At 44.6% G+C, this 72089-nt stretch overlaps 3 protein-coding genes, 2 non-coding genes and 1 pseudogene across 5 annotated transcripts; 2 read left to right on the forward strand and 4 right to left on the reverse strand.

Annotated features, from left to right (window-relative positions):
• Positions 1-20126: 20126 nt before the first annotated feature.
• On the reverse strand, positions 20127-20199 carry TRNAA-UGC (transfer RNA alanine (anticodon UGC)). The gene has a single exon. It is a non-coding gene; the product is annotated as a tRNA-Ala (tRNA).
• Positions 20200-25543: 5344 nt separating this feature from the next.
• On the forward strand, positions 25544-29009 carry LOC125555426 (L-type lectin-domain containing receptor kinase SIT2-like; annotated as a pseudogene).
• A 5044-nt stretch (positions 29010-34053) lies between these two features.
• On the reverse strand, positions 34054-34126 carry TRNAA-UGC (transfer RNA alanine (anticodon UGC)). Its single transcript has one exon. It is a non-coding gene; the product is annotated as a tRNA-Ala (tRNA).
• Positions 34127-34892: 766 nt separating this feature from the next.
• LOC147989891 (uncharacterized) lies at positions 34893-35790 on the reverse strand. The gene is made up of 2 exons (XM_087517805.1): positions 35539-35790; positions 34893-35418 (listed from the first exon to the last, which is right to left on the reverse strand). The coding sequence occupies exons 1-2, from the start codon at positions 35630-35632 to the stop codon at positions 35000-35002; spliced, it is 513 nt and encodes a 170-aa protein (XP_087373931.1). The 5' UTR covers positions 35633-35790; the 3' UTR covers positions 34893-34999.
• A 573-nt stretch (positions 35791-36363) lies between these two features.
• On the reverse strand, positions 36364-38856 carry LOC147989892 (uncharacterized). The gene is made up of 2 exons (XM_087536503.1): positions 36513-38856; positions 36364-36417 (listed from the first exon to the last, which is right to left on the reverse strand). Exons 1-2 carry the CDS (start codon positions 38763-38765, stop codon positions 36364-36366), a joined length of 2307 nt encoding a protein of 768 aa, XP_087392629.1. The 5' UTR covers positions 38766-38856.
• A 703-nt stretch (positions 38857-39559) lies between these two features.
• Positions 39560-45560, forward strand: LOC125555427 (uncharacterized). The gene is made up of 12 exons (XM_087546414.1): positions 39560-39803; positions 39936-40007; positions 40167-40346; positions 40437-40571; positions 42321-42460; positions 42598-42687; positions 42843-42959; positions 43706-43858; positions 44020-44121; positions 44604-44774; positions 44914-44993; positions 45189-45560. The coding sequence occupies exons 1-12, from the start codon at positions 39749-39751 to the stop codon at positions 45214-45216; spliced, it is 1323 nt and encodes a 440-aa protein (XP_087402540.1). The 5' UTR covers positions 39560-39748; the 3' UTR covers positions 45217-45560.
• The last annotated feature ends 26529 nt before the right edge of the window (positions 45561-72089 follow it).

Raw genomic sequence — 72089 nt, forward strand, 5'->3', positions numbered from 1 at the left:
TCCATTCACAGCTGTAAAAGTTCTTCAACTAATGGCCTTAGGTACACATCAATGTCGTTGTCGGGATGCTTAGGGCCTTGGATGAGAATTGTCATCATAATGAACTTCCGCTTCATGCACATCCAAGGAGGAAGGTTATACATACATAGAGTCATGGGCTAGGTGATGTGATTGTTGCTCTGCTCTCCGAAAGGATTAATGCCATCCGCGCTTAAACCAAAGCATACGTTCCTTGGGTCACCTGCAAACTGAGCCCAGTACTTTCTCTCGATTTTTCTCCACTGCGGCCCGTCAGCGGGTGCTCTCAACTTCCCGTCTTTCTTACGGTCCTCACTGTGCCATCGCATCAACTTGGCATGCTCTTCGTTTCTGAACAGTCATTTCAACCATGGTATTATAGGAGCATATCACATCACCTTTGCATGAACCCTCTTCCTGTGGGGCTCGCCCTCAACATCACCAGGGTCATCTCGTTTGATCTTATACCACAATGCACCGCATACCGGGTGTCGTGGTTTTGTCACGGCAGATGTCCTAGAGAAAGGACTTAGTCGTGGAGCCATCGCGACGGGTTAGCTTGAAGGGGTTAAAGCGGACACAGGGACGCAAGAGAGTTTATACTAGTTCGGCCCCTTCGATGAAGGTAAAGCCTACGTCTAGTTGTGATGGAATTGATGGGGTTTCGATGACTAGGGAGCAAACAAGCTTCGCCTATGTCTCGAGTTGTTGTCTGTTATCCTTGAACCGCCGCCGGGTCGTCCCCTTATATACACGGGTGACACCCGTCGGTTCACAGAGTCACAACACCGGCCGATATTCGTATCCGGGTTGGTCTCTCCTTATTCCTAACTTACAATACAAGTTTATATACAAATTCCGGTTTACAGCTACAAGTCTCGCACCGACTATGGGCCTTAGGCCCTCATTTGCCTTCTTGGGCTTTAACACTCTTGAACTACTGATGAAGTTGACCCGGCCCAGATAGTCCGGTTTACGCCCAGCAGTAATATCCCCAACATTAGGCCCCAGATTGATTTGAACGGGTTCATGTCAATCCTTTAACAAAAGCTTCATCTTCAACATCTTCTCATAAATTGGTGAACCGCCATGATGTCATCTTCTCTAATTGCTGTAAACCAGAGTGACGTCACCTGTCATAACGAAGATATCCATTATGCTTCTTTGTTTAATAGATATGCGGAAATCGAGGCGACAGCTCCGTTTCGTGGCCCCTTGATTGTCGCGCCTGACACATGTCCTTTGCCTTATAAATAGGACCGAAGGGTCATTTCCTTTCTCTTTCCCTTCTTCCCCTTCTGCTTCATCTTCCTCGCATCGCCCGGCTTCAGAGCTCCGCCGCCACCGTCGACCTCTGCCTCAACCTTGGCCTTCACTTACGCATCTCAAAACCATAGATCTATATGAACGTTTTGCTCATTGATTCGGTACTGCTCCTTTTGAACCTCTAAATATTTATCTCTTTTCTGAACTTGCTTCAGATCCAACGCTGTAGAGAAAACTTGTGAAACCTGTTTCTGCATACTTATCCATCCGCAATCTCAGTTGTTTCAATGTTTAGATCAGGCGGTTTAACCTTGTAGGAAAAACTTGCCAAACCGGTATATACCATTAGTCCCCTTGTTGAACCGCCAGATGTTGTTTGCTTCATAAAACTCCGGTTCAGATAGATCTGTCTCCGGTTTAACATTGCACATATCAATGTACCCTGATCAATGCATTTTTGAACCAGGATCTTCTACCTTGTAGATTTTATCATGGCCAAGCAAGTATATGAGTGCAATTGGGTTCCTTCTCGCGTCACAGAGTCTCAGCTGGACGATTTAGTCCTGATCGGTGCTTTAGGCAGCAAAGATACCATCCATTGGAGGGCTCCTGGCAAAGAATGCCCTCCCACACCTCAAGAAGGAGAGATCGTTGTTTTCGTAGATCACTTAGCCCGGGGCTTTAAACCGCCCGGTTCTAAATTTTACCGGGATGTTTTAGCCGATTTCCAACTCCATCCCCAAGACACTGGCCCCAACTCTGTTACAAATATGTGTCACTTCCAAGTGCTATGTGAGGCGTTTTTTCAAGAGGAGCCCACAGTGGAATTGTTCAGAGACCTTTTCCATCTAAACCGCCGTACTGAGTTTACTGACGGCTCTAATACGGAGTTGGGTGGCGTGGCGATCCAGAAAAGGAAAGAGTTCACATACCCTCACGCTAAACTGCACAACCACCCCAAAGAGTGGAATCAGACATGGTTCTATTGCAAAGACACCTCCCCTGCTGGTGAGAATCCCTTGCCTGGCTTTCGTCCGGAGCGGCTCAGCAATACACACCCTTTTCCTCAAAGATTGACTGCCCAGGAGAGAAGCAAATATGCTCCTCAACTGTCAAAGCTTAGAGCCTTTATGGCCAACAGTTTAACAGGGGTTGATCTCGCTCGCTGTTGGATATCATGGAGCATACTGCCACTTAGTCAGCGCTTCGGTTTGATGTGCGAGTATACTGGCAGTGTTGATGACCCGCTGCGACATTCCAAAATCCAGCTTACCGATGAAGAAATCACAGAGGCTGTGAATAAGATGCTGAATGAACCGGAACACATCTGTGCTAGAAACGGCCTGCTTCTCTTCTCTGCCACCAACAAACCGCCAGCTGTAAGATTTTGATTTTTCTTTTTGCTGAATCTGTTATTGATATATCTGGTCATTGTTTAATATCAGTGTCTGTGTAATCAGGGCAATGATCTGTTTTGGAGCAAGAAACTGCCGCAGGAGAAACCAGAAAAACCAGACAAACCGGAAAGAGCAACTCGGCAAAAAACTAAAGCTGTGAAGAAGACTACCCACAGGAAAAGAACCACTGCATCCTCTAATCCGGCCCCTGATGATGATGTGGATAATCCGGACCTTGAGGTAGAGCTTGACTCACTTGGCTTATTTTTCATGCGTCTTATTGATGATGATATTTGTCAGGATGATGCCGAAGCCAGCCACGCGGATGCTGCAGAGGTAATTATTCTCTCTTCCGATTCAGAACCTTTGCCTTCACAAAAAATCCGTCAGGCAAACCGTAAAGTTAAATTTTCTCATCCTCTTGCTTATTTGGATCCTAAATTTCTTATGAAGACCCAACAACACGAAGCTCGTCGCACAACCCGGCACAGCGGCCAAGTAGTTACGTCCGCCGGTTTACCGAACAGTCCGGTTCGGAAACGCCGTTTAGAGGTCTCTAATTTGCTTGTCAGTTCTTGTCCTAAAGCGGGCTGCTTTCGTCAACCTCTTAATCCGTCTAACTCCGATTACCAGGTTACTTCCCACTCATCTTCTGGTGAGTCATTGGCTACTCAGCTGCCACCGCTTAAAACGGTGCTTGGGTAAGCTATATAATATTTGCAGCACATCGCCTTGGAACATATGCTGTATTTGATTTTGTTATTCCTTTCAGGGCCAAACCTAGGCCAAGCAAGAAGGCTCGCCTAGACAAAGCGGCCGAAGAAGATGCCTTCCTTGAACCGGGAAAGAGGCCAGATCTTGAAGCGACTATTCCTGAGGATATACCCAATGATCCACCGCAGCAAGACGACGATCTTATTGCTGAAGAAATACCTATTGATACCTCAAATCCTGTCAATTAGCCCACAAGCTCCATCCGGATTGAGAAATCGACCGGTCCAACAAAGCCTACTGACAAGCCAACAGCCCTAGTGCAAACCGGCGGTACCAAGGATGATGAGGTTGTCATTACTGGCACTGGCCATACTAAGCCAAGCAATCCTGTCGCTTTGTCCAAACATTCTGCCAAGGAAGAATTTGCTGCCTTTGGCAAAGGCAAGTGGAATGCTGATCTCGCGACTTACGCTGCTCTGAACACCCAAGATATCCATTCCGGCTACCTGAACCGGCTGTATACCAGTCGTGACTATGAAGCTGGTCTGGTTAATATGATGAAAGATATATATGAGGTAACTTCCATATGCTCTTTCCCGCTTGTATGCTTCAATTCTTGCTGACTCTCCTAGCCCCCAAGGGCCGGCTTGTAATCTTCTTTCAAACCGGGACTTACTAATGTAAATCTTGATGCTTTGAAATTCGCTGATGTAGCCCCCAAGGGCCAGTTCAACTTAGCGTAGTTAAACCGGTACTTTAAGTAATTGAGATTGCCGCATCAGAATATATACGAGCAAATAGCCATTAGCCCCCAAGTGCCAAGTTGAATACTTGTATTGATCTTGGGACTTTGTAAGCAATTGAACGATGAAGATCGAATATGCATTAGCCCCCAAGTGCTAAGTGCATAACTTGTTATGTGGTTGGTACTTCAATCCTTGTACCGTTTTGTTGAAGCATATAATTGTCTGCATGCAGGCTGAGCTGAAGGCGAAAGAAAGCCAAGTCGCCGATCTCCAAGAAAACCTGAAAACTCAACAAGCTGAAACCTCCAAAGCAAAGGAGGAATTAGCCAGCGCTTTAAGCGCCATGGAACATCTTAAGGAGAGCTTCAAGAAGAAGCGGGCGGATTGGGCCACTGAAAAGTCCGCTTTAATCAAACGAGCAGAGGATGCCGAGGATGCACTAAAACCGGTGGCGGATGAACTGACCAGCATAAAGCGGCACGTGCATACCATGACCACTTTTATCTTTGGTAAGCCAATTTGACTTCTGAATTGACTCTGCCTTCTTACAGAGCTGCCGGTTTATTAACCCTTTATGATATTTCAGGGACATGCATTGGTCACTTGGGGTCAGATGTGCGGAAGAAATTGAAAGCCGCCTATACATTGGTTGAACAATTGTATACTGGTGCCCAGCGGATCATCTGTACCGCCTCCCATAACAAACCGGCGCCCACTTTGATTCAAGACACTCTGATGAAACTGTCGGTGCTTCCTGCCCGGGTTGAAGAGCTGAAGAAATCTGCTGCTCGAACCTGTGCGGTCAATGCCTTAATCCGGGCAAAAGCCTGGGTGCCGGATTTTGATCCTATTGAAGCGGCTCAGGGCTATCCCAGCTTGAAGGAAGACGGGTCAGAGTTTGGTGAAGCGGATCTGCGAGCAATAAACCGGGAGGTACGTCCGCTAGCTTGTCAATTGGCTGAAGAAGCAGACTTGTCTCATTATCAAGCCCAATATGACAATCAGAACATGCGAATAGCTGCACCAATCCATGAATTGGAAAATCTAATCCCTCCAATCTGTAAGCATACTTACGCTCCCGATATTGACCCGTCATTGCTGATCCATGATGAAGCTGTTTTTCAAGCATTAATGGGAATCGACTGTACAACTGTTGATTTCCAGCCACTGGGTAGAGAAACGGAGGCTGAAGCGGCGCAGGATGACCCACAACCATCAGGCCAGGCTGGTGACCAAGCTTGAACCGGAAGCCGGTTTTAAAACTGTCTCTCCTTTGCGAAAAACAATGATATTATTATGGGCACCGTGTTGCCTTGTAATAGGCTAGCTGATACTTTTGATGTTCATATGCCTTCGTGCATAATTTGTTCTTCCTGTGGTGATGAACTTTCCAAAGCACTTTCTGCAATAATAAACTCTTCAAGTACCACCGCGGTTGTACCGTCAGGCGGAATATGATGTCTGCATATATGAAGTCAAAACATCCAAGAATTTTTAAGTATATGACCAAATTTTTGAGATACATAATACCTGCCATCGTTGAGCGTGAAGTTGGCTTGGCCAATCTTGAAGTGGAGTTTTGCAAACCCACACTGTTGGAGGAGATAACAGCTCCTGTATATATATGACGCTGGTTTACCATGTAAACCGTGTCGGGTTATAATAAACACCGTGTTACTCCATAAGAGGATGTTAACAACAAGGATCAAACCGGGCAAATAGTCTCCGGATTGACGTGAACTGTGTTCCGTCAATTGATTGGTTGAAAAACTTTATCGGTTAAAAAAACACAATAAAAAAGAAAAAAAAGGTATCTTGCAAAGAAAAGTGCGAAGCAAAAGCAATGACAAAACCGTTTGCAAAAAAGGTTTATTTGAGCTGATCAAATGGCGTTACCATGGCCGAACACGACCAAGCTCCCGTTAGGTGTAACTATGGTTCTAGTCAGCCAGGTCCCCAAATGAAACCGTGGCATTTATGCCGACCAAGTGGCATGGCAATGGTTCGGGTTCGACCAAGCCCCCAAGTGATTCTGTGGCCTTAGGCCGATCAAGAGGCATGACTGGTTCAGACGTGACCAAGTCCCCAAGTGATCTGGTGGCTCTCGCCTATCAAGAGGTATGGTATTGGTTCGGACACGACCAAACCTCCAAGTGATATAACATGATGCTTTTAAAAAGCGAACTCAAGGGGTAAACCGGAGGCCGCTTTAGAACAACTCCGTGTAACCACACATGATGTAAAAGAACAGATACCCCGCTTTAGCTGAGGTTCCAGTTTATTATTTTTAATCATAATATATACATCGTTGTAATATGTACATAAGTAGAACCAATGGCTCAGGTATAATAAGGCCTAAGATGAGCTATGTTCCACGGCCTGTTGGTCTCCTCCTCTGATGTACGTTAGTCCTTATGCTCTCGAATATCGATCAGATAGTATGACCCATTATGCAGATTCTTGCTGACCACGAAAGGCTCCTCCCAAGGTGGGGATAACTTATGCATATCAGTCTGATCTTGGATGAGCCGAAACACCAAATCTCCTTCCTGGAAGGTTCTGGTTCTGACTCGGCGACTGTGATAACGACGAAGATCCTGTTGGTAAATCGCCGATCGGGCGGCTGCTATGTCACGCTCTTCATCCAACCGGTCCAAAGCATCTTGCCGTGCTGTCTCGTTGTCCGCTTCAATATAAGCCGTCACACGAGGTGAATCATGAAGGATATCACTGGGGAGAACCGCCTCCGCTCCATAAACCATGAAGAACGGTGTGTATCATGTTGATCTGTTGGGTGTTGTATTGATGCTCCATAACACAGATGGTAATTCTTCTACCCAACAACCTGGCGTTCTCTGTAAAGGAATCATGAGCCGGGGTTTGATGCCTCTCAAGATCTCTTGATTAGCCCTTTCTGCTTGACCATTGGACTGTGGGTGTGCCACTTATGAAACATCGAGCCGGATGTGCTCCCGTTCGCAGAACTCCTTCATGGCACCTTTGGACAAATTGGTACCATTATCTGTGATGATACTGTGCGGAAAGCCAAACCAGAAAATCACTTTTTTGATGAACTGAACCGCCGTGGCCGCATCACACTTGCTAACAGGTTCTGCCTCCACCCACTTTGTAAACTTGTCAACCGCCACCAGGAGGTGGGTCTTCTTATCTTTGGACCTTTTGAAAGGCCCAACCATATCCAGCCCCCAAGTCGCAAACGGCCAAGTAATTGGAATCATTCTCAATTCTTGAGTCGGTGCATGAGCACGTCTTGAAAATCTTTGGCAACCATCACATCGTCTGACCAGATCCTCCGCATCAGCATGAGCAGTTAACCAACAGAAGCCATGGTGAAACGCTTTGGCTACCAGAGATTTTGAACCGGCGTGGTGACCACAATCTCCTTCGTGGATCTCACGCAAAATTTCACGGCCTTCTTCAGGAGACACACAACGTTGAAACACTCCTGACACACTGCAATGATGCAACTCGCCGTTGATAATAGTCATAGACTTGGATCGCCGAATTATCTGTCGGGCCAGAGTCTCATCCTCTGGTAACTCGCCCCGGTTCTTGTACGCCAGGTAAGGAAGCGTCCAATCCGGAATAACATGAAGAGCTGCCACCAATTGAGCCTCCGGATCAGGAATAGCCAAATCCGCTTCACCAAGGATCTTGACCGACGGGTTGTGCAGCACATCAAGAAAAACATTGGGCGGGACCGGTTTGCGCTGAGAGCCCAGCCGGCTTAAGGCGTCCGCCGCTTCATTTTTCCGCCGGTCCACGTGGTCCACCTGATAGCCTTTGAAATGACCTGCAACAATATCCACCTCACGACGATATGCTTCCATGAGTGGGTCCTTGGAATCCCAAGTGCCAGACACTTGCTGAGCCACAAGGTCCGAGTCACCGAAGCACTTAACTCGACTTAGATTCATCTCCTTAGCCATCCGGAGACCATGGAGCAAGGCTTCATACTCAGCTGCATTGTTAGTACAAGGGAACATTAAGCGGAGAACATAACAAAACTTATCACCTCGTGGGGAAGTTAATACGACTCCAGCCCCCGAGCCTTCCAATTGCCTGGATCCGTCAAAGTGAATGGTCCAATATGTGTGATCCGGCTTTTCTTCGGGTGCTTGCATTTCCGTCCAATCATTGATGAAATCAACAAGTGCTTGAGACTTAACCGCTGTCCGAGGCATATACTTCAAACCGTGCGGCCCCAGCTCTATACCCCACTTTGCAATCCGGCCAGTTGCTTCCCGGTTCTGGATGATATCTCCCAAAGGAGCAGAACTGACCACCGTAATTGGGTGCCCTTGGAAGTATTGTTTAAGCTTCCGGCTTGCCATAAAAACTCCATACACCAGCTTCTGCCAACGCGGATACCTTTGCTTGGACTCGATTAGTACCTCGCTGATATAATAGACCGGACGTTGAACCGGATGCTCCTTACCTGCCTCCTTTCACTCCACCACAATAGCCACGCTGACCGCCTGAGCATTAGCAGCAACATATAACAGTAACGGCTCCTTGTCAATGGGAGCGGCGAGCACAGGCGGATTGGCCAACTGCCGCTTTAAGTCCTCAAATGCTTCATCAGCGGCGGAACTCCAAACAAACTGATCCGTTTTTTTCAACATCTGATACAAAGGGATTGCCTTCTCACCAAGACGACCGATAAACCGGCTTAACGCGGCAATCCGGCCTGCCAGGCGTTGAACATCATTGATACACTTCGGTTTAGCCAGGGAGGTGATGGCCGTGATCTTCTCCGGATTAGCCTCAATTCCCCTGTTGGACACCAGAAAACCCAATAGCTTGCCCGCCGGTACACCAAAGACACACTTGTCGGGATTAAGCATCATCTTGTACGTTCTCAGGTTATCAAAGGTTTCCTTCAAATCATCAATCAGAGTCTCCTTCTCCCTGGACTTAACCACGATATCATCCACGTAAGCATGTACATTACGGCCAATCTGCTTGTGAAGACAATTTTGTACACGCCGTTGATAAGTTGCCTGGGCACTCTTGAGCCCGAAGGGCATAGACACATAGCAGAAGGCTCCAAAGGGAGTTATAAATGTCGTCTTCTCCTGGTCCTTAACTGCCATTTTGATCTGATAATAGCCAGAATATGCATCCAAAAAACTTAAACGCTCACAACCCGTCGTAGCATCAATAATTTGATCAATACGGGGGAGGGCAAAAGGATCTGCTGGACAAGCCTTATTAAGATCTGTGTAATCCACACACATACGCCAGGTGCCGTTTTTCTTGAGGACCAGCACCGGATTGGCAAGCCACTCAGGGTGAAAAACTTCAATAATAAAGCCAGCTGCTAAGAGCCTGGCTACCTCTTCTCCAATCGCCTTGCGTCTTTCTTCGTTAAACCGGCGGAGGAACTGTTTCACCGGTTTATATTTAGGATCCACATTAAGGGTGTGCTCAGCGAGTTGCCTCGGTACACCTGGCATGTCAGAGGGTTTCCATGCAAAAATGTCCCGATTCTCACGGATGAACTCGATGAGCGCGCTTTCCTATTTCGGATCCAAGTTGGCACTGATGCTGAACTGTTTGGACGAATCGCCAGGTACGAAGTCAACAAGCTTAGTTTCTGCTGCCGATTTGAACTTCAAGGCCGGATCATGCTCCGTAGTTGGCTTCTTTAATGGAGTCATGTCCACCGGATCAACATTGTCTTTATAATACTTCAACTCCTCGGTGGCACAGACCGACTCTGCATAGGCCGCATCTCCTTCCTCACACTCCAAAGCGATTTTGCCACTTCCGTGAACCGTTATTGTCCCCTTGTGACCCGGCATCTTGAGCTGCAAATACACATAACAGGGTCGTGCCATAAACTTGGCGTAGGCCGGTCTTCCAAACAGGGTGTGATATGGACTTTGGATTTTCACCACTTCAAACGTCAGTGTCTCCGACCTGGAATCATGATCATCCCCGAAGGCAACTTCCAGAGCTATCTTACCAACGGGATATGCTGATCTGCCAGGCACTACACCGTGGAACACTGTATTCGACGGTTTGAGATTTTTATCTGTTAGTCCCATACGACGGAAGGTCTCATAGTACAGGATGTTAATGCTGCTCCCTCCATCCATGAGCACCTTGGTGAACTTATAACCTCCCACCTGAGGCGCCACCACTAGAGCCAGCTGACCCGGATTATCAACCTGGGGAGGGTGATCCTCTCTGCTCCATATGATTGGCTCTTCAGACCAACGTAGATAACGGGGTATGGCCGGTTCAACGGAGTTAACCGCCCGCCTCTGAACCTTCCGGTCTCGCTTGTCCAAACTAGTTGTGAAGACATGGTACTGCCCACTACTCAACTGCTTTGGGTTGCTCTGGTAACCTGACTGTTGCTACTGTTGGTTGTAACCACCCTGGTTGTTCTGACTATTTTGACCATTATGTCCGCCCGGATTACCATTAAATCCTAAACCGGAACTTCCTCCACCGTAATCCGGCCCGGATCCTGAGCCACCGCCAGATTCATGATCATACCGGAAATTATTAGAATTCTTGAACTCCTGCATAATAAAGCAATCCTTCCAAAGGTGGTTTGCTGGCGCCTCCTTCGTCCCATGTCTTGGACAGGGCTGGCTTAGCAAATAGTTTAGGCGGTCTGGGTTAGGGTTGGGTGCCCCATTACGATTTTTCGGTTTACCCTTGCGTCGCTGGCCATTGTCCTGTGTGTTGGTATTAGCCACAAAGTCCATGTTACCATCCGCTTTACGCTTGCCTCCACCACCATTGCCTGCCCAGTGATGCTGCTGACCTTTGGAGTTGCTGTTCCTCTTTCCCTTCCCTGTCTTGTCATCATCAGATTCGGGATCCTTGGTACTATCAGAATCAGCATATTTCACCAAAGCGGCCATGAGGGTCCCCATGTCAGTGCAATGACGCTTCATCCGTCCCAACTTCAGCTTCAGGGGCCCAAACCGGCAGTTGCCTTCTAGGGTTAATACTGCGGTGTCAGCGTTGATGCGGTCTGAGGAGTGCAACACTTGTGAAACCCGGCGCACCCAATGAGTCATTGACTCTCCTTCCTCCTGGACGCAGGCAGCTAAGTCCACTATCGACATAGGCTGTTTACATGTATCCTTAAAATTGCTGATAAACCGGGCTCGTAATTGGGCCCATGAACTGATAGAATTAGCCGGCAAACTTTTTAACCAAGTACGGGCCGTTCCCTCAAGCATCATGGTGAAGTATTTCGCACATGCCGCGTCATCCACATCAAGCATCTCCATGGCCATCTCATAGCTCTCCACCCATGTCTCTTGGGGTTGATCCGCCGTGTAATTTGGTACCTTGCGCGGGCCTTTGAAATCCTGGGGCAGGCGCACGTTGTGTAAAGCGGGGATAAGGCAAGGCACCCCCAAAGAACTAGAAGTAACACCAGGTTCGATCGAGATAGTTGGACGAACCGGCGTGAGCTGCCGAGCCTGATGTTGTGCGGCCAACTTGGCCTCCCTGCGCACGGGCCCGGTCCACCACTCCCTGAGCGTTATCAGCACCACCCGCCGGGTTGTTGCCACGGGGTGCTCCACGTCGTTCATTACTCGATACTGCTGGTTCATCCATATGTCTGCTATAGCTCCGGCTTGGACGGGGGGTCGAGTGGATCCGGTCGCGGCTGTACGAGTATGCGTCCTGTTGGACCAAAGCTGTCCTCAGAAGTTCCTTGACCCGTCGCGTCTCTACTGCCTGCGGCGAGTCACCCTCCATTGGAATGGCCTCCAGCCGTGCAGCAGCGGCAACAAGATTGTCCATTGGGTTGGAGTAGTGACCTGGAGGTGTTAAAGCAGCCTGAGGTATAACGGTATTTTGACGAGGCGGGTCCATCTGACGAGGCTGAACCGGTACACCGGTCCCGGGAGCTTCTGCTCGGTTTCCCTCCAGCGGATTGCCGGTTCCTACTCCTGGAGTGTTGAAAAGGTCTCTGGCCTCAAAAACCGGAGGCAAACGGGATCGGTACTTCCTCCTCATGACTTCCTGCGACGCACTCTGGTCCAACATGAGCCTGTAGGCTTGTGCGTCTAAAGCGGCCCGCTCCGTGGCCATCCTGGTGTCCTCAGCTGCCAGATCTGCCTTGGCCTGGGTGATCTGTTCCTTCACTTTTGCAATCTCGGCGTTGTGAACGCCCTAATCTACCGGATTAGCCTCCGCCATAAGCACAGCCAATGCATCAAATAGCTCTGATAGAACTTGAGACGGCGGGCGCACAGGGCCTCCTGCCCCGGCAGCCGTCGCCGCTGCTGAACCGGAGGTTGTTGCCGCAACGGTCGAAGAATGAAGCGCTGCTTGTGTGCCAGTCATGAATATTCCAACCCGGTTGGGCAGATCAGAGGGGTCCGGAATACTGTCGCCATCGGAACAGCCCCCAATCCGGCCGTCTTGTAGCTGATAAAGAGATTCGGTTTCTCCGGTCGATGACTCATCATCGGAATAAACGACGGTATCGCCGCAAGATTCCGATCCATCCTCATAACTTCCTCCATGGATGACTCCCACGAAGGCACGCTTCATGGCCGGTTTAACCCGAGCGGATCGCGCACGCTGAGCCGTCTCGACGAGGTCGGTGCAGATGTCCGGCTCAGGGCCCGGTTCACCGATCTTGCCAATGAAAACGTGAATGCCACCAAAGGGGACCCGGTACCCATACTCAATTGAGCCGGCCTCGGGGCCCCAGCCTGCGTCGTCGATGTAGAACTTGCCGCGACGACTCTTAGTCATCCGGCCTACAGCGTAACCCTCGAGTCCTTCAAAGCGGCCCTCCAAGAACCGGAAACCATCGTGCGATAGCCCCACGGTGGGCGCCAACTGTCATGGTTTTGTCACGGCATATGTCCTAGAGAAAGGACTTAGTCGTGGAGCCATCGCGACGGGTTAGCTTGAAAGGGTTAAAGCGGACACAGGGACGCAAGAGAGTTTATACTAGTTCGGCCCCTTCGATGAAGGTAAAGCCTACATCTAGTTGTGATGGAATTGATGGGGTTTCGATGACTAGGGAGCAAACAAGCTTCGCCTATGTCTCGAGTTGTTGTCTGTTGTCCTTGAACCGCCGCCGGGTCGTCCCCCTATATACACGGGTGACACCCGTCGGTTCACAGAGTCCCAACACCGGTCGATATTCGTATTCGGGTTGGTCTCTCCTTATTCCTAACTTACAATACAAGTTTATATACAAATTCCGGTTTACAGCTACAAGTCTTGCACCGACTATGGGCCTTAGGCCCTCATTTGCCTTCTTGGGCTTTAACACTCTTGAACTACTGATGAAGTTGACCCGGCCCAGATAGGTCGGTTTACGCCCAGCAGTAATATCCCCAACACTGGGCATGCCTTCAAATCCTTGTACGCACCGCGGTAGAGGATGCAATCATTAGGGCATGCATGTATCTTCTCCACCTCCAATCCTAGAGGGCATACGACCTTCTTTGCTGCGTACGTACTGTCGGACAATTCGTTATCCTTTGGAAGCTTCTTCTTCAATATTTTCAGTAGCTTCTCAAATCCTTTGTCAGGCACAGCATTCTCTGCCTTCCACTGCGGCAATTCCAGTACGGTACCGAGCTTTGTGTTGCCATCTTCGCAATTGGGGTACAACCCTTTTTTGTGATCCTCTAACATGCGATCGAACTTCAGCTTCTCCTTTTCACTTTCACACTTTTCCCTTGCATCAGCAATGACCCGGCGGAGATCATCATCGGGCACATCGTCTGGTTCCTCTTGACCTTCAGCTTCCCCCGTTGCAGCAGCACTGTATTCAGGGGGCACATAGTTGTCATCGTCCTCTTCTTCTTCGTTGTCTTCCATCATAACCCCTATTTCTCCGTTCTTCGTCCAAACATTATAGTGTGGCATGAAACCCTTATAAAGCAGGTGGGTGTGAAGGATTTTCTTGTCAGAGTAAGACATCGTATTCCCACAATCAGGGCATGGACAACACATAAAACCATTCTGCTTATTTGCCTCAGCCACTTCAAGAAATTTACGCACGCCCTTAATGTACTCGGAGGTGTGTCTGTCACCGTACATCCATTGCCGGTTCGTCTGCGTGCATTATATATAATTATGTCTGTCAAAAGTAAGAAAATTAGACAAGTATCTATCTAAAGTAAAGATGTTTTTTCTTTCAGAAAGAAGATAAGAATAAGAGGCTCACCATGGTGGTGTCGGCGACGAGATCGGCGCGGGCGATCGACGGCGGTGAAGACGAGGACGGGGCGTGACGGACCGCTAAATCTAGACAAATCTCGGAAAAAATGGAGCTCCGAGGTCGAGCTTCGAGATGAGAAAAGCTTAACTAATGTGGCTCAGGCATTTCATCGAACACCTCACATGCATAAGAGGTGAGCTAGAGCACCCAAATGCCCTTCCTCGCCGGCCAGCAAAAAACAGAGCACTGTGGAGTGCTCTGCTCGCCGGCGGTGGGGTATATATAGGAAACTCATTGGTCCTGGTTCGTGGCTGGAACCGGGACTAAAGCCCAGCCTTATGTCCCGGTTCAAGCCAAGAACCGGGACCTATGTTTGTGGGCCAGGAGCGAGGCCCATTGGTCCCGGTTCGTGCCAAGAACCGGGACAAATGGGCCAAGACGAACCGGGACCAATGCCCACGAGGCCCCGACCGGCCCTCTGGGCTCACGAACCAGGACGAATGTATTCATTGATCCCGGTTCGTGGCAGAACCGGGGCTAATGGGCTAGCTAGGTCCGAACGAAAGCCCCTTTTTCTACTAGTGATAGCTAGTTGAGGGATAGCCAGATTTTTGGATGGTAGTAACCTGGGACTAAACCTCACATGCTCTCCACGCTCTTGACTTACTCACCATATGCAGAAATTTATTTGGGCCTAATCATGTTTTGGCCAAAGGCCAAAGGGCCCATAAATTCAAATGTAGTCCGGTGGACAACATATATAATGGCTCTTCTAAAAAAACATATATAATGGCTTGGCCAAAGGGCTCATAAATTCAAATGTAGTCCGGGTCCAGGAGGACAGTGGTATCCTCAACCCACTAGTGTTCAAATCCCTGTGCTCGCATTATTCATGGATTTATCTCAGGATTTCTGGCAATGCGTGTTCAGTGGGAGGAGACGTTCCTGTCGACTATGAGGCGCCTTTGCTGACTTCGTCAATCTCAAGATGATATGCGGGCTCAGTATTTCGGAGATGCTGATAGAGGTAGGGTCCGTGTGTGTGTTTATTGGGACAAGTGTATACGCGTATATATGAGCGCTTATGTATGTACTGTGTTCTTAAAAAACATATATAATGGCTTTAAATGAGGAGAACAAAATAGGGAGTATTACAAATAATGGCTTTAACGACATTCTGACTCGGGTCCATCCAATTCTATACATTCCTTACTCTTCCAACATCTTCGTCATGACTAGGACGTGTCACAAATACCATGAATTTCTCCTTGTTGTCAACAATCTCATCATTGTTACTAAAAAATGTCGCCTTGTCCACATGATGAGTATTATCGATTCTCGCTATCTACTCCCTCCGTTCCTATATTGCAATCTCTAATAAGACTTATATTTAGGAACGAAGGGAGTAAAAACAATTGCAAGAAACTTGATGCATCAATTAAAAATCTACCGCGTAATATTTAGAGCACATTGAACGAATATATCATCAAAGAATAAACAATCTAAAATAGGCCATGTCATTACATCTATTCCCCCTCTAACACAAACCCTAACCCTAGTTCATTGATGTCACAAATAAAAAATATATGACTATCCTAGTGCTTACTCAAAATCCCAAACATCATACTGATCACTGTGTCACCACTTCAAGAGTGGATTTAGGAGAAATCGACAAAACTAGAATTTGGGCACACTTTACCAATGCCACCAAGCAAATGAATTTCAGCCAACCAAATCATGGGGGATGTGAGAGGTTACCTCAAACAGATGAAAAACGGACAGAATCCACGATAAATGTCATCGATTTCAATACATTTGAAAGAGATTTGAGTGAGGGAGAGAGAGAGAGAGAGGGGGGGGGGAGGGGCTGCAACTTGGGTGTGAAAGAGGAGAAAGAAAGGAGGGGTGAGTGGGTCAGTGGGAGGCCCGCCCATTGGCCTTGCAGTCACTTACTCCTTCACAGGGCAACACAATAGACTTTGGCATTCCAGCCGGGGTTTGAAGTGCCGGTCCCGATTGTGTTTTGACTCAGCTACGCCAACCTAGTCAGGGGGACTGACCGAGTATGGGCCAGGGGAAACGGTTGTCCATGGAGTTGACCATGGAGTTGACCGAGTATGTGTCATTGCATTTACTTATAATTGTATCAATGCCTTCTTTATGTGCTATATGCTCTTACATCATGCTCTTACAGCATGATGGCATTCTCCGATGGTGCCGGTCTTTCTTGCTCATCTTGAGCCGCCGTGTCCTTGTTCCCGATGCTTTGTTCACGGACGAGGAGCTCGACGTCTATGCCTTGATGCTTCATTGTGTGTCTTCTTTGTTCCTAGTGTGTGAGGCTAAGTTTGTTGCTTTCCAGCGCTTTGTATCTTACCGCTTTGTTCCCGGCGCAGCAAAATGACCATATACTTTCTTTATAAAAAAAATATAAAAGCGTTTATATCACTATTTCTTTACGGAGGGAGTACTTATTAAGTCTGTTGACATTTTCTCAGCAAATAAGACACTCGGTCTTGTACAATGCAAGGCGCTTAAGCAAGACGCTTAAGGCAATAAATAAGTTCCTTGTTATGCGTTGGTGCTAAGAAAAACTACGAGTCAATTTTTATGGTGCGATAGTAGATGCAAGTTTTCGATCCCACACGACGATTTCTTCCTCGGAGCGCATATATGAAATTATGAATATGGGATTCAATGGTCTTCTAGTCAAGTCATCTCTTACAAAGTGAGTGTTGAAGAAGCGCTAGCCATGTACTCCCTTCATTGCTAAATATTTATCCTTTTAGAGACTTCAAATGGTGACTACATACGGAGCAAAATGAGTGAACCTGCACTCTAAAATATGTCTATATACATTCGTATGTGGTGACCATTTGAAATGTCTAGAAAGACAAATACTCACTCCATTCCAAAATATAGTGTGCTCACGCTTCCCGAGGTTCAATGTCTAGAAAGACAAATACTCACTCCATTCCAAAATATAGTGCGCCCACGCTTCCCGAGGTTCAACTTTGACCATAAATTTAATCAATGAGACCAACTGCGGCGGGAGAAAAAAATATATAATTGAAAACTTCTTTCGAATACGAATTCACTGATATAATTTTTGCTCCCGCCGCAATCGGTCTTGATAGTTAAATTTACGGTTAAAGTTAAAGCATATTGATAGAGGAAGCACTATATTGTAAAATGGAGGGAGTATTTAAGAACGGAGGAAGTACTTAGTAGTAGCACGGAGCCGCAGTGTAGCCGTAGCTTGCCCGGCGCACACGCCGAGACTGGCCGGCGGCATTCCATTCTGGTCGACGTTGCTGACCGGCCGGTGCGCGTGATGGGTCAAGTCAAAGATGCTGGCCCGTCGCACACCCTCTTGATTTGTTTTGTCGCATGGAAAGTACTATTATACTTTTATTGCCTAGTTATTATAAAGCCGCCGGACCGGCCAAGGCCACATCGATACGCTCGCCGGCACGGCCTGGAATTTCCAGGCCGGTGCGTGTGTGTATGAATGTACCGTGGCATGATCGAGACGGCTGAGTACCGAGCCCGGTCACTGTCACGGTTTGACAAATCATCTAATATTCCCTAAGCTTTCCTTGACATCCTAGTATAGAGTTAGTTAACAATTTCGTACTCCCTCCGTTCCGAAATATTTGTCTTTCTAGACATTTTAAATGAACTACAACATACAGATGTATGTAGATATATTTTAGAGTGTAAATTCATTCATTTTGCTTTGTATGTAGTCACTTATTTAAATCTGTAGAAAGACAAATATTTGAGAACAGAGGGAGTGATACGTATGGAGTTGATTATGTAGTAGCACTGTGTGTGTTTTTTGTCATTTTCTCTACCGTGAGCATTGTCATCTCTATATACAATCTTATAAATCTCAGTTGGTGATGATAGTGTGTCTTACATTCATTGTCAAAACCTTATGACGGCCGAAAGGGAGCAAGACCCCCCCCCCCCCCCCCCCCCACTAAATTGTAGTCGAAGTAAAATTTGGTGATAAGCATTCGGCCCAACCCGGGAAGGCAGGAATGCATGGTTTACCTACGGGCCCAATGCACCAAGAACCTCCCACGCCACACCCAGCCTCTCATCCTTTCTTCCAAATCGTCATCCATGACGTATTCTCGGTGTGTTTGGGTTCCATCCTGATAGCGCATGGCCTAACCTGTCGTGTGCCTGGAACCTGCCTGGACGGTGTTTGGTTGGCAGCCTAAAAATGCGTATACTAGCCTGGCCATAAGTTTAGGCATGTGCTTAGCCTGGCCCATGCATAGAAAGTTGGACGCCTGGCGTATATAACTTTTTCCTGATGAACATTTCGCTCACAAAGAAAAAAGAAGTGAAAATAGGATTAAGGCAAAAGAACACCGGAGGCCCCAGATGGGCTTCTGCCTGCCTCTACGCACGAACGGGGGCTCTGTATCTCGCTTAGAACGAGACAAACGGTAGCCTCGCCTCAAGCAATACTCTAGTGGTGGTGCAATATAATCATGTGGGTTCGATACACATGTGTGTTTCATTTGTTTTTTTTTGTAATTTTGTGTTGTTATACTTCCGTTAATATTTTGGAAATATTCTAAAAGCATATATTTCCAAATTTAATTTACTTTACTTTTTTTAATCATTCATCACGCATTAAAAAATGTTCATGTAGGGAAAAAATGTATTCGCATATTTTCAGGGTTTTTAAAATATGGACGTGACTGTTTATAAATAATACAATAGAAAATAACATTTGTGCGAAATATTCGTAATATCAAAAATGTTCTAACACTTACCAAATCCTTTGCACGTTTTAAAACAATGTTTAGTGTGTGTTAAAAAAATGTTCACCGCATATTCAAAAAATAATCACTATTCATTTGACTAATATATAACGTGCAATTCAGAAAATGTTCAACATATATTTTAAAAAAATCAACGTGTATCTGAAAAATATTCAGCCTGTATATACAGAAAATGTCCAATGTGTATTTTAAAAAATTCGCAAAGTATTTGAAGTAAAATATATGAATATAAAACAAATAAATAAAACTTAAAAGAAAACAGATAAAAACCAACAAAGAGAACATATTGAAGAAAATCTGATAAAAATGTCAGGAAAATAATCCACATTGAACATTCTAAAACTGATCTAACCTTTGTAAAAAACGGTCTAATGGGTCGACACACTAGGACGAGCGCACATACCAGGTCGCGCAGAGAGGGATCCGAAAGGATAAAAATGATAGGCAAAAAAAGAACATGATACAGGTCCGTTAATTGAGGCCCAACAGTCAGTCCAAAAAAAGCACTAAGGCCCAACAGATAAGAAAAATGACGTGAAGTGGAGATGCGGGGGATTGAACCCCGTGCCTCCCGCATGCAAAGCGGGCCATTTGAGCTACATATTTTCAAAATGTTTACACAATGTAGAAACTATTCATTTAGTTTCGTTTAAAGATGTTTCACAACATTCAAAAAAATGTTTAGTGTTACAAAAATATGTCCGTGACATTTGAACAATGTTTATGAAATGTAAACAATGTCCATGTAATTTTATAAAAATGTTTCATACAATTCAAAATAAATTTTCTCGCACTTAACAAATGTTTTGGATGTTATAAAAAATTTCATGGCATTCTTGCAAACAGTCAATATGTGTTACTTGCAACTACAAATAAAATCATCGACCAGGGCTCACACTAGCACCGATCCAGTGAGAAATAGGCTGACAGATCCACTTATCAAGGCCCAAGAGATAAACAAAAACAGATAAAGGAAAAAAAATTAAAATGGAGATGCGGGGGATCGAACCCCGTGCCTCCCGCATGCAAAGCGGGCGCTCTACCATTTGAGCTACATCCCCATGATTATCAATACTATCTTTTGCTCTTCACTAATTATTACTTATTACTTAATTCCAGCTAATATATGGTAATCCGAGGAACCAGCCGAGCAATCCAGCCAGACAAGTAGATGGATGTCACACCAACTTATGGATGGGTTCAGAAACATTCAAATGGAGCTGCCAATGCCGTCCGGACATTTGATAGTGAAACCCGGTCCTGTTATAATCCACCTAGTTACTGATGATGTTTGTGTTTGGTCTGTTATTATCAAATTGATAGTGAAAACCGATCCTGTTGGGGGTGGTATGGAACTTCACCGGAAATCCAAACCGTGGATTGGTCGAGCCAAGTGCGGCGTGACTTCTAGTGCATCAAAGCCAGGAATTGTTCGTGCGATTAGGTTAGATAGGAGCCTTTGCGCGAGCTGGTAGAGATCCGGCTTGCCTGCCCCTTCTCCATGCTCCCATCCGTACTCTCACTTCATCCTACAGCTGTCTTTTTTTTCTTTTCCTTTCTAATCTAATCATCTCCCCCTAATTTTAAGGAGATGGGGCCGGACCTTATTTTATTCAATCAAATCAAGTCACATATGCGGGAGCATGGATGGGCACACGGGGAGGGAGCAGGCAAGTCTCGTCCAGCTGGTAGTGGACTAGTGGTAGGCGGCATTCTAGCATGCCCGGGGCGGCGGTGGTGGTCGACCTTGTTGACCGGCATGCCGTTGTGCAACCTGGGTCAGGTCAAAGATGCTGCCCCATTTGATTGCCATCCATCCATCCATCCTCGTGGATTTGTCGCATGTACCAAGTATTTTCACATAGACCGGCGCGCAAGGAAGGAAATTTCCTGGGCGCCCTAATTGTTCGGCGGCGATCCTCATGCATGCACACGCACGTGAGCAGCGTCACTAGATCCAGACCGCCGGGCACCGACTCTCACGGTTTGAGAAAAAAACCGTCGCCCGATCCTACTAAAATCTTAGACCTAGGCCATCCCGTCGTAGTATATTTTTTTCTCTACGCCATATTTTTCTATACGTTTGCAATATCAGTAAACATTTTCTCTTAGGCTGTGTAAAAAAAATTTTACTGTAGAATCTCAAAAACAAAAACTGTAAACTTCTTGTATGTATGCAACAGTTCTTCATTGGCCATGCCGGATGACCGAAAATATAAAATCATCAGCGAGTCTATAGCTGATTGTTGTTGCCATATATAACCAAATCACATGACGGAACCTCACGCGAGGTTTTGTGGGAGTCTGGACCGCCGTCATGTAGGACTTCGAAATCCCTGGTCCACTCAAATCTCCCTCCGGCACACTTTTCTGTCACTTCGCCCCTACTCCTTCCTTGTTCTGCATCCGCACCCTCTTTGTCTGATGCCGCCGTTGTACCTCTCTGACCGCCACCTAGGTATCCTCAGACGTATCCAACCCCCACCAACACACCTACTTACCTTGGACAACACCGTTGTCCACCCAGGATCCCTCTGCAGCCAAGTAGCCTTAGTCCCCTATCGATGACGTCCATATTGGACACCATGCCCGACAGGTGTTCGGCCAAATGCCATTAGTTTTTTTATTGAATTTTTGTTCTTTCCTAAAGTAGTTCGATGGAAGGGTACTCGGTGATTGACAATGAGTTGTTGTGCGATGCGTGGCTGGCCATAGTTGCGAACTTTGTAGGCAGAAAGTGAAGGGGCTCGATCTTCTGGCAGTGCGTGCATGCTTTCGTTTCATGAGCGAAAGATCTTCAGGCCCTACAACATGCATGTCATCCATGAACGCAATGTGAAGGCCATATCACATTAATGGTACATCATCTGTAACTATGTCATGAAGTTTTATTGTGCGATTCACCGAGTGGAGACAATGTGTCCATTGGGCTCGTCAACCATCAAGATCTTAAGTATTGCTTCTTGCTCTACATATTGGTTAATTCATTCATTCACTCAGTGTTGCCCACATGTTGTATATTCTGCATGCGCTGCCATGATATACTACATGGGTCATGGGCAGGCCATTCATGCATATACATTGTTGGATGAAACTCAAGGGGCAGTGTGTGTGAGACGACATATGCCATCTGAAGTTTGGCATATAGTGAGCTTTCTGTCCTCGCAGATCCGATTATTCCGATTTGGTGAGAGTATGTTGGTGTGTCAAGCTTTTTTGTTGGTTTAATTTTTTGTGGAAGTGAAATCTTTCATAGACACCATGATGAAGTTACCATGATTCAAAGGTCTACACTTCTTGGGGATCATCACCAGCCAAGTACATTCATCGATCACGGCGTTACATCTTTTTGGATGGGCGACTAAAGGCACTTTCAAAAACAATTATTAATTGGTATTGTTCATGCGGGTGAAAGAGTGACAACATCCATACTCTTGTCCAATTGCAGCCTCTACCAAAGTTTTTGGAGTATTTCTTCTAGCACAGATTGATACCGCAAAGAAAGTGTTTTCAAGAGATCTTATCTAATTTCTAGTTATGGGAATTACTATGTTTTTTTGGATCTTAGAAGCAAATCGGTGCATCTGTAATTGTAATGAATATGAACAAAACTACAATTGTTTCTTAAAAAAAGCTAAATTACTCCCACTATGGCCACTCTTAAGGGCAAAACCTATATGACGCACGTTGCGTCCAGTTATCAAGCAATCACACATTTTCTAATATTGTTCGCACATTTTCAAACGTATTCAAATTTGTTCTGGTGTTTCCAAAAATGTTCCTGTTCTCAAAAATTGTTCGCGTTTTCAAATTTTATTGAGAGTTTCAAAACATGTTCATGTTTTAAAAATGTACATATATTCAAAAATATTGTTTGTAATTTTTAAAAATGTTCACATTTTTCGAAAATGTTTTGAGTGAAAAGAGTTCACGTTTCATTAAACATTCATTTTACAAAAAAATCGGATTTCTTTCATAAAAATTAGCATTTTTTCAAATCCTGAACATTTTCCGGAAAAAGAAAAAAATGATGTTGTTGAATTGTTTTGTAAAATATGAACAAGTTCTAAAAACATGAGCATTTTTTGAAATTTGCGAAAGAATGAAAAAATGAACTTTTTTAAAATTTGTCAACAAACTTCAGGTTTGAGAAAAATTTCTGGAATTTCGAACAAAAGTTTCACAAAAAAGAAAAGAAAATAAAATAAAAAGGAAATGTCTGGATCTGCATTTGTTTTGGTTCCTATAGGCTTCGCAGCTCTGTAATCACTAGTCCTCATTATCTATGCCGGAGGTCATGTGGTCAAACCTTGTGATGGTTAATTATTTTTTTGCGAATTTATAGTTTTGATAACTAGTCTGTGCCGACACATTCCAACTGGTGCCTTTTTTTCCTGTAACGCGATAAGAGGTACATACGAGAACAATCTTGATGCAAATGGAACAAGCAAAGTAGATTATGTGTTGGTTATGAAGCATAGAACTTCTGACAACTTTGTCGCAATACATTTTGAAGGCCAAAGAACATCATAAAGTACATTATCTGAATGACATGATGTAAAGTAAGATATCTTTACATTTAAATTTTTAGAAGTTCAATCATTCGTCGTCAGATGTAAAGAAAAAGGTGTGAGACAATAATATCCATTTTGCAAAACATGTTTGTGTATCCCTTTTCCATAGATCAGTATCTGAAGATGGAATTCGACGTGTCACTGCAAACCGTACAAACGTAGAAAAACTGCGGCCACTCAGGCGTCTTGGCCACATACCACAAGGTGATGGATATGTTCTCCTGACCTGGGTTAAAACAAGTTGTGCAACACTAGGTGTGTCAACAGGCAGAAGGTGAACATGGCAAACAGCCAGGACTGCTCCAGCCACTTCCCATACCATCTGAAACTTGGCATACACTGAGTATGGACTTTATTGAACAATTTCCGGTGTCGGCTTTTTTACGAATCATGGTTGTGCTGGACAAATACTTCAAATACACGAGACTTCCTGGTCGATCGTAGGTTGCACTAACCACCCCACCTTCCTCACGTATGTGCTCAGTTATATACTCTTTCTTGTACATCTATTTCTGTTTTATTTATTATTTATCCTTTTTTTCATTTATTTCCAAACGGTTTTCTTCGTTTTTTATTCCTGCTGTTGCTAAATTGAATGAACCTTTTAGTCAAAATCGATGAACTTCTTTTCCAAATCAATGAACTCTTTTCAAAATTCTTGAGTTTTTTTTTCAAAATCCATGAACTTTTTTCAAATCAATGAACTTTGTTTTCAAAATTGATGAATTTTTTTTAAAAATTTGTGAACTTTTTTGTTCAAAAATGAAAAAAAAATCTAAATTCAAGAACATTTTTTCCAAATAGAGGAACATTTTTAAAAATTCAATGAATTTTTTTTTCTATTTTTCCCAAAAATGATGAACTTTTGTCAAAATCGACGAACGTTTTTTCAAATTCCTGAATTTTTCATTTTTTGATGAACTTTTTCCCCCAAATCAATTATGTTTTTAAGTTTGTGATTTTTTTTTCAGTTTCGTGAAATCAATGAACTTTTTCAAATCCATGTACATTTTCCAATTTGTGTTGTTTTAAATTCATGAACCGTTTTCAAATTTGTATTTTTTTAGATCTATATTTGTTCCCCAAAGTCAACCGGCCACTGGTTTGAACTCTAGACAGTCAAGCGATCGCACGACGGTCATCTGCGCGAGCGAAGGGAACGATCGACCGAACGACTAGCGAAGGAAAGGAGGAGCGACCGACCAGCTTCGCTTGCTGGGCCGGCCCACGCGAGACGGCTGCGTGAGCGGCAGTTTAGCGAGCTGGTGCCTGCAGCGCCAATTGGGAGGTCCCAACTTATTGGGCTGTATCGGGGCAGTATCTAGCTGGATACACGCGCTTTCTGAAGTATCCGCGCAATGCAGTTGTAGCATTTCTCCTCCTCCTTCCTGTCTTCTTCTTCTTCTTCTTCCTGCCCACGAACCTCAGATCTAATCCTCGTCGTGACGCTGAAAACTTTACCTGTATCTAAGATTGAGAGATGAAAGGAACACCATAGCTCATAGTGTTACGTGCAGCTTCCCTTCTCGGAAGCTGCTCGGGAAGCGACCTGGCGCCTTGACTAGCCTATCATGCCGTGATCTACAGAGTCTAACTTGTGGTATAGTACGCGTGCATCCAAGATGGGCGGCCGAAGCCTCGTTATCTCGGTTGCCCGGCCAACATGGACAGAATGTAATCCACATATCCGGAGTACTTTTCTGCTGGTAGAAATGGGCATTTTCTTGAGGAGTAGCGATTGACTTGACTCCCGTGTTGGCAGTTTATGGCCAGCGAGTGGTACTAATGGTTGCCGGTTAGTACGTGGTTACTCCGAACACCCACACACAAACTCAAGGGACAAACAGAAGTGAGGCCGGCAATTAAGCACCATGCCAAGCCTCCTCATCCGGTTGTGCTGCCTCCTCTTGATCGTCTCTTTCCACGACCTCCTCCTCGACGGCGCGGCTTCCGTACGCAGGACGGCGCCCTTGCTCTAACGACGAGCCACGCCGATCTCCAGGGCCACGGTTTCCACCCCAAAGCCCTCCCGTTTGTCAGTTCCGATGGGATGGCCATGAAATTCTCGGCCACTTTCGTGTTCGCCATCACACCCAGCGACTCAGGCTATTCAGGCGACGGGATGGCGTTCGTCATCTCCTTGGCCCCGCTATCTGATGCCTGGCCGGGAGAATACTTGGGCCTTAGCACTCCGTACGAGTACACAGAAAGTGCAAATCGTTTCTTCGCCATAGAGCTCGACACCGTAGCCAACAAGGAGTTGCGAGACATAGACGACAACCACGTCGGGATTGATCTCAACAACGTGACGTCCGCTGGATCTTCAACCGCGGCCTACAGCGGCAGCGGCATCTTTAGTCCGTTGAGGCTTTCCAGTGGAAACCCGATGCAGGTGTGGGTGGACTACTACTCTTTCGGGCTGGTCGAGGTCCGGCTTGCTCCAGTTCCCATGGATAAGCCCTTTGCAGCGTTTCTCACTTACGGCTCCGTCGACCTTGCGAAGGTCCTGAACAATGGCACCAAGTCAAAGGCAGGGGTTCCCACCATGGCATACGCCGGCTTCTCCGCCGCTTCCGGTGATGCGATGGGCACTCATCAGGTTCTTGGGTGGAGCTTTAGCATGTCTGAATCGGCCAAACCACTCAACTTATCGCTGGTGCTGCAGCAATCAGACAGTTCCAGAGTACAAGAAGCCCATGGCAAGAAAAAACTCGTCACATGGCTGCCTGCAGTAGTATCTTTGGTTGCCATACTCGCAGGTATAGCAGCTTGGCTTCTTCTTCGACGGTGGTGCAGGATCAGGAACTCAGAGTGGAACGAAGACTGGGAGGCCGAGCTCGGTCCACGCCGCTTCGCGTTCAAGGACCTCCGTCGAGCAACGAATGGCTTCCACGACAATCAAATCCTTGGGAAAGGTGGCTTTGGGCGGGTCTACGGTGGAGCCCCCGTCGGCTCCGGTGTGCGGGTGGCGGTGAAGCGGATCTCCTCGGAGTCGAGGCAGGGGCTGGCCCAGTTCACAGCGGAGATCATCATCCTTGGCCGGCTGCGACACCGGAACCTCGTCCGCCTCATCGGCTATTGCCGGCACAAGGACGAGCCACTAGTAGAAAAAGGTATAATGTGAGACACATTTGTATGGGTTTGAAGTTGGTCCGGCACTAAAGACACCATATGCATCAGTACCGGTTCGTGTTGAGCCTTTAGTACCGGTTCGTGCCACGAACCGGTACTAAAAGGGTAGTGGCAGGCTGGTGTCAGGCCGGGTCCTCACGGGCCCCTTTAGTACCGGTTTGTGACACAAACCGGTTAGTGTGAGTTCATGCCACGAATCCACACTAAAAGGGCCAATTTTCAAACTCTACCCCCCTCCTCGTGTATCGTCATTTTAGTTTTGAAAAAAATCAAAAGAAATTGATAAAAACTTCAAAAATTAAAATCCTTCAAGAGGTAGTTATATTACTACATCTACTAGTTAGGAAAATTTGAAAACTTAATTTTGGACATGTTTTGTAAAAAGTGTAGGGAAAATGTAAAACGGCTATAACTTTTGCATACGATGTCGGAAAAAAACGTATAATATATAAAAAATTCAGCACAAAAAATCCGCATCCGATGGAGACCGCCTATGGCCTGTTTGCAATTTTTTAGAATCCTCAAATTTCAAAAAGAAAAAAAGATATGGTTAAATTTCCGTTTTTCTAAAAAAATTTGGTTAAATCTGGTCAAACTACTTATTCAAAAAGTATTAATGTTACTACATAATTATTCAAGAATATTAGTGTTACTAAATAATTATTTCAATTTTTTGAATTTTGATCAAATCTGGTCAAACTGTGGTCAAACTTATTCAAGAAATATTAGTGTTACTAAATAATTACTGTTTTTTAGAATAATAATTTCAAACTCAAATGGTGAAACATGTGACAAGCTAAACTGCTGAGGGTTAATAGGATTGACAACTTACATTTGTCAGGAAAACAACAAGTGCAGACTTGGATTGTAGGGGGGATAGAACTCCGAAGTTAAGCGTGCTTAGGCTGGGGGAGTGAGAGGATGGGTGACCGGCCAGGAAGTTAGGCGATTTGGAATGAGTGATCCACACTTGAGCAGTTAAGAGAGGTGATTAGAGACTAAATCATCAAATAATTCAAAAAAATTAAAAATCGAAAAAATAATCAAATTTTTTTTCAAAATTTTCAAAAAACAAATTCAAAAAAAAAAACCTTTAGTACCGGTTGGTAACACCAACCGGTACTAAAGGTCCCATACCAGGGCGCGAGCTCACGCCATATGGTGGCACTTTAGCGCCGGTTCATGTCGAACCGGTACTAAAGGGGAGGGGGCCTTTAGTGCCCACCCTTTAGTGCCGGTTATGGAACCGGCACTAAAGGCCCTTACGAACCGGTTTTAAAGCTCCGTTTTCTACTAGTGAGCTGCTCCTGATCTACGAGCGCATGCCCAACGGCAGCTTGGATAGCTACCTGCACGCTCATACCACGCTCTCATGGATGCAGAGGCTTTGCATCATCAAGGGCGTCGCGTCCGGGCTCTTGTACCTCCACGAGGACTGGGAGCAGGTCATCATGCACCGGGACGTCAAGGCCAGTAACATCCTCCTCGACGGCGACATGAATGGCCGCTTGGGTGACTTTGGCCTCGCGAGGCTGGCTGCATGACCACGGCACGGACGCGCACACCACCCACGTGGCCGGCACGAGGGGCTACCTCGCCCCTGAGCTCATGAGGTTCGGCAAGGCGACCGAGGCCACCGACGTGTTCGCCTTCGGCGCCTTCGTCTTCGAGGTGGCCTGCGGGAGCCGGCCGATGGGGCTCAATGCCCGCGGCGAGCTGCTGGTGCTTGTCCAGTGGGTGAGAGACACGTGGGAGGGCTGCTCCGGCCAGATTGTCGACGTCGTCGACCCAAGGCTGGACGACTTCGTGGCCGACGAGGCCGAGCTGGTGCTCAAGCTGGGGCTGCTATGCTCGCATCCCTTGCCGGCGGCGAGGCCCGGAATGCGCCTCGTCATGCGGTACCTCAACGGAGACCTGCCTTTGCCGGAGTTCGAGCCCGGATACCTCGCGGTCATGGACGTGGATCAGGTTCTTGCAGCGCCTCCGTCGGCAGCGAACAGCATCACAGGCCTGTCAGGTGGTAGATGACATATCCAGTCCTGCCAATAAAACTAGATCACCGATGGCGCGCGTTGCTGCGCCCGTCTATTTTTAATGTTTAATGTTAGGGTTTGATACAAATAGCCATTTTTCTTATAGTTAAAGCAACGGTGGTATTATAAAATTTTGAGTATTTTTAGTGCAAGTTATGAATTATAATTGACCAATACTTATCTGCTTTCTGTTGTGCTGGGTTGGTTATGGGCCTCTTTTCGTGCTAGTCTATTGTTATATGATGGATAAGTAGTTCCCATATACAGAAAGACACAAGACATATAAATTAAATTTGCATGATTTGTACAAATCCTGAGAGTATACAGAGTTCAAATTATAATGCCACATATAGATGAACTCTATAGTTGAAGATCGGATGATTTGAAGTGAAGGTAACCAAGTAATAGAGTATGTGAAAAGGTCAATTTACTCATCCATAACACTTCTACGAGTGGACAGTGGACCCGAGAGTTCACACACACTTTTGTTGTCAACATTTACTCAATTGTCGCCTCATATAGGCTAACATACATATGGACCCCCACCGAGAGCACAAAATGAACAAACACCAAGATCGGTCAATCATATAACAATGGAAAACCAAAGAAAAGTCAATGCATTTCAATTACATTTTAGAAACTGGATAATTAGCAGGACATACACCGTGACACAATGTACGCACTATCGGATCCTCAATTTTCACTGTGGCTAGAAAACATATGGCGTGCATGAATAAAAATTTAATGCTGCATCACTTGAGGATCAAAGGATCCATATGTATGGTACGATAATGACTGGGCCAGGAGCATCATTTTTCTTTCAAATCACATGTGTCTTAATTTGTCTAGTTATTGCCACACATCTTAGTGATTAGCATGAGGAATACAACCATAGTAATTAGCATGGATAGAAATTTGATATGGGTCCGAGGGATTTCGAATGGCACATTTGTGAGGACGACAATCCTGCACTAATAACCAGTCCTGACAGTGTACTGTTTCCAAGTGCTTGGAGCAAGTGCAAGTCAGCTGCATAAATCAAAACTCATAGAGTCAACTTCTTGTATGCAGCACCGACACATGATCATTAAGATAATTCTTCTAGACGTTTGCTAGCAAGTTCCTTTCACATAGTAAAAATGAAAATAGCACTACCAAACAGAAGCGTAGAACACAAGTATATATGAGGAATTGAGGATGATGACATGATGGTATTAAAACTGAAGAGAGCATACAGTCATTGTCTTCACTGAACATCCAATTATTTCGCCACTGCAGAATTCTTAGAAAGATCCTTCAAACCTGCACATCTGTTTTCTCCACGAATATCTCCTCTGCCTAATCATACAAATTTTTAATTGGCATCCGGATCACTCCAAGTAACGGATTCCATGAACTATTATAAGAGGTAAGTTACAGTCTTACAGTTACAGATGGGAAGAAACAAAGTTTTATGAACGTGAAACCTGGTTGTCTGATTAGCGTGGAGGATGGGATTTGACATCAATTTGCAGTGGATGAGTGGACAACACCAATGGCCATGACCCGAGCGCCCAAACCAATTCCGATGCTTCCCGTGATGGCACCTGCCTGCCAATTGTGCAGGTACGAGGAGCTTCAACCATAAGGCCAGTAGCGGCAACGTATGGTCTTCCTAGTGGGCGGGATGGCAGCAGCGGCGGCATTCGTTCCACCTTGAAGGACTGGCTACGAGCACTCCATGAAGACAAGGAAAAGGAGGTTGGGGGAGATGGGAGGGGCACCGCCGCGCAAACTAAATAAAGGAGAAGACGAGTAGGCCGGTGAGTGGCAAGGGTGGCATTGATGGATTTTAGCAACGACAGCATTACTCCTCGCTTTAACGCTAGCGGATCTGCAACAGTCATCCATGCATGATGCTCAAACGCTGCCCCTTCAATGTCGCTATGGCTTCGCAACGCCAGGCAGAAGGCTAGCGCGTTGTGTTACGTGGGCTGAGGCCGCTCGGAAACAAATATGCTGGAGCAATGCGGCTAAATGGACTTCTTCCATGAGAAAAGGCTTGATTAATCAGAAATATGAGATTTTGTCACGGGAGTAGCCGCCCATAAAACGTTTGGTCCAGTTTAGCGTGAGTTAACTGCATCTGACGGCCAAAAACATTCTCAGGATGTGATCTAACAGTCAAAAACGTTGATGGCCCGAGAGGGCTCCTAGAGTGCTTAGTTTTAATGTATCTAAATGTTGTGGAGTTCATATACTATATATCTCCGGATTTCTGCATGATCTCCCCATAAAAATGATTTTAATTACAGGCCCATAATGAACCAACCGGCCGACTGCAGCGGTAAAGAGAAGAGTCTGACCTCTTGCAGAAATTAATCATGGCATAAATCATGAAAATCGCCAACACGCAAAAAGATTAACCTTGATTGGCCCAGGGGCTCAGTTTACTGTTTTCTAAGATGCCATGAACAAAACAAATATACACTTTCTTGTAAGCATACATTTATAATTGCCATGATCTGAAATATGAAAATTGTCATGCTACTTATAAAACAACCATTTCTCTAATTTAAATCCTCTTAATAATAATAAAAGCCAGACAGCAATAATAATAAAATGACATGCTCCCAATAATAAAAATTGTCACTCTGTTAATAATAAAACTGACATCTGCTTAATAATAAAAATGGTATTCTATTAGTAATAAAATAGCCATCCACTTAATAATAAAAATATCATGTTACAATTATTAAAAAGACATAATTTTAATAATAAAAATGCCATGTGAGAAAGTAAAATTAACCAAAATTGCCATGAATGAGTGATAAAAATTTCCAAAGGTTGTCATAGGGGCATTACAAAAGACCTAAGAATTACCATGTGTTGGAAGACAAAAAATGTCATGGTTTTAAACAAAAAGAAACTGCAATGCTTTCTGTAATGAAAATGCGCACACCAAGTTCTAAAAAATACTTTAATAATAGGGATATATGTTCTTTTAAAAATGAAGAAAATAGTATTTTTGGATTTTTTTAATGAAAAATGAATTTAACTTCAAATACATAAAGCTATTTAAGCATATGTGTTCCCAAAACTTCTTCAGTCCAAGTAACAAGCAAGCTGCTGCTCGCGCAGGACGTCGTGAGTTCGTGACCCCCACAACACACATATTTTTTGAAGAGAAAAAAGTATGCGACTTCTTCCGGGACGTTGTCTATAGCGAACGTGTCAGAAAAGCTGAAGTTGTACAAGCCTTGCACCGTGATTCGCACAGGAAGATCTAACGGCAACCAACACGTTTGCTAGGAAAACGTCCCTAGTGATGCAAATAGAGCAGCTTCAACGATTTATTCGATAGTATGGCTGCCGGTGGATTTATTTTCATTTTTCAATATCTCGTATGTATCCATGCGTGCCCATGGGAACCAAATTGTTTTCTGTAACACATTAAAAGGATCATGGATGGACAAATATTGATACAAATAGAAAAAGCAAAAGAGATTATGTTTTGTTTATGAAGCATAAGACTTCTAATAACTTTGTCGTAAGAGGTATTGAAGGGCAAAGAACATAATAGTGAAATATAATTATCTAAAAAAAGACATGATGTCAACATAAAGTATCTTGCTGAAGCGCAACCGTCTCGCAAAAGCACATATGTGCCTTTTTGCTTTTCATGAATTACAAGTTGTGATTCTTATGAAAAAGCACTGCTCCCCCCTCCCCCCACAAAAAAAAAACCCTAGCAAAAACTAGGAAAAAAGCAAATAAACACCGAAAACGCATGCAGGAAAAATATCCAACGATCCGTCCAACCCGCGACACGTTACGGTGGCTAGACGCATCACTTGACGCGCTCCCTTACGCTGAGCCGATGGAGGATGATTCAGGCGGGCAATTCTTCTGTTTTTGCAAATCGGCGCCCGCAGCAGCTTTCTCGCGCGTCTAGATGGGCCGGCCCATAGTTCTTTTTTTCCTGCCAACTTCGAAAAAAAAGGTGCAGCAATAGGCGGTTCGAACTCCCGACCTCTAGACACCAACCACTGAGCCACCTTCAGACTCGTGGCTAACATCCTCTTTTCTGCTTTCTATTCTTGCTCGAGTTCGCTGTAAATCGAGATTTCATTTTTCTTTTCTTTTTCCTGTATATCTCTTTCTTATTTGTATTTCAATTTTCCCTTATTTCTTGGTTTCTTTTCGTTTTCTTTATCTTTTTCCAAAATGCACAAAGTTTTTCAATGAACTTTTTCTTCAAACCGATGAAGAATTTTTTAGAATTTGATGATTTTTTCAAATTTAATGAACTGTTATCATATTCTATGGACTATTTTGAAATTCTATGATCTTTTTCAAATTTGGTGAACTTTTTTACAATTTCGATGAACTTCTTTCAAATCAATGAACTTTTTTCAAATTTGATGAACGCATTTTCAATTTCGTTAAACTTTTTCCAGATTTGATGAACCTTTTTTAGAACCGGCAAACTTTTTATCAAATTTGATGAAATTTTTTTTCAAATCCAATGAACTTTTTTCAGATTTGATGAACTTTTTTTAGAGTCGATGAACTTTGTTTCATTGTAGTCACTGGCACTTACCGGCTGTAGTGGTTAGCAAAACAGTTCTTTTCTTGTATCGGCAAGGCCTGAGTTCAAGTCACCACACTTTTTCACAAGACCTTTTTTCCTTTTACTGCGCATGGTAGGCCGGCCAACGAGGTGCGGCGCGTGGGCGCCAGCTACCTGTCCGAGCGCTTAAAAGGTGACGAACAGCAAGGAAAACCCTATTTACCGCTCTCTTCAAAACATGGATTGATCGAGCCAGGTATGGCGTGAATTCTTCGTGCGATTAGGTTAGAAGAAGAAAAAAGATAGGCGCCTTTTGCGCGAGCTGATAGGCGGCATTCTGTTCCGGCGGTGGTGGCCGGTCGAACTTTGTTTACCGGTATGCCGGTGTGCGATGTGGGCCAGGTCAAAAATGTTGCCCATCCATCCATGTTATGTAATTTGTGGCAGAATAGGTCAGCACCAGAATAAACATACCCGAACATCTTCCAAGCCTAAATAAAAGTAAAAAAAATAAAATGGAGATGCGGGGGATAAAAGTAAAAAAAAATAAAATGGAGATGCGGGGGATAAAAGTAAAAAAAAATAAAATGGAGATGCGGGGGATAAAAGTAAAAAAAAATAAAATGGAGATGCGGGGGATCGAACCCCGTGCCTCCCGCATGCAAAGCGGGCGCTCTACCATTTGATCTACATCCCCATTGCTGACATAAACAGCTGGTGAACCTAAATGACCATCAAGCGCTCCCTTAATCTCAAACAGAGGAACTAGCAGCAGCAGCAGCTGTGTGGTGGCGCTACATGCCAACGCCAACGATTGGACGGATTCAAAAAAATTCAAACGGAGCGCACGGCGACGAGAGGGAGTCCAAACGATGGGGCTGCGTGTGGCCTTTCGGTCAAGAGCAGGAGCCCAGCCGCCGAGAAGGGAAAGAAAGCAGAGCAGCACGGGCCGTCCCGGGCTGCCGTGTCAGACCGAGACCGGGGGTGAGGGGGGGCGCGTGTCGGCCTCCCATTGCGCCTCCCACTGCAGCTGCAGGCGCACTACCCACTCCCCCTCCCCCTTGCGGCTATTTTGACTATTTTGACCTATGGACAAAATCAATTCACAAAATAAACTGCCCGTGAAACTATTTCACAGCATTGATCCTTTTGTGTGGCGCCCGCCACGCAGGCGCCACACCCTACGGTGCAGCGCCTAGTTCGGAGGCGTTGCACACCAGTCCATGTGTGCAACGCCTCAGCTATAGGCGCTGCACTATACAGTGTGACGCCTAGCACGGAGGCGCCACACTACACAGTGCAACGCCTAGCTGCTGGACGTTGCACCTGTACTTAGCAAATTTTTGGCACACGCACACATATTCCGATAAGGAGAGATAGTAGCTCACGACACATAGCAAGCAAAGAACTGTGACACATAGTACTTCACGACACATACTAATGCATAATACATAGTACTTCATGACACATAGTAGATCACAACCAAATCGAAGAGGAGAGATAGTAGTTCATGACACATAGTAGTTCACAACCAAATCGAAGAGGAGAGATAGTAGTTCATGACATAGCTCTATTGCGTAGAGCAAGGCCCCTTTTCCTTCTTCTTCTTCTTCTCTTCTTCCTCTTCCTCCTCCCTTTTCCTTATGAGGTGGGCCTCCTTAACCACCCTCTCCATGAATATCTTTTCCTCCCTCTCTTTTTTTTCAGCTGCAATTGCCCAAAGCTTTATGGTTCCTTCTTCAAAATCCTTTAGACGCTTCTTCTGTGCCTCCTCACATTTCCTCACCAATGCTTGCTCCCTAGCGCGCATCGCATTTGACGCTCTCTCTTCTTCCTTCCTCTTCTCCTCAAGCTCCTCTTCCTTTTTCTTCTTTAGCTTGGCTGCATCCTCCTCTCTAAGCTTCTTCGCAGCCTTCTCCCACCATCCCGCCATCTCATCTTCGTCATCCTCCTTCATTGTTGGTTTGTTGGGTTGGGAAGCCGCCATACCTACAATGAGTGAAACATAATGGTTAGTAAAGACAATACAAACAAATGGAACATATGAAGAAAAAAATAACATATGGAAAACAAGAACATTTGAAACATTATAGTTAGTGAGCAACATACGGAAATGGTCCATCGAGGTATCCAAACATTCCTCTATAACGACCTTGCCCTTGTCCATCACCACGGCCAAGTCCATCACCAAGGCCAAGACCATCACCACGGCCAAGACCACCACCACGGCCTAGACTACCACCACCACGGCCTCTTGTAAGTCCTAGTTGCCGACCTCTTTGTTGCCTAGATCCTCTTTGACTAACACTTGGTTGGCTTGGCACTTGTTGGCTACCACTTGGTTGGCTAGGCACTTGTTGGCTACAACTAGGTTGGCTTGGCACTTGGTGGCTACCACTAGGTTGGCTCCCACTTGGTTGCCTTGGCACTTGTTGGCTACAACTAGGTTGGCTCCCGCTTGGTTGCCTTGGCACTTGGTGGCTACCACTAGGTTGGCTCCCACTTGGTTGCCTTGGCACTTGTTGGCTACCACTAGGTTGGGTCCCACTTGGTTGCCTTGGCACTTGTTGGCTAGTGCTTGCATCATTTTTCTTGGACCTTTTCCTTGGTTTCGTACATTTTCTTTTGTTGTGGCCATGACCTTTGCATTCCCCACAACGGGAGCTCTCACGAGGCTCTTGGAATTGATCGTTTCCCGCTTCGCGGCGGCCACCATGGCCCCATCCGTCCATGTCGCCTCTAAAACGCTTTGTTTTACGTCTACCACGTTTAACAACCTTCAACTCCGGATCCGGCCATAGTTGAACTCCATGGTACTCCGGCCATTGTGATTGGTCAAAGTATGGGTGAAAGCGGGGAGCCCATGTTTTCTTGACCGTCATGATTGAGAACTCCAACTCCCTCACGGTGCGTGGGTGATTGATGTCCACATTTCTAACGCGACCGACGGTATACAAATGTGAGCATGGGAGATGAAGCAACAATGGCCTCCCGCAAGAGCAATCACATTGTGTTAACGACACCTTGAAAGCCCGACCTCCATGTTGCTGGCCATCGTTTGTGGTTCCTCCTGGCTCTTTCACTTCATACTTCCACTCTTCATTGTCATATAATATAGCTTCTTCTGAGTCCGCCTTTCGTAATTGAAATTCTAACCATTCATCAACCTTGGGTGGGAACTTGTACTTGTACTTGCGCGGGTTCTCACCCGCTATCTGTGCATCAGTTTCCATTGAGTACTTTAGAAAGTACGCATTCATCTTGTCAAATGTGTATTGAACTATTGCCGTCACAGGTAATCCACGTGCACCTTTGAGCACCCTATTGAAGCATTCGGCCATATTGCTTGTCATTTGACCGTATCTTCGGCCATCTTCATCAAAAGCACGTGCCCACTTGTTCCGGTGGGGAATGTGCCTATTCATAAAGTCTTGACCCCCGTGATCAAGTTTTTTGTATGCGAGCAATTTGTTCAACAAAGTGGCGAACCGCTTCTCGGAGAAAGCAAGACAACAATCTTGAAGATCATCGGCCAACTCCTTAAGGCCACATGCCCTATAGAAGTTCGAACAAAAGTGCCTCATGCACCATCGATGGTGCAATGGAGCATGCCCGGGAATGTCAATCTCCACTGCGTTAAGAATTCCTGCATGCCGATCCGATATGACACAAATTTTCCTTTGAGCGGGTAACACCTTCGTCCTCAAAAGACGCATAAACCACTCCCAGTTGTCATTGTTCTCCGCCTCAACCAAAGCAAATGCCAATGGCAACACCCGATTATTGGCATCACTTGCTATCGCAACCAACAAGGTGCCCTTGTATTGTCCGGTCAAGAACGTGCCATCAATGGAGATGACCGGCCTACAGTGTTCGAAAGCCCTCACGCATTGCTCGAACGCCCAAAATGCACGGCCAAATACTCGTACTTTCTTTCCTTCATAAACCGTTGTTTGGTGCCCATGAGGCTCGACAACATGAACCATGCCCGGGTTTGTGGCGGCCATGGCTAACAACAACCTAGGGATTCGGTTGTATGCTTCCTCCCAAGTACCATACAACATCTTAAATGCGGCTTGCTTCGCCTTCCATGCCTTGCCGTACTTCACCTTGTAATGAAATATGGCTTTCACAAGGTCAATGACATGTTGGACGCTCATTGTTGGAAGTGTGGATATTGAGTTGGAGAGCCTGTAAGCGATGAACTCAGACGTGAGTTGTCTGTGGTCTTGGGACACAATCTTGCCATCCACCCTTTTGCCTCGGCACATGTGAGTTGGCACACAACTCACTACGTGCCAAGCGGGACCTCCTTTCCATGGTCTTGCACGCACAATCCACGGACATATTTCATCTTCACATGCACATGCAACCGTGTAGCGCACATTGACGTCCGAATGCACCACCTTGTGTGGACGATAATACGTAACCGAGTAGTTGTCGAGCCACATCTTCAATTCCAAGAAGGTTTCGAACTTACTCCCTTTACCAATCCGGTTCTTGTCGTCTCCCAAATCACGGTGAGAGCTTGGCCTAACCCCAAGAGATATAGATTTGCCACCATCCACAACGGCTTCATCCGCGAGACTAACATCCTTGAACAATGGTGTCTTGTGATCCCGACCGAATACCTTCTCGAAAGCTTCAGCCTCCTTCACCGTGAACCCCTCCTCATCAACTTGTTCATCGGGACCTTCGTCATCCGAATCCGATGCATATGCACGGGAAAAAGGGATGGAATGGTCCATTGTCTCTTGCAAATGATATTTGTCAAGATCACCCATATTGTTGTCATGGATATCAACTTCATTGTCATCGTCTGCATACTCATCATTGTCCTCTTGCAAAGCTTCATCTTGGTTGTTTGTAAACGGGCTCAATGTTGGCCTCACTTCTTGGGTCAAAAGAGGTTCAACAATTTCATCTCGCTTCAAGGGTGGGGGGCTACTAGCAACCAAAGGGGAGGGTTTCCGGTTCAAGTCCAAATGCAAATTTGAATCAACCTTCTTCGTTGCAAATAACTCAAGAGCCTTGTCAAGTGAATCGGCCACCGTTTCCTTGTATGCAACCCAACGTTGCTCCGAGTTGATACGCATTGTCTTCCAACGGATGTGCATTCCAAAACCTACATTATGCCTTCCCTCCAACTCAACGATATCACTAGGGTCCATCCAATTCAAATCTTTCCTCACTTGTTGCAAGAGCTCCGCATAGCTAGGACTACTATCAAACAACATATCTACCTCATCCGGATCCGGTTCAATATTGCCTTTCAAGAAGGCGTCTTTGTCCCCATGATGAACAAACACACATGTTCTTCCCATCCCTATAAGCATTCAAACAACACATCGTAACATTGCTTCCACGAGTACTAATTTAAGGATTAACACGGAATACAAACCCTAATACATATATATCAAACAACAACCCTAACCCTAACCCTAACCATAACCCTAAACCTAACCATAACCCTAACAATAACCCTAACCATAACCCTAGCACCAACATAAGAACACCCATAAGAATAACCCTAACATACTAACAAAGCCTAATCATAGGAAATTGGCAAACAAAGATCTCACATCTCCATGCAAATCTCTAGATCCAAACAAAACTAGGGTTTTCCAAACTAGCATTACTTGGATCAAAACAAGGGATCGGAGAAGATTACCTTCAGGGAGGGTATGACTTCGAAATCCATGGACAAATTCTTCAAATTTGCAAGTTTTGGGAGAGGATTTGAGAGGGGGAGAGAGTGGGAGAGGGGGCAAAGCTCGGGTTGGGGTGTGTGGGGTGGGGGGAGGGGGGGAGGGGGGCCCAGCCGCTGGATAAGTCACAGTGCAGCGCCCGAACGCTAGGCGCTGCACATTACATGTGTGGCGCCTAGCTAGGAGGCGCTGCACTGCTGGGTGCGGGCCCAACGACCGCCACGGTGGACTGGCGTGCAACGCCCGCGAGCTAGGCGCTGCACCGTAGGGTGTGGCGCCTGCGTGGCGGGCGCTACACAAAAGGGTCAGTGCTGTGAAATAGTTTCACGGACAGTTCATTTTGTGAATTGATTTTGTCCACAGGTCAAAATAGTCAAAATTGCCCCCCCTTCCCGCCCCTATTTCTCTCCCTCTCCCCGTTCCATTTCGAGCTCTCCCTCCCTCCCACCAGAGCAGAGCAGAGCGCACCACGCGAGAGGGAGAGACACCGTTCCATTTCGAGCTCTCCCTCCCTCCCACCAGAGCAGAGCAGAGCGCACCGCGCGAGAGGGAGAGACAGAGGAGAGAAACCCTAGCCCGCCGCCGCCGCCGGAGGAAAAGGGAGAGCGGCCATGGACCTCCTCGAGATCCCGCTGCCCAACATGTTCGAGAAGCTCCTCGGCAAAGGTACGCCGCCGCCCCAACCCTTGTCTCCCGTCTCCATCTCCCGCCGCCCGCCGACCCCGTCTGTCGTCGCATCGCATCATCGCTCATGGTTTTTTTTCCCTTCCTTCCTTCCTTCCTTCTCTGTTTATGCAGATGAGGACACGTGGCCCCCGGAGGCGCGCTTCCTCGTCGCCGCGCACTACGGCAACGTCCGCCGCCTCAAGGGTACGTCCGTCCGTCCTTGCCTCCCACCCGCGACTCTTCCATCTCCTCGATTTGCACCGTCCGGTGGAAAAAAAGGCGCCTTTTTTCCTTTGGGGGTTTCTATTTCTTCCTCCCGCGCCGCCGGCCAAGTACTGATCTGTTCGGCGTTCGATTTTGCAGACATCGCCAGGAAGCTGGACCGCAAGGGGAAGGCGGGGGAGGAGGCCACGGTGGCGGCCACCACCTACCGCGGCATGAACGCGCTCCACGCCGCCGTCGGGGGCCAGGGCAAGCTCGCCGCCTGCCGCTACCTCGTCGAGACCGTCAGGATGGACGTCAACATGTGGGACTCATCCCCAAGTAAGCACTCTCCTCCCTTCTTCGCATCCAACACAGCAGCATTGCTCAATCAACTGTATGTGCCTAATCTAGCGCTACCTGGTGGGACAGGCAAGAAGACGCCGCTGGAGCACGCCGTGGACGGCAACAACCTGCCCGCCCTCAGGTACCTCCTCGACCATGGCGCCGACCTCAACCAGGAAGAGGACGACGGTGACACTGTTCTTCATCACGCTGCAAGGAAAGGTGCCATACCACCACTAACTCTGCCACAAACGCTTCCTTGCTACCTTCAACACTTGCTGCTTTATTTCTAGTCATACACATTTCTGTTCTGGGTTTCCCCCATAATTACCTGGATTGTGAGCTCTACAAGTGAGCATGTGTGTTTTGTTACACTCTGCTATTTTTATCCTAGCAACTGAACCTGTTCATCCAGAAATACTGTAGCCATTACCAAGTGGTCAGCTTGGTAATTAAGCCATCAACAACAACAAAAATTGCAATCAAAGAAATACTGTAGCCATTGAGGCTTGTTCATCCAGAAATTTTACATCGTAAATTGTGCTGTAGTGGCCATTCAAACTTGTTAAACAGCCTTCTGTTGTTGTTCCTGTAATTTTCTGATTTGCCGCACTGTTGGTTTTGCTCTTTCTGTCTTAAAACTTGATGGGCCAAACATCCTTTGTTTGTATGTTATCATCACCATAATCTTCAGTTTTTTCATACACTGTGATCTTCAGGGAGGTGTGATCTTCGGTTCTCCATTTCGTATAGATCAAACCATAGCCTGGTCATGCACGCTTCGCACGTGTCCATCAGCTTGTTCATATTAGTTGCTTGCTTCTACACATTTTGTGGGTCTTTGTCACTGTCATGACATCAATTGTTACCTCGTCGTGTTTCTATTGTAGCCGCTGAAACTTATTCATCAAGAAACGTTGTAGTTGAAACTTGTTCATGCAAAAATGTTGCATTACATTAATTGTGCTATTGTTGTTGTTCCTAGCTACGATTTCTCAAGTGTAGCATTGTTGGTTTGCTCTGTCTGCTCTTATTATTATTTAGAAAAGGAGAATCACCCCCCGCCTCTGCATCATTCTGATGCGCAGAGCCGTATATTTATTAAAGTTCATTACTGTGATCTATCTGCTCATAACTTGGTTGCCAGGGACGCCTTGCTCGTCTATTATGATCGTGACCGTCAGTTTTCCATATACTGTTTTTTATCTTCAGGGAGGTGTGAAATTGTAAAGTTGCTGCTCTCTAGAGAAGCCAACTAGCCAACTCAGAACAAACTTGTTACACTGTGCTATTTTTATCCTAGCCAAACTTGTTCATCCAGAAATTTTACATTACATTGTGCTATTATGGCCATTCAAACTTGTTCAACAACCTTCTGTTGTTGTTCCTATAATTTCTGAATTGTAGCATTGTTGGTTTGCTCTATCTGCTCAAAACTTAATTGGCCAAAAGTCCTTTGTTTGTACGTTATAACTGTGATCTTCAGTTTCCCATATACTGTGATCTTCAGGGAGGAGTGATCTTCAGTTTTCATTTGGTATAGGTCAAGTTATCAAACCATAGCCTGGTCAGCCTGTTTGTATTACTTACTTCTATATATCTTGTGGGTCTTTAGTCACTGTCATGACATGAACTGTTACCTTGTTGTATTTTTATTCTAGCCACTGAAACTTATTCATCCAGAAATATTGCTGCCAATGAAACTTGTTATCCAAAAATCTTGCATTGCATTGTGCCATTATGGCCATTCAAACTTGCTCGCGAAGACCTTTTATTGTTCTTCCTAGCTATGATTTCTTATTAAGTGTAAATTTGTTGGTTTGCTCTATCTGCTCAAAACATGTTTGGCGAAATATGGCTTGTTTGTATGTTAGTGTGATGTATCTGCTCAAAACTTGGTTGCCAAAGATGGCTTGTTTGCCAATTATGACTGTGATCACCAGTTTTCCATATACTGATTGTTGTCTTCAGGGAGGTGTGAAATAGTAAAGTTGCTGCTTGCTAGAGGAGCCGACGTTAACGGCAGCTCAGAACACGGGACACCACTCCATCTTGCTGCTGTTAAAGGGCATGAGAGCACTGTGGAGGTTCTGTTGGAACACCATGCAGATGTAATGTGCTTGCACCCTTTTTTTTTCTATCTGCTGACCCAACTTATGTTGCATTTGCTTTACTTGAAAGTAGTTGTCTCAAGGACCCTGTCATTACCACGGCATGCAAATGTTTATGACAGTCTTGTTTTTTACAGGTCAACAAGGTTGTGACTTCTAATCTAGTAACACCTCTAAAGGCCGCATTGCTTAGTGCTTCCACGCCTTGTGTGAAGTTATTGGTTCAGGTATGGAATTGTCTACTAATCTGCTTTTCCTTGCAAGATGTGCTTATCTATGAGTAAATACTGATGTTACGGTTGCTCATATCTGTTCTGATCTTCAATTTATATGGAGAGACTATATGTTTATCTACTGATCTTCCGCATGTACATTTTGGTAGGCTGGAGCTAATGTGAATGATGCCAATAATTGCTTGGCAAGAGCTGCAAGCGAAGGCTTGACTGAATGTGTTAAGTGCTTGCTGGAGGCTGGTGCAGACCCAAATCGTCCTGATGAGGTGACCTTGTCTCTTGTTTTCCACACAAATTCGTTGTGAGCTGATTGACTTGGTAGTTCTAGTACTTATAGTTTCTGCAAAATATGGTGGTACAAGTCTATATGTAATGGGGGAACCGATGGTGAAAGCGAAGTATAGTTTCGTACAAAAAATTGTTTGAGTTTTACAGCATTTGGGATATGTATATGTTTGTCGGTACTCTGTGGTATGATTAGTTTGACTATTATCAATTGCCTTTTAATAGAAGCCTGTTAATGTTTCCTTTTTCATTTGTCATCTATTTTCTTGTCGTGGTCAGATATGCACATAAAGCTATAGGATACTATCTACTGAACGGGCTGATTTTGAATTAAGGATATGTATGTTTAGCAGTAATCTGTGGTATGATTAGTTTGACTACTATCAGTTGCATTTTAACACAAGCTTGTAAATGTTTCCTTTTTCATTTGACATCTATACTCTTGTCGTGGTCAGATATGCACAGAAAGTTATAGTGTACTATCTTGGCCAATCTTAACGTTACCAAACTAATAGTTTGGGATAGAAACAAGGGGTACAAGCTACATTATTGGCTAGTACTAGCTTTATTAGGCATCTGTTTGGTTGTATTATTACATCCTTTTACGTCATCCCTTTGGCGAGCATAGCGATTCTTAGACTACCAAGGATTCATTATCTTGTCTTTTATGTTTTTCAATCTTCACTTTTCAGTATTCCTTAGCAAGCTTTCTTCTTTTGCTTGACAGTGTGGTAGAATGCCGATAGAGTTAGCTGCTGTGTATGGTACACGGGAAGACGTTGAGCTTCTGTTTGCTGTCACCTCCCCAATCTCAACTGTGGCAGACTGGAGCATTGATGGGATAATTAATCATGCCAAACTGGAGAGGATGCAGCTGCAGGTATGCCACCATGGGGAAAATAAGTGCCATTCCCCAATGGAAAAAGACATTGAATGTATATAATTGTCCTTTGAATGCATTAAATCCTCAATCAGTGCTATATTATTGTTGCACGCATCATACTTCCGTATGTATGACTGAAGTTATTCGAATTTGCTCAGGATGAGGATGTTCTTAACACAAGGAAGTCTGACCTGAAACGAAAAGGGGATGAAGCATTTGAAAAGCAGGATTACACAAAGGCATCAGAGTTCTACACACAGGTACAGTACAGTATTGTGTTGCTCTATATTTTATAAAGATAATCTGTGAAGTGTGAAATGTTCTACATGCAGATACATTGTATAAAGTTATAATCTGTTAAATGGCTAGTATCATCATCATCTCCTTGGATGTAGCTTACTGTCTGAAGTGTAAACCACAAAACCAGCGAGTAACCTATTTTACAGGAGAATTGCTGCAGAAGTTGCAATGACAAAAAAATGACATGAAGTATTAATTCTTGGATAGGCCTTGGATAAGTGCAGGCATAGAGCACATGCCTCTATTGAGTAGATATTTATGTTCATGACTTATTTTGATGATTCAGTAGGATCTTGCGGCCGGGTCCGTATTAATCTGCAATGACGTGTCTGCCCTTTATTTGCTATCCATTTGCAGTTTTATTTTATCTCTTGGAAAATTTGCTATCATAACTTCAGTCGGTATATGTGTTGACACATGCATGCTGCTTGGTTGGGCGCAGGCACTGAAAGTTGATCCTTCTGATGGCAAGATGCTCGCGAGTAGGAGCCGCTGCTGGCTTCAGCTTGGTGACGGACAGAAGGCTTTGGAGGATGCAACCAGATGCAAGAGGAGGTGCCCGGAGTGGGCGGAGGCGCGCCTTCGCCGCGGACAAGCTCTGATGCTGCTAAAGGTGCACTTTCTTCTTTTTGGAGACCAAAGCATTTTTACATTTCTTTGTTTGTCTGAGAGTAGCATTTTTGCATTCTGATAAGTACTACTGCTTTCATCTGGGATGCCGTTGATCTGAACTCTGTCTCCATTTCTTCCAGGACTATGAGAAAGCTTGTGAGGAGCTGTCGGGCGGCGTGGAGCTGGACCCCGAGAATGATGAGATGGACAAATTGTTCTGGTATGTAAGGAAGAGACCCCCACCATTTACCCACTCCTGTCGTCGAGGTGACAGAAATGCACTCCATATATATGTGGTTTGTGCAACATACATGTACTAGATCAGAAGCATGGTTGCCTTGTCAAATTGACTGACTGGTTGTGCTAGCTGAGTGGTTGGTTATGTTTGATGATCTGATGGACTTGTTCTTTTCAGGGAGGCGATGGAACTGAAGAAGAAGTGATGCCCGCCCGCGCGTCGCGAAACCGAAGCCCTTCTTTTTTGGCGTTTTCGTAGATGGATGGTTAGAGACCCTCTTAGTCAGTAGTGCCTGCATTTTGCTAGCTTGAAACAGTGACTCAATGTGCCATCTTGGTGACGATCTTAAGACTCTAGAACTCAGAGCTGTAGTTAAGTAGGTTATCTATCACTGGCAGCTTTTGGCAAGTTGTGCTGTGCCCATGCAACAACATTTCTACTCTCACTGCATCATCCGGTTTGTGAGAGGACAGTGGATGGTAATGGATTGAAATTTGGTGGATTTTCTGTTGAGATGTGTTTGGGTAATGCAGATGATTGTGATGATGATATGCAATTTGTTTGGGCCTTCCTTACGTTTACATGATATATATATAGTAATGCTTCCTTTAACCTTTCTATAAAAAGATAAAGTTTTTTTGTTGCTGAGACAGAGTTTTAACCACACGATCATTGATCCAATGGCAAGGATCCCTAAACCGCCTCTCCCACCGTCGCCGCGCTAATGACCCAAAACAATTTGCTCGCCCACATGCCTCTCCTTCATACTAGTCGTGAGAGAGCCTGCTTGCCCCTGCTTGCCCTGCTTTTCTTCCCATCTTTGGCGACGATGTTGTGCTCCCATCTGTTGTCACCGTGAAATAATGTGTTCCCATACTTTGAGCATTGGTACGCTCAACAATATACAAGATGCATGTCATATAAAGTACACCGTAAAATTTATATTTTAAAGTGGTTTGTAACTCATACATCTGTGTCTTTTGAGGTGGAATTTGTGAGTAGCACGTCCGGTGAAAAGGGGGACACTAACAGGATTTTGATAACCAAAATGCTCGCTGGGAGAGCATTGTAAATTGAGCATTTTCCGTGGCAATGCATATTGTTTGAGGATGGCAAATTTTCTTAGCAAGGATGAGAGCACAATCGAATGTTTTCCAAAAGAAAGGGAAGTGTTAAAAATCCAACGTTTGATAGGTAAGCATCAGGACTTAAACCCTGGTGGGCCGGGATACCACTATCCCTCTAACCATCTAACCACAGATTGGTTTACTTGAGTATGATATGTTGTTGTAGTATTTATTCAATTGAAGAGTATGTACGCGTAGTATGTAGTATATAAGAATGTTTAGAGCAACTCTAGCACACCCCGCAAAAAGCCCCGACCCGCAAAATAACAACCAAAATATGGGTCGGTGCGGAAAATCCCGCTCGAACAGACCCCGCAAACGTGGCCGGCCCGCAAAAGAATTTGAGGGGTGCGGCAAAATCTCGGTGTAAGGGCATATTTATCCCTTAGTAGTTTTGGTGATTGATGACAATGCTTTTGCAGGCTAATCGTGTGCATTGAACATTTCAGATATATCATGTCTAGGCACAAGATGATTTGGTGCCCCTCGAAGACTATTGAAGACGGCGTTTCTCTACGTTTCTTTTTGGTGGTTTGAGTTGTAGGAAAGCCGTACTATTAAGAATGGGTCCGTGTTGAAAAGGTTTGGGTGGAATCAACATGTACACGTTTGTTCCTTTTGCACCACCTTTCCTTTGGCTCTTTGGAGAATCATCCGTTTCTCCGAATCTCTGCAAAAGGAAAGACTTCTAGTGATGTTGAACTGGGGCATGCGGTAGTACTGCTCCTCAGAGCGGTAGTACCATAGGCCCCTGCGGTAGTACCGGCCGTGGGCGCGGTAGTACCACAGGTGCTCACGGTAGTACCGCTTCTCTGCCGTGGTAGTACCGTGGCCTCAGGTCTGGCTCAGCAGCACGAGCGGAAGTAGGGGCGGATGCAATTTTTTTACATCCGCGCCCTATACGGTAGTACCGCTCCTGGCTTGCGGTACTACCATGTCGGATTTTTGCATAGATCTAAACTCAGCGGAAGTTGCCACAGATGTATTTTTATATGTCCGTGCCTTCCCAAATCTGGACTATCCCTGCCTTGCGGTAGTACCGCGCCAGCGGTTCTACCGCCCTCTGCTTCATCGCATCAGGGTTGTTTTGGATACTGCTACGTGGGTGGTAGTACTGTAGTGCCTTGCGGTAGTACCGTGGGCCCTGGCGGTAGTACCGTGTCTCCGGTGCGGTAGTACCGTGCGTCGCAGGCTGAGTTAGTGGATAACGGTTGGATTTGTTCTTCCACTATAAAAGGGGAGTCTTCTTCTCCGAGTTGACTTACCTCTTCAACCCTAAGCTCCATTGTTGCTCTAAGCTCCATTTTCGCCCGACCTCTCCCTATCCAATCAAACTTGTTGATCTCCTAGGGATTGGTTGAGAAGGCCTCGATCTACACATCCACCAAGAGAAATTTGATCCCCCCACTAATCCCTCGCAGATCTTGTTACTCTTGGGTGTTTGAGCACCCTACACGGTTGAGGTCATCGCGGAGCCATACTCCATTGTGGTGAAGCTTCGTGGTGTTGTTGGGAGCCTCCAATTAAGTTGTGGAGATTGCCCCAAACTTGTTTGTAAAGGTTCGGTCGCCGCCTTCAAGGGCACCAATAGCGAAATCACGACATCTCGCATTGTTAGAGGGCGCGAGGAGAATACTGTGGCCCTAGTGACTTCTTGGGGAGCATTGTGCCTCCATAGTCCACACCGCTCCAACGGAGACGTACTTCCTCTCAAAGGGAAGGAACTTCGGTAACACATCCTCGTCTTCACCAGCTCCACTATTGGTTATCTCATCCCTTTACTCGTGCAAGCTCATCTTGTGTTACATCCCTTGCTTGCTTGTGTACTTATTGTTGTGGCATCATATAGGTTGCTCACCTAGTTGCATATCTAGACAACCTACTTTGAAGCAAAGTTTAAATTGGTAAAGAAAAGCTAAAAATTGTTAGTTGCCTATTCACCCCCCTCTAGTCAACTATATCGATCCTTTAAATTGGTATCAGAGCCTCGTCTCTTTATTAAGGACTTTGCCGTCCGAAGAGTATGGTTGACACCGTAGACGGTGAGGAGGAGCACCCCGGTGTGATTTCGTCCTCGTCCACGGCCGATGGTGGAACCTCGGTCTCACGTGAGGAGCTCAATGTGGCCTTGGACACATTTAAAACCTCCATGAAGGCCGAGGTCAAAGGCGTTCTTAAAAACTTTCTTGATGGTCTTAAATTCTCCACCGCACCGTTGGAAGTGGTCGATCCCACTAACAAGGTGACAGATGCTAACTCCGACAAGGGGAAGCTTCTAGTGATAAAGTTCCTTTGTCTAGTGGTAAAAGTGGTAATGGCATCTTTGCCCATGTGGAACCTCCACTTACCTATGGAGGACCGATTCCCTCCACTCATTTAAATCATGTCGGTTCTCCTCATAAGATTGTGAAAAATGAGGATTTTGACGCTTGGGTCTATCGCTTTAAACGTCATTTAAATCATGTTAATACTAACCTTTAGAGAATCATTGAGCAATGTTTCTATCCGCATGACCCAAGCAACTTCACCCCAAGAGAAGTCGCGGATCATCAATTCAACGAGAATGCTCTCTTCATCATCCAAGATGCAATCCCTCCCTGATAACCCACAAGTATAGGGGATCGCAACAGTTTTCGAGGGTAGAGTATTCAACCCAAATTTATTGATTCGACACAAGGGGAGCCAAAGAATATTCTCAAGTATTAACAGTTGAGTTGTCAATTCAACCGCACCTGAAAGACTTAATATCTACAGTAAAGTATTTAGTAGCAAAGTAATATGGAAGTAACGGTAACGGTGGCAAAAGTAATAGTATTGGTTTTGTAGTGATTGTAACAGTGGCAACGGAAAAGTAACTAAGCGAAGATCAATATATGAAAAGCTCGTAGGCAATGGATCAGTGATGGATAATTATGTCAGATGCGATTCCTCATGCAATAGTTATAAGATAGGGTGACACAGAACTAGCTCCAGTTCATCAATGTAATGTAGGCATGTATTCCGAATATAGTCATACATGCTTATGGAAAAGAACTTGCATGACATCTTTTGTCCTACCCTCCCGTGGTAGCGGGGTCCTATTGGAAACTAAGGGATATTAAGGCCTCCTTTTAATAGAGTACCGGACCCAAGCATTAACACTTAGTGAATACATGAACTCCTCAAACTACAATCATCACCGGTAAGTATTCCGATTATTGTCACTTCGGGGTTAACGGATCATAACACATAATAGGTAACTATAGACTTGCAAGATAGGATCAAGAACTCACATATATTCATGGAAACATAATAGGTTCAGATCTGAAATCATGGCACTCGGGCTCTAGTGACAAGTATTAAGCATAGAAAAGTCATAGCAACATCAATCTCAGAACATAATGGATACTAGGGATCAAACCCTAACAAAACTAACTTGATTACATGATAAATTTCATCCAACCCATCACCGTCCAGCAAGCCTATGATGAAATTACTCACGCGCGGCAGTGAGCATCATGAAATTGGTGATGGAGGAAGGTTGATGATGACGATGGCGACGAATTCCCCTCTCCGGAGCCCCGAACGGACTCCAGATCAGCCCTCCCGAGAGAGATTAGGGCTTGGCGGTGGCTCCGTATCGTAAAACGCGATGAATCCTTCTCTCTGATTTTTTTCTCCCCGAACGTGAATATATAGAGTTGGAGTTGAGGTCGGTGGAGCCTCAGGGGGCCCACGAGATAGGGGGCGCGCCCCAGGGGGTTGGCGCGCCCCCCACCCTCGTGGACAGGGTGTGGCCTCCCTGGTGTTGATTCTTTCGCTAGTATATTTTATATATTCCAAAAATATTCTCCACGAAGTTTCAGGTCATTCCGAGGACTTTCATTTCTGCACAAAAATAACACCATGGCAATTCTGCTGAAAACCGCGTCAGTCCGGGTTAGTTCCATTCAAATCATGCAAATTAGAGTCCAAAACAAGGTCAAAAGTGTTTGGAAAAGTAGATACGATGGAGACGTATCAACTCCCCAAGCTTAAATCTTTGATTGTCCTCAAGCAATTCAGTTGACAAACTGAAAGTGATAAAGAAAAACTTTTACAAACTCTATTTGATCTTGTTGTTGTAAATATGTAAAGCCAGCATTCAAGTTTTCGGCAAATATTATGAACTAACCATATTTACAATAACATTTAGGTCTCATGTTTACTCATATCAATGGCATAATCAACTAGCGAGCAATAATAGTAAATCTCGGATGACAACACTTTCTCAAAACAATCATAATATGATATAACAAGATGGTATCTCGCTAGCCCTTTCTGAGACCGCAAAACATAAATGCAGAGCACCTCTGAAGTTCAAGGACTGACTAAACATTGTAATTCATGGTAAAAGAGATCCAGTCATACTCAATGTAAACTAATAGTAATGCATGCAAATGACAGCGGTGCTCTCCAACTGGTTTTATTTTGAGTGTATGACCATAGAAGGTTTTATTCATGTAAATAGAACAACAAATATTCTTTGACTTAAATGAATAGCCGTATTGCAATAAACATAATCCAATCATATTCATGCTCAACGCAAACACCAAATAACATTTATTCTAGGTTCAACACTAATCCCGAAGGTAAAGGGGGTGTGCGATGGTGATCTTATCAACCTTGGAATCACTTCCAACACACATCATCACCTTGCCCTTAACTAGTCTCTGTTTATTTTGCAACTCCCGTTTCGAGTAACTACTCTTTAGCAACTGAACCAATATCAAATACCGAGGGGTTGCTATAAACACTAGTAAAGTACACATCAATAACATGTATATCCAATATACCTTTGTTCAGTATGCCATCCTTCTTATCCGCCAAGTATCTAGGGCAGTTCCACTTCCAGTGACCATTTCCTTTGCAGTAGCAGCACTCAGTTTCAGGCTTGGGTCTAGCTTTGGGATTCTTCATGGGAGTGGAAACTTGCTTGCCATTCTTCTTGAAGTTCCCTTTCTTTCCCTTGCCCTTTTACTTGAAACTAGTGGTCTCGTTAACCATCAACACTTGATGCTTTTCTTGATTTCTACCTTTGCCGATTTTAGCATCGCGAAGAGCTTGGGAATTGTTTTTGTTATCCCTTGCATATTATAGTTCATCACGAAGTTCTAGTAACTTGGTGATAGTGACTAGAGAACTTTGTCAATTACTATCTTATCTGGAAGATTAACTCCCACTTGATTCAAGCAATTGTAGTACTCAGACATTCTGAGCACATGCTCACTGGTTGAGCTATTCACCTCCATCTTGTAGGCAAAGTACTCGTCAGAGGTCTCATACCTCTTGACTCGGGCATGAGTCTGAAATACCAATTTCAGCTCTTAGAACATCTCATATGCTCCGTGACATTTCAAAACATTTTTGAAGTCCCGGTTCTAAGCCGTAAAGCATGCTGCACTAAACTATCAAGTAGTCATCATACTGAGCTTTGCCAAACATACATAACGTCTGCATCTGCTCCTGCCATAGGCCCATCACCTAGCGGTGCATCAAGGACATAATTCTTCTGTGCAGCAATGAGGATAAACCTCAGATCACGGACCTAGTCCGCATCATTGCTACTATCATCTTTCAACTTATTTTTCTCTAGGAACATATCAAAAATAAACGAGGAGCGACATTGCGAGCTATTGATCTACAAAATAGTTATGCAAATACTATCAGGACTAAGTTCATGATAAATTAAAGTTCAATTAATAAAATTACTTAAGAACTCCCACTTAGATAGACATCTCTCTAATCATCTAAGTGATCACGTGATCCATATCAACTAAACCATGTCCGATCATCACGTGAGATGGAGTAGTTTTCAATGGTGAACATCCTATGTTGATCATATCTACTATATGATTCATGCTCGACCTTTCAGTCTCAGTGTTCCGAGGCCATATCTGCATATGCTAGGCTCGTCAAGTTTAACCCGAGTATTCCGCGTGTGCAAAACTGGCTTGCACCCGTTGTATGTGAACATAGAGCTTATCACTCCTGATCATCACGTGGTGTCTCGGCACGACGAACTGTCGCAACGGTGCATACTCAGGGAGAACACTTATACCTTGAAATTTAGTGAGAGATCATCTTATAATACTACCGCCGAACTAAGCAAAATAAGATGCATAAAGGATAAACATCACATGCAATCAATATAAGTGATATGATATGGCCATCATCATCTTGTGCCTTTGATCTCCATCTCCAAAGCACTGTCATGATCACCATCGTCACCGGCTTGACACCTTGATCTCCATCGAAGCATGGTTGTCGTCTCGCCAACTATTGCTTCTACGACTATCGCTACCGCTTAGTGATAAAGTAAAGCAATTACATGGCGATTGCATTTCATACAATGAAGCGACAACCATATGGCTCCTGCCAGTTGCCGATAACTGTGTTACAAAACACGATCATCTCAAACAATAAAATTTAGCATCATGTCTTGACCATATCACATCACAACATGCCCTGCAAAAACAAGTTAGACGTCCTCTACTTTGTTGTTCCAAGTTTTATGTGCCTGCTACGGGCTGAGCAAGAACCGTTCTTACCTACGCATCAAAAACCACAACGCGGTATAGTGATTGCTTTTTGATATTCGAAAGAACCCTGTTCATTGAATCCGATTGAACTAAAGTTGGAGAAACTGACACCCACCAGGCACCTGTGTGCGAAGCACGTCGGTAGAACCAGTCTCGCATAAGCGTACGCGTAATGTCGGTCTGGGCCGCTTCATCCAACAATGCCGCTGAAGCACTTCGTTGCTCTCTTGGAACAACTTGGTGAAGCCAATGACATGATCGAGGCTCACGAAGACACCATCTCTAAGATGGAGGGGCATAGTCATGACTATGCCGATGAGATATCGAATCTCTCTAATGCTCTTGAGGAAGAGTGTGGTCATCGCTTGGCTCTTGAGGAGTCACACAACGATGACCATGCTAAATTAAAGAAAGATCTTGATCATGCTCTTGTTGTGTCTCGTGTGCTAAATTCTGAGAAGGTTAAACGTGGTGTTGATCTTGCTAGACTCATGGAGGAGTTTGATATACTTGACAAGGCTCACAAGGCCTTGAAGAGTACTCATGCTAGTCTTAAAGAGTCTCATGATCAACTCCAAGTGAGGCTAACCAAAGAGAAAGCCACTTTTCCTCATATGGTTTTAATTGATAATGCAAATGATACTAACCTTGTTGTGAGCATGTGCATCTTGTTGAGGAGAATGCAAAGTTGAAGGAGCAACTTGAGAAAGGCCTTGTGTCGTGCATACAAGGTGAGAAGAACCTCAACGATCTTTTGAGCAATCAAAAGGAAGTTGTGGCCAAGGAAGGGATTGGGTTCGCACCCAAGTCCAAGAACAAGAAGAAGAATGACAAGGAAAAACAACCTCCTCCTCTCATGCAAAATTTTATTAAAGAGGGAGAGGGTGCCTCTAAGGAGAAGGAGAAGAATGTGAAGGGTGGTGGTGTCAAGAAGGGCAATGCCACCCCTTCCAACAAAGCCGGCGACTTTAACCCTTCCTATGTGATATGCCATGCTAGTGATGGACATGTTTATGCTAAATTTGTAGGTTCTCCTTATGAGTACATTTAATGGTCTATTTGAGTTCCTAAGACCCTTGTCACTAACATCAAAGGACCCATTACAAAATGGGTACCTAAAAAACCAAGCATTGATCTCTTGTAGGTGTTTGCTTCGGGTGGGGGATCATGGTTGCTCGATAGTGGAGCCACTAATCATATGACCGGAAGCAAGGACTTGGTGGTGGACGTGCAAAAGATTCCATCTATGCCCACCAATGTAGAGTGGGGTGATGCCTTGTCCTCTAAGGTATTGGGGCTTGGCAAGGTTGTCATTTCTCATGATCTCACGATCGAGAAGGTCATGCTTGTTGAGTCCCTTGCATACAATTTACTTTCCATTCGTCAACTTGCAATCATGTGCTTTACCACTTTCTTTGATATTTATACCGTGGCCCTCTTGTGGAGCAAGACTCTTAAAGTAGCCTTTGTTGGGCATGTCGAGAACGGTATCTATGTGATTAACTTTTCAGAGCGACCCACTAAGACCGCGACATGCCTAATGGCTAAAGTTGACGTGGGATGGCTTTGGCATCGCCGTTTAGCCCATGTCTATGAGATCTTTGTAAAGTCTTCTCAAGGGGGACCATGTTCGTGGACTAACAAATGTTAGTTTTGCCAAAGATCGTTCTTGCAGTGCTTGCATTGAAGGAAAGCTACATGAGAAGGCTCACCCTCCCACGACTATCATTTACTCAAAGAGGCATTTGGAGCTCCTTCACTTGTTTCTCTTTGGGCCTCCATCCTTTGATAGCCTTGGGGGTAGAAAGTATTGCTTGGTGATTGTCGATGACTATTCAAGATACACTTGGGTGTACTTCTTCAAGAGGTAGAGTGAGACCCAACAAACCGTCATTGACTTTGCAAATGAAGCTCAACGTCAACACAATGCAAAGATCTTGACAATAAGAAGTGACAACGACGCCGAGTTCAAGAACTACACCTTGGATGAGTTTCTTAGTGATGAGGGGATCAAACATCAATATTCCGCACCTTACACCCCTCAACAAAATGGTGTAGCGGAGGGGAAGAACCAGACGTTGATGGATGCGGCAAGGACCATGATGGCGGAGTTCAAGTCTCCATACAACTTTTGGGCCGAAGCCATCAACACTGCGTGTCATGCATCCAATCGGCTCTATCTCTACAAAGGCTTGAACAAGACCCCATATGAGATACTCACCGGTAACAAGCCCAACCTCAAGTACTTCCGGGTGTTCGGGTGTAAGTGTTTCATCCTCAAGAAAGGTGTTCGCTTGTCTAAATTCGAGGCTAGAGCTTATGAGGGCATATTTGTTGGTTATGCTACAAACTCTCATGCTTACTGTGTCCTCAATAAGTCCACGGGACTTATTGAGGAGACATGTAACATGGAGTTTGATGAGAATAACGGCTCCCAAGTGGAGCAAAGTGGCACTTGTGATGTAGGTGATGAAATTCCTCCCCAAGCCATAAGAAGAATGGGTGTTGGTTTTATCCTACCCATTGAGGAACCCCTTGTGGCTGAAGGAGAAGGACAATGTTCCACTTAAGTGGAACCATCTGTTGGGGAACGCAGTAATTTCAAAAAACTTCCTACGCACAAGCAAGATCATGGTGATGCATAGAAACGAGAGGGGAGAGTATCCTCTATGTACCCTTGTAGCTAGATCGTAAGCGGAAGCGTTATGACAACGCAGTTGATGTAGTCGTACGTCTTCACGATCGACCGATCTAGCACCGAAGGTACGACACCTCCGTGATTTGCACACGTTCAGCTCAGTGATGTCCCGCGAACTCACGATCCTGTAGAGCTTCGAGGGAGAGCTTTGTCAACACGACGACGTGATGACGGTGATGATGTTGCTACCGGAACAGGGCTTCTCCTAAGCACCGCTACGGTATTACCGAGGTGGATTATGGTGGAGGGGGCACCACACAGGGCTAAAAGATCAATGATTAACTTGTGTGTCTATGGGGTGCCCCCTCCCCCGTATATAAAGGAGTGGAGGAGGGGGAGGGCCGGCCCTCCTATGGCGCGCCCCATGGGGAGTCCTACTCCCACCGGGAGTAGGATTCCCCCCCTTTCCATGTAGTAGGAGTAGGAGAAGGAAGGAGGAAAGATGGAGAAGGAAAGGGGGGGGGGTGCCCCCCCTTCCTAGTCCAATTCAGACTAGAGGGGGAGGGGGCGCGCGGCTTGCCCTGGCAGCCCCTCTCTGTTTGCACTAAGGCCCATTAAACTCCCCGGGGGGTTCTAGTAACCCCCTGGTACTCCGGTATACGCCCGAACTTCACTCGAAACCCTTCCGATGTCCAAACATAGTCGTCCAATATATCGATCTTTCACTAGTAGAAAAAGGGCCATTTGTCCCGGTTCGTAAGGGCCTTCTGTCCCGGTTTTTGGAACTGGGACTAAAAGGTCGTTACTAATGCCTTTGGCCTTTAGTCCCAGTTCTTACACGAACCGGGATAGATGTGCCTCCACGTGGCCCGCTGCGGCTAGCCCAGGTAGGGGGGGGGGCTTTGGTCCCGGTTGGTGACACCAACCGGGACCAAAAGGCATCCACGTGTCAGCAGCTGGCTGGAGCTGAGGTTTTTTTTGAAAGGGGCTGGTTTAGGGGTTTTGGGGGTTAATTTAGGTTGTTATTAGCTAGCTAATAGAGAGAAGTGTCCTCTCTCTTATATCTCCGTGCTTGGTTTACCAACGCTACTGCTATGCCTAGACATGGCTTAGATTGAAGTGAAGGCAACATGTGGTGCATGTCGAAAGTAATACTAATCCTAACTTGATCAAGTTTGGATTGTACTACTTTCGACATGCACCACATGCATGTTGCCTTCACTTCAATCCAATCCATGTTCATTTCACCCACTGATATATAATAACTCTTCATGCTATAATAACAAGTCCTACTAATCATCAGCATACAACTTCTACTCGTTATTAATAACAAGTCATACGATCATCATCCTCATAGTCATCAAACCAACCCTACTTAATTGTTCTTAGCACATGATCATCAGTATTAGGTAGGACCTAAATACCCTCTTTAAGGTAAAATAGCATAAAACAATATAGACCCTGACTCTCCATTATGGAGAATGGAGATCATCCTGTCTCCAATTCTTGTGCTTCGCTTCCTTTTGCTTCCAAGAACCTCCTTACGACTGTCCATACATTTTTTCCATCCTTTGATTAGCATGTCTCCACTTCTTTGAGAAATCCGGTATGGACAGTTGAGATTCATAGGATGACCTGGATGTATGTTCAAAACACGAAGGCTGCCATTCTGATACATCAAATGAGGCACATAATCCGTCGGGATTCTCTGTTGAAAAACATAGTAATAACTTCATAGTTAGCAATGATGTACTAGTTTTAGAAGTATGCAAAAGATGCACGGATATCGTAGTAGTAAAAAATATTACCAGGGTATCTCCATGGTAGTTACCGTAGTTCAACACGTGCACTAGTGGCACATATTGACCATAATGTTGCGGAGTTTTATTGTAGATATTGTAATTTTCAATATCAGTACAAAACCCGACCAGATGATTTTCCTCCTGATAAGTTAATTCGGAGCCACCGGTGTAGTGGATTTTGTCTACCATCTTCCGCACATTCTTTGAAGAATGAAAATAAGCTGTCAACTATTTTGAAATAAACAATATAAATTAGTTAACAACTATATTTGAGAAACTCACATAGCGGTAGAACTGGAAACGTATCAACAAGGACCCAAATGTCCATATTGTCTTGGTCGATGTCAGGATCACCAAGATCCATGGTGATAAGCATACCCTCATGAAAACCATACATCTTGCAAAGTGCTTCCCAATTTTTGCAACCAAAATGGGTTACGCTCTCAGAATTATACTCCCTCTGTAAACTAATATAAGAGCATTTAGATCACTAAAGTAGTGATCTAAACGCTCTTATATTAGTTTACGGAGGGAGTACATATTTACTTCAAAATCCACATCATGATGAGTCCTTAGGTGAATTTTCTTTGTTTCATAATTTTCATGGTCTTCAAAATGCATCCTCTCCAAGACATAGCGTCTTGCATGGCATGGGATAGGCTACTCGAATTGTAAAAGATGAAAACTACACGTTGAAATAGTTGAAGTCATGCTTAATTACGAAAAAACACTTGTCGTCGCTGCGTACCGTTTCAACATCGAAGGTCTCCTCGAGCTTAATGCTGAAGCGCCGATCATAGTCCAGGTGAGGCCTGTCGCACAGACCTCGATCTTCGTGGCACTAGCTGCACTCCCCCGGGAGACTTTCGTCGTCTGATGACGACATTTACTACGTTCATAATTCAAAGATTAAACTTGTATAATTAAATATATGTAATACAAAAACTAAATTAGATCATTATTATTCATCATGGGTTGACTATCGGTCTGTCGAGTCTTTTCTTGAAAACTCTTAGCTCACGTGGTGTATATATTCGACTCTCGGTAATGGTCGCTCCTCCCTTTGTCCCCGGGTGCATTACATCAAAATGTCTAGCACACGGGAACGAAGGAGAAGCGACCCCCACGACAACAGTCGGGATTATACGTCCTCTCATATATATATATATATATATATGGTGGAACTCTCCCTCACTGATTCCTCTCTGACATTTGCGACCGTCGGTGATGGTAGCTCCTCCTTTCGTTCCCGAGTGCATTACACCAAATTGTCTAGCACACGGGAACGAAGGAGAAGCTACCCCCACGACAACAGTCGGGATTCTTCGTCCTCTCATATATGGTGGAGACTCGACAGACTGAAAGTCAACCTGAAATATCATTTAATTATCTTTCTAAAAAAGGATTTGGATGGTCTCACCTCAAGGTTAGAGGGGGTCGGTGACGGGGACGACGGCGGGGATGATGGAGGGGGGCTCCTAGATTTCTGCGAAAACGAAAACCTATAAGCTATCAACTAATCATATGCATACGGCTTGCATAGTGCTCTCCAATTTTAGCATTTAAAGTAGGAGTAGTTTTCCAATTTGAGCATTCAATAAGCAAAATCAAATCGAAAAATAAAGTAGTATTCAAATTAAGATGCATTCAATTATAAGCAAAACTACACCATCTCTTGCGTCCGTACATCGTCGAATATTATCACTAATACACCTCGAATACTATCATACATATAACATCGCTAGTACAACTAGAAGCGTAGCACCCGACGGGTATCGGCACGGGAAGTGGACACCCAAAGAGAAGGAACCATCACAGGATCATAGCTCCAGTGAGATCCCTGAAGAACCTGCCAGGTATTGTCGAACCTGCCATCCAACGCAACCATGTAGCGATGGACGTGCTCGTCCTCCTCGCTGACACGGTGACGTACCACCTCCGCGGCATCCGGAAACCTCGGCACCGTCACTGGCCCACGCGACCGCCACCAAACAAGGATCGGGTCAACGACGGGCTGGCTCCTCACCAACCTACGCCCCCGGAAGGTAGCACCTCCCAAAACCAGCCGGCGGAGCCCAGTCCCGGACATGGCCCCTCTGATCAAGCCGGCCTCCACCGCCGAGTCGACGACGAGGATGCGGGATAGGCATCGTTGACGTCGATGTGGGAATAATTGCTTTAACTAAAAAAATAAACTAGTTCTATTAAGTTTCTTGCTAAAAATAAACTACTTCTATAGTAAAATAAACTAGTTTTATTAAATTAACTAGTTCAACTACTAAGCACTTACTATAAATAGAATAAAGTAGTGCTTACTAAAAATAAACTAGTTTAACTAGTTCTATTATTTTTCTAACTAATTCTATTAAACACTTTCTAAGTAGTACTTACTAAAAGTTATCGGGGAGGGGGGGGTATATCGACAACAACATACCCGATAAAAAAATATGAAGAGGAAGAAGAAAAAAAAAGAGAAGAAGAAGAAAGGAATAGAGGAGGAGATCAAAGAAAAAAGAAAAAAAGAGGAGAAGAAGAAGGAATAGAGGAAAAGAAAAAGAGAAAAATGATCTAGTATATTATTCTATTTCTTCTTCTTCTCCTCTTTTCTTCTTCTTTTTCATCTTCTTGCTTATTTCTCCTCTTCTTCATCTCCTCTTCTTCTTATTCTCCTTCTTCTCCTCCTTCTTCCTCTTCTTATTTTCCTTTTTTCTGTCCTTCTTTTTCTTCTAAATATGAACATATACATAAATGACTTTGATCACACACAATTTTCCTATACATACACAATATGAACATATACATAAATTGACAAAGAAAATTCTATGAACAAAAAATCATAAAAATTCTATGAACAAAATTACAACAGAAAAAATCATAAAAATTCTATGATCAAAATTGCAACAGAAAAAAAATCATAAAAATTCTATGAAAAAATTGACATATTCTTTGCATATGAACATACAAACATTTGCATATTCAACAATAATATCACCAAAAAAAATCTAAACTACACATCTAAATTAATACAACTAAATTACAACAACTAAATTAACTACACATCTAAACTACACATCCAAATTAATACAACTAAATTACAACATCTAAACTACACATAATAGGGGGCGCGACGGCGACCATTACAGGGAGGAGGAGGAGAGGATCGGGGCGGCGCTCACAGGGTGTGCGACGACGGCGACGAGGAGGCAGGGCCGGGGCGCGGGGCGACGACGGCGTCGGGTTGGCGCGTCGGAGGCAGGGCGACGACGGCGACGGCGAGAGGCAGACGGGCAGCGTGGCGGCGTCGCGGCGGGAGAATGGGGAACTGAACGAAAAATTCACAAGTCCTGGCTATATAGACGAGGCATTAGTCCCGGTTCGTGGCACAAACCGGGACCAATGCCACCCTTTAGTACCGGTTGGTGCCACCAGCCAGGACCAAAGGTCTCTTTTTAGCAGCCCAAAGGGCAGGAAGAGGAGGCCTTTGGTCCCAGTTGGTTAAAGGAGGGCATTGGTCTCGGTTTGCTCTATGAACCAGTACCAATGTGGCCCTTTAGTCCCGGTTGGTGGCACCAACTGGGACCAAAGGCCTCGTGCTGCCCATGCCCAAATGTTTAGTCCCACCTTGCTAGCTGAGAGGGGCGCGCAGTGGTTTATAAGCCCCACTGCCGCACCCCTCTCGAGCTCCTCTCCATTACAGGCTTACGTGCCTAATTGTCACTGCTATGCCTGATGGGCCTACTAGGCCTTCTGCGGGCCTGAATCCTGGCCCATGGATGGGTTTCTAGTCGTATTCAGGCCATGGTGGCCCAGTAGGTGGCATATTTTTTATTTTCCCCCTGTTTTTTTGTTTTATTTTTTGCTTTATATATTTTGTTTTGTTTCTACTTACAACAAAAAACTTATTTATTTTATTTTATTTTGTTTCTAATTACTTATTTATTTTACTTTATGATAATTCTTTTTGCTATTAAAGTTTCTAACAAAAAAAGTTCATTACAAAAATTCTTTATATAATTTTAGTTGCATCAATTTTATATAATTTTAGTTTCAATAATACTAGAGGTTTCTTATAATGTTTTGAACAGAAAATACTTTGATAATTTTAGTTTCATAAATTTTATTTATGTTATGTTATGTTATTTTATTTTGTTTCTACTTATATATTTTATTAAAGTTTATATTATTTTGTTTCTAATTACTTATTTGTTTTATTTTATGATAATTCTTTTTGTTATTAAAGTTTGTAACAAAAAAGTTCTTTATGAAAATTCTTTTTGCTTTTAATGATTTTGAACAGAAAATACTTTGATAATTTTAGTTGCATCAATTTTATATAATTTTAGTTTCAATAATACTAGAGGTTTATCTTCAGTGTTCAAAATGCACCATTCAAAGCCACATCATCAATTTTCAACCCTTTCTGACTTCATTTGTTTTATTTCATGCATTTACTGATTATTTTGAGCTATAAGACCCTGAAATTGAAAAGCATTTCAAATGAACTCTGAAAAGGTTGAAAGTTGGCATGGTATCATCATTTCATCCACATAGCATGTGCAAGAAAGTTGAGAGGGCTACGGCAAAAACTGGATGCACTTTGTTTGCGTATCAGGATTTCATACGGAAACTCGTCTGTTACAACAGGCATTTCAAATGAACTACGAAAAGGTTGAAAGTTGGCATGGTATCATCACTTTTTCTTCGCTTGCGTCCTTTCCTTATTGCGTCGTAACCATGGATAATCTTCATCATTTATCAGGATGCTTGGGTCAGCCTTGACTTTGAAGGGAGGAATTTCATGAAACTTTTCATAATCTTCGGACATGTCTGTCTTGCCCTCCACTCCCACGATGTCCCTTTTTCCTGAAAGAACTATGTGGCGCTTTGGCTCATCGTATGATGTATTCGCTTCCTTATATTTTCTTTTTCTCGGTTTGATAGACATGTCCTTCACATAGATAACATGTGCCACATCATTGGCTAGGACGAACGGTTCGTCAGTGTACCCAAGATTGTTCAAATCCAGTGTTGTCATTCCGTACTGTGGGTCTACCTGTACCCCGCCTCCTGACAGATTGACCCATTTGCACTTAAACAAAGGGACCTTAAAATCATGTCCGTAGTCAAGTTCCCATATGTCCACTATGTAACCATAATATGTGTCCTTTCCCCTCTCGGTTGCTGCATCAAAGCGGACACCGCTGTTTTGGTTGGTGCTCTTTTGATCTTGGGCGATCGTGTAAAATGTATTCCCATTTATCTCGTATCCTTTGTAAGTCAATACAGTCGAAGATGGTCCCCTGGACAACGAGTACAACTCATCACAAACAGTGTTGTCACCTCTGAGACGTGTTTCCAACTAACTGCTGAAAGTCCTGATGTGTTCACATGTAATCCAGTCGTCCCACTGCTCCGGGTGTTTGGAGCGCTGACTCTTCTTGTGTGTATCGACATATGGGGTCACCAAGGTAGAGTTCTTTAGAACTGTGTAGTGTGCTTGAGACCAAGAATATCCGTCCCTGCATATTATTGAGTCCCCTCCAAGCGTGCCTTTTTCAGTCAGTCTCCCCTCATACCGCGATTTAGGGAGACCTATCTTCTTAAGGCCAGGAATGAACTCAACACAAAACCCAATGACATCCTCTGTTTGATGGCCCATGGAGATGTTTCCTTCTGGCCTAGCGCGGTTACGTACATATTTCTTTAGGACTCCCATGAACCTCTCAAAGGGGTACATATTGTGTAGAAATACGGGGCCCAGAATGACAATCTCGTCAACTAGATAAACTAGGACGTGCGTCATGATATTGAAGAAGGATGGTGGGAACACCAGCTCAAAACTGACAAGACATTGCACCACATCACTCCTTAGCCTTGTTATGATTTCTGGATCGATCACCTTCTGAGAGATTGCATTGAGGAATGTACATAGCTTCACAATGGCTAATTGGACGTTTTCCGGTAGAAGCCCCCTTAATGCAACCAGAAGCAGTTGCATCATAATCATGTGGCAGTCATGAGACTTTAGGTTCTCGAACTTTTTCTCTGGCATATTTATTATTCCCTTTATATTCGACGAGAAGCCAGTCGGGACCTTCATACTAAGCAGGCATTCAAAGAAGATTTCCTTCTCTTCTTTGGTAAGAGCGTAGCTGGCAGGACCTTCATACTGCTTTGGAGGCATGCCGTCTTTTTCATGCAAACGTTGCAGGTCCTCCCGTGGATCAACTGTATCTTTTGTCTTCCCATACACGCCCAAGAAGCCTAGCAGGTTCACGCAAAGGTTCTTCGTCACGTGCATCACGTCGATCAAAGAGCGGACCTCTAGGTCTTTCCAGTAGGGTAGGTGCCAAATATAGATTTCTTCTTCCACATGGGTGCGCGTCCCTCAGTGTCATTCGGAACAGCTAGTCCGCCGGGACCCTTTCCAAAGACTACGTGTAAATCATTGACCATAGCAAGTATGTGATCACCGGTACGCATGGCGGGCTTCTTCCGGTGATCTGCCTCGCCTTTGAAATGCTTGCCTTTCTTTTGACATTGATGGTTGGTCGGAAGAAATCGACGATGGACCAGGTACACATTCTTCCTGCATTTGTCCAGGTATATACTTTCGGTGTCAGCTAAACAGTGCGTGCATGCGTGGTATCCTTGTTTGTTTGTCCTAAAAGGTTACTGAGAGCGGGCCAGTCGTTGATGGTTACAAACAGCAATGTGTGCAGGTTAAATTCCTGTTGTTTGTGTTCATCCCACGCACGTACACCGTTTCCATTCCACTGCTGTAAAAGTTCTTCAACTAATGGCCTTAGGTACACATCAATGTCGTTGCCGGCTTGCTTAGGGCCTTGGATGAGAACTGGCATCATAATGAACTTCCGCTTCATGCACATCCAAGGAGGAAGGTTATACATACATAGAGTCACGGGCCAGGTGTTGTGATTGCTGCTCTGCTCCCCGAAAGGATTAATGCCATCTGCGCTTAAACCAAACCATATGTTCCTTAGGTCACGTGCAAACTTAGCCCAGTACTCTCTCTCGATTTTTCTCCACTGCGACCCGTCAGAGGGTGCTCTCAACTTCCCGTCTTTCTTACGGTCCTTATTGTGCCATCGCATCAACTTGGCATGCTCTTTGTTTCTGAACAACCGTTTCAACCATGGTATTATAGGAGCATACCACACCACCTTCGCAGGAACCCTCTTCCCGCGGGGCTCGCCGTCAACATCACCAGGGTCATCTCGTCTGATCTTATACCGCAATGCACCGCATACCGGGCATGAGTTCAAATCCTCGTACGCACCGCGGTAGAGGATGCAGTCATTAGGGCATGCATGTATCTTATGCACCTCCAATCCTAGAGGGCATACGACCTTCTTTGCTGCGTACATATTCTCGGGCAATTCGTTATCCTTTGGAAGCTTCTTCTTCAATATTTTCAGTAGCTTCTCAAATCCTTTGTCAGGCACAACATTCTTTGCCTTCCACTGCAGCAATTCCAGTACGGTACCGAGCTTTGTGTTGCCATCTTCAGAATTGGGGTACAACCCTTTTTTGTGATCCTCTAACATGCGATCGAACTTCAGCTTCTCCTTTTGACTTTTGCATTGCGTCCTTGCATCGACAATGACCCGGCGGAGCTCATCATCATCGGGCACATCGTCTGGTTCCTCTTGATCTTCAGCAGCTTCCCCCGTTGCAGCATCATCGGGCACATCGTCTGGTTCCTCTTGATCTTCAGCAGCTCCCCCTGTTGCAGCATCACCGTATTTAGGGGGCACATAGTTTTCATCGTCCTCTTCTTCTTCGCCGTCTTCCATCATAACCCCTATTTCTCCGTGCCTCGTCCAAACATTATAGTGTGGCATGAAACCCTTGTAAAGAAGGTGGGTGTGAAGGATTTTCCGGTCAGAGTAAGACTTCGTATTCCCACATTTAGGGCATGGACAACACATAAAACCATTCTGCTTGTTTGCCTCAGGCACTTCGAGAAAATTATGCAGGCCCTTAATGTACTCGGGGGTGTGTCTGTCACCATACATCCATTGCCGGTTCATCTGCGTGCATTATATATAATTATGTGTGTCAAAAGTAAGAAAATCAGACAAGTATCTAGCTAAAGTAAGAAAATCGGACAAGTATCTATCTAAAGTAAGAAAATCAGAAAGAAGATAAGAACAAGAGGCTCACCACGATGGTGTCGGCGACGAGATCGGCGCGGGCGATCGACGGCGGTGAAAACGGGGACGGGGCATGACAGACCGCTAAATCTAGACAAATCTCGGGAAAGATGGAGCTCCGAGGTCAAGCTTCGAGAGGAGAAAGCTTAACTAGTGTGGCTCGGGCATTTCATCGAATACCTCATGTGCATAGCAGGTGAGCTAGAGCACCCAAATGCCCTCCCCTCGCTGGCCAGAAAAAACAGAGCATTGTGGAGTGCTCTGCCGCGGCGATGGGTATATATAGGAAACTCATTTGTCCCGGTTCATGGCAGGAACCGGAACTAAAGCCTCCCCTTCTGTCCCAGTTCTAGGAACGAACCGGTACCAATGGCTGTGGGCCAGGAGCGCGGCCCATTGGTCCCAGTTCGTGCCTAGAACCGGGACAAATGGATCCAGACGAACCAGGACAAATGCCCATGAGGCCCCGGACGGCCCCCTGGGATCATGAGCTGGGACTAATGCCCCCCATGGGTCCCAGTTCATGAAGAACCGGGACTAATGGGCTGGCCAGGCCCTAACCAAAGCCCTGTTTTCTAGTAGTGTTTACCTCTCGACCATTTTGAGACTCCTCGTTATGTCCATGATCAAATCCGGGACTCCGAACTACCTTCGGTACATCAAAACACATAAACTCATAATACCGATCATCACCGAACGTTAAGCGTGCGGACCCTACGGGTTCGAGAACTATGTAGACATGATCGAGACATGTCTCCAGTCAATAACCAATAGCGGAACCTGGATGCTCATATTGGTTCCTACATATTCTACGAAGATCTTTATCGGTCAAACCGCATAACGATATACGTTGTTCCCTTTGTCATCGGTATGTTACTTGCCTGAGATTCCATCGTCGGTATCTCAATACCTTGTTCAATCTTGTTACCGGCAAGTCTCTTTACTCGTTCTGTAATGCTACATCCCGTAACTAACTCATTAGTTACATTGCTTGCAAGGCTTATAGTGATGTACATTATCGAGAGGGCCCAGAGATACCTCTCCGACAATCGGAGTGACAAATCCTAATCTTGATCCATGCCAGCTCAACAAACACCATCGGAGGCCTGTAGAGCACCTTTATAATCACCCAGTTACGTTGTGACGTTTGGTAGCACACAAAGTGTTCCTCCGGTACTCGGGAGTTGCATGATCTCATAGTCATAGGAACATGTATAGTTATGGAGAAAGTAATAGCAACAAACTAAACGATCATCCTGCTAAGCTAACGGATGGGTCAAGTCAATCACATCATTATCTAATGATGTGTTCCCGTTAATCAAATGACAACTCATGTCTATGGTTAGGAAACATAACCATCATTGATTCAACGAGCTAGTTAAGTAGAGGCAAACTAGTGACACTCTGTTTGTCTATCTATTCACACATGTAGTAAGTTTTTGGTTAATATAATTCTAGCATGAATAATAAACATTAACATGATATAAGGAAATATAAATAACAACTTTATTATTGCCTCTAGGGCATATTTCATTCAGTCTCCCACTTGCACTAGAGTCAATAATCTAGATTACACTGTAATGATTCTAACACCCATGGAGTCTTGGTGCTGATCATGTTTTGCTCGTGAGAGAGGCTTAGTCAATGGGTCTACAACATTCAGATCCGTATGTATCTTGCAAATCTCTATGTCTCCCTCCTTGACTTGATCGTGGATGGAATTGAAGTGTCTCTTGATGTGCTTGGTTCTTTTGTGAAATCTGGATTCCTTTGCCAAGGCAATTGCACCAGTATTGTCACAAAAGATTTTCATTGGACCTGATGCACTAGGTATGACACCTAGATCGGATATGAACTCCTTCATTTGCTGCTTCCGAAGCAGCTATGTATTCTACTTCACACGTAGATCCTGCCACGACACTCTGCTTGGAACTGCACCAACTGACAGCTCCACCATTTAATAAAAACACGTATCGAGTTTGTGACTTAGAGTCATCCGGATCAGTATCAAAGCTTGCATCGACGTAACCGTTTACGACGAGCTCTTTGTCACCTCCATATACGAGAAACATATCCTTAGTCCTTTTCAGGTATTTCAGGATGTTCTTGACCGCTGTCCAGTGATCCACTCCTGGATTACTTTGGTACCTCCCTGCTAAATTTACAGCAAGGCACACATCAGGTCCGGTACATAGCATTGCATTCATGATAGAGCCTATGGCTGAAGCATAGGGAACACCTTTCATTTTCTCTCTATCTTCTGCAGTGGCCGGGCATTGAGTCTGACTCAACTTCAGACCTTGTAATACATGCAAGAATCCTTTCTTTGCCTGATCCATTTTGAACTTCTTCAAAACTTTATCAAGGTATGTGCTTTGTGAAAGTCCAATTAAGTGTCTTGATCTATCTCTATAGATCTGGATGCCGAATATATAAGCAGCTTCATCGAGGTCTTTCATTGAAAAATTGTTATTAAAGTATCGTTTTATGCTATTCAGAAATTCAGTATCATTTCCGATCAACAATATGTCATCTACATATAATATCAGAAATGCTACGGAGCTCCCACTCGCTTTCTTGTAAATACAGGCTTCTCCAAAAGTCTGTATAAAACCATATGCTTTGATCACACTATCAAAGCGTATATTCCAACTCCGAGAGGCTTGCACCAGTCCATAAATGGATCGCTGGAGCTTGCATACTTTGTTAGCACCTTTTGGATCGACAAAACCTTCTGGTTGCATCCTATACAACTCTTCTTTAAGATATCCATTAAGGAATGCAGTTTTGACATCCATTTGCCAAATTTCATAATCATAAAATGCGGCAGTTGCTAACATGATTCGGACAGACTTAAACATCGCTACGAGTGAGAAGGTCTCATTGTAGTCAACTCCTTGAACTTGTCGAAAACCTTTTGCAACAAGTCGAGCTTTGTAGACAGTAACATTATCGTCAGCGTCAGTCTTCTTCTTGAAGATCCATTTATTCTCTATGGCCTGTTGATCATCGGGCAAGTCAACCAAAGTCCACACTTTGTTCTCATACATGGATCCCATCTCAGATTTCATGGCCTTAAGCCATTTTGCGGAATCTGGGCTCATCCTCGGTTCCTCATAGTTTGTAGGTTCATCATGGTCAAGTAACATGACTTCCAGAACAGGATTACCGTACCACTCTGGTGCGGATCTTACTCTGGTTGACCTACGAGGTTCGGTAGTAACTTGATCAGAAGTTTCATGATCATCAACATTAGCTTCCTCACTTACTAGTGTAGGAATCACTAGAACTGATTTCAGTGATGAACTACTTTCAAATAAGGGAGAAGGTAAAATTACCTCATCAAGTTCTACTTTCCTCCCACTCACTTCTTTCGAGAGAAACTCCTTCTCTAGAAAGGATCCATTCTTAGCAACGAATATCTTGCCTTTAGATCTGTGATAGAAGGTGTACCCAACAGTCTCCGTTGGGTATCCTATGAAGACACATTTCTCCGATTGGGGTTCGAGCTTATCAGATTGAAGCTTTTTCGCATAAGCATCGCAACCCCAAACTGTAAGAAACGACAACTTGGGTTTCTTGCCAAACCACAATTCATAAGGTGTCGTCTTGACGGATTTAGATGGTGCCCTATTTAACGTGAATGCAGCTGTCTCTAAAGCGTAACCCCAAAACGATAGCGGTAAATCAGTGAGAGACATCATAGATCGCACCATATCTAGTAAAGTACGATTACGACGTTCAAACACACCATTACGTTGTGGTGTTCCAGGTGGCGTGAGTTGCGAAACTATTCCGCATTGTTTCAAATGAAGTCCAAACTCATAACTCAAATATTCACCTCCACGATTAGATCATAGAAACTTGATTTTCTTGTTACGATGATTTTTCACTTCACTCTGAAATTCTTTGAACTTTTCAAATGTTTCAGACTTATGTTTCATTAAGTAGATATACCCATATCTGCTTAAATCATCTGTGAAGGTGAGAAAATAACGATATCCGCCGCGAGCTTCAATGTTCATTGGACCACATACATCAATATGTATGATTTCAAATAACTCTGTTGCTCGCTCCATTGTTCCAGAGAATGGAGTTTTAGTCATCTTCCCCATGAGGCATGGTTCGCAAGTACCAAGTGATTCATAATCAAGTGATTCCAGAAGTCCATCAGAATGGAGTTTCTTCATGCACTTTACACCAATATGACCTAAACGGTAGTGCCACAAATAAGTTGCACTATCATTATCAACTCTGCATCTTTTGGCTTCAATACTATGAACATGTGTATCACTACTATCAAGATTTAGTAAAAATAGAACACTCATCAAGGGTGTATGACCATAAAAGATATTACTCATATAAATAGAACAACCATTATTCTTGGTTTAAATAAATAACCGTCTCGCATCAAACAAGATCCTAAAATAATGTTCATGCTCAACGCTGGCACCAAATAACAATTATTTAGGTCTAAAACTATTCCCGAAGGTATATGTAGAGGTAGCGTGTCGATGACGATCACATCGACTTTGGAACCATTTCCCACGCGCATCGTCACCTCGTCCTTAGCCAATCTTCGCTTAATCCGTAGCCCCTGTTTCAAGTTGCAAATGTTAGCAACTGAACCAGTATCAAATACCCAGGCACTACTGCGAGCATTAGTAAGGTACACATCAACAACATGTATATCAAATATACCTTTCACTTTGCCATCTTTCTTCTCCTCCAAATACTTGGGGCAGTTCCGCTTCCAGTGACCAGTTTCTTTACAGTAGAAGCACTCAGTCTCAAGCTTAGGTACAGACTTGGGTTTCTTCACATGAGCAGCAACTGGCTTGCTGTTCTTCTTGAAGTTCCCCTTCTTCCCTTTACCCTTTTTCTTAAAACTGGTGGTCTTGTTTACCATCAACACTTGATGCTCCTTCTTGATTTATACCTCCGCAGCCTTTAGCATTGCGAAGAGCTCAGGAATCGTCTTATCCATACCTTGCATATTATAGTTCATCACGAAGCTCTTGTATCTTGGTGGCAGTGATTGAAGAACTCTGTCAATGACACTATCATCAGGAAGATTAACTCCCAGTTGACTCAAGTGGTTATGGTACCCATACATTCTGAGTATATGTTCACTGACAGAACTATTCTCCTCCATCTTGCAGCTGTAGAACTCATTGGAGACTTCATATCTCTCAACCCGGGCATTTTCTTGAAATATTAACTTCAACTCCTGGAACATCTCATATGCTCCATGACGTTCAAAATGTTGTTGAAGTCCCGATTCTAAGCCGTAAAGCATGGCACACTGAACTATCGAGTAGTCATCAGCTTTGCTCTGTCAGGTGTTCATAACATCTGGCATTGCTCCTGCAGCGGGTTTGTCGCCTAGCGGTGCTTCCAGGACGTAATTCTTCTGTGCAGCAATGAGGATAATCCTCAACTTAGCTTTCTCTAGGAACGTATTAAAATTTAACGGAACAACAGCACGTGCCATCTATCTACAACAACATAGACATGCAAAATACTATCAGGTACTAAGTTCATTATAAATTGAAGTTCAATTAATCAAATTACTTAAGAACTCCCACTTAGATGGATAACTCTCTAATCATCTAAGTGATCACGTGATCCATTTCAACTAAACCATGTCCGATCATCACGTGAGATGGAGTAGTTTTCAATGGTGAAAGTTACTATGTTGATCATATCTACTATATGATTCACGCTCGACCTTTCGGTCTCCAGTGTTCCAAGGCCATATCTGCATATGCTAGGCTCGTCAAGTTTAACATGAGTATTCCGCATGTGCAAAACTGGCTTGCGCCCGTTGTATGTGAACGTAGAGCTTATCACACCCGATAATCACATGGTGTCTCGGCACAACAAACTGTAGCAACGGTGCATACTCAGGGAGAACACTTATACCTTGAAATTTTGTGAGAGATCATCTTATAATGCTACTGTCAAACTAAGCAAAGTAAGATGCATAAAGGATAAACATCATATGCAATCAATATAAGTGATATGATATGGCCATCATCATCTTGTGCCTTTGATCTCCATCTCAAAAGCACCGTCATGATCACCATCGTCACCGGCTTGACACCTTGATCTCCATCGAAGCATCGTTGTCGTCTCGCCAACTATTGCTTCTACGACTATCGCTACCGCTTAGTGATAAAGTAAAGCAATTACATGGCGATTGCATTTCATACAATAAAGCAACAACTATATGGCTCCTGCCAGTTGCCGATAACTGTGTTACAAAACACAATCATCTCAAACAATAAAATTTAGCATCATGTCTTGACCATGTCACATCACAACATGCCCTGCAAAAACAAGTTAGACGTCCTCTACTTTGTTGTTCCAAGTTTTAAACTCCCCGGGGGGTTCCGGTAACCCCCGGTACTCCGGTATATGCCTGAACTTCACTCAGAACCCTTCCGATGTCCAAACATAGTTGTCCAATATATCGATCTTTACGTCTCGACCATTTTCAGACTCCTCGTTATGTCCGTGATCAAATCCGGGACTCTGAACTACCTTCAGTACATCAAAACACATAAACTCATAATACCGATCGTCACCGAACATTAAGCGTGCGGACCCTACGGGTTCGAGAACTATGTAGACATGACCGAGACATGTCTCCGGTCTATAACCAATAGCGGAACCTGGATGCTCATATTGGTTCCTACATATTCTACGAAGATCTTTATCGGTCAAGCCGCATAACGATATACGTTTTTCCCTTTGTCATCGGTATGTTAT

Source organism: Triticum urartu, chromosome 1A (genome assembly GCF_056163025.1).
Source record: "Triticum urartu cultivar PI428250 chromosome 1A, HENAU_Tu73, whole genome shotgun sequence".
Lineage (NCBI taxonomy): Eukaryota > Viridiplantae > Streptophyta > Magnoliopsida > Poales > Poaceae > Triticum > Triticum urartu.

Excerpts from the sequence above, each read along its gene's own strand:
- LOC147989891 (XM_087517805.1), bottom strand. The coding sequence starts at position 35,632 with ATGGTCTTGGCCTTGGTGATGGACTTGGCCGTGGTGATGGACAAGGGC. Across the intron at positions 35,419-35,538 it reads TACCTCGATGGACCATTTCC|GTATGGCGGCTTCCCAACCC; the intron begins GTATGTTGCTCA and ends CACTCATTGTAG.
- LOC147989892 (XM_087536503.1), bottom strand. The coding sequence starts at position 38,765 with ATGCTTATAGGGATGGGAAGAACATGTGTGTTTGTTCATCATGGGGAC. Across the intron at positions 36,418-36,512 it reads ATGAAGAGTGGAAGTATGAA|GCCATTGTTGCTTCATCTCC; the intron begins GTGAAAGAGCCA and ends CTCTTGCGGGAG.
- LOC125555427 (XM_087546414.1), top strand. The coding sequence starts at position 39,749 with ATGGACCTCCTCGAGATCCCGCTGCCCAACATGTTCGAGAAGCTCCTC. Across the intron at positions 42,688-42,842 it reads GTGTGAAGTTATTGGTTCAG|GCTGGAGCTAATGTGAATGA; the intron begins GTATGGAATTGT and ends ACATTTTGGTAG. Across the intron at positions 44,994-45,188 it reads GAGATGGACAAATTGTTCTG|GGAGGCGATGGAACTGAAGA; the intron begins GTATGTAAGGAA and ends TGTTCTTTTCAG.